This window comes from Salmo trutta, chromosome 1 (assembly GCF_901001165.1).
Source record: "Salmo trutta chromosome 1, fSalTru1.1, whole genome shotgun sequence".
Taxonomy (NCBI): Eukaryota; Metazoa; Chordata; class Actinopteri; order Salmoniformes; family Salmonidae; genus Salmo; species Salmo trutta.
The window spans coordinates 15827950-15888897 of NC_042957.1; the positions used below are offsets into that span (position 1 = coordinate 15827950).

Below are 60948 nucleotides of genomic sequence, written 5' to 3' on the forward strand. Positions count from 1 at the left end.
GTACCAGTGAAAAGTTTGGACACACCTACTCATTCAAGGGTTTTTCTTTATTTTTACTATTTTTTTAATATTGTAGAATAATAGTGAAGACATCAAAAGTAACAAATGACACATATGGAATCATGTAGTAACCAAAAAAGTGTTAAACAAATCAAAATATATTTTATATTTGAGATTCCTCAAAGTAGCCACCCTTTGCCTTGATGACAGCTTTGCACACTCTTGGCATTCTCTCAACCAGCTTCATGAGGAATGCTTTTCCAGCAGTCTTGAAGGAGTTCCCACATATGCTGAGTGCTTGTTGGCTGCTTTTCCTACACTCTGATGTCCAACTCATCCCAAACCATTTCAATTGAGGTTGGGTGATTGTGGAGGCCAGGTCATCTGATGCAGCACCCCATCACTCTCCTTCCTGCCAAAAATATGTTTTACATTCAAACGGCTCTCCTGTGAAGTCATGAATTGCGACATACGCCTTGTTTCCTGAGACGGGTCACATATAACAGCAAAACATAGAAAAGGTCCATACAGTTAAAAACATTGGCATGTATCATTTAAAAGAAGAAAACATGTCATATTTGACATTCAATTGAATAGCTGAGGTGCCACCAACGGAATCCATCTGGATTCCATAGGTGTTCTGTCTCTCATTGCATAATTGTTTATGTGCTATAATACAGACAATATTTTATGGATTTTTTTTATTAAAAAAGAGTTGAGTATCGCACTCTATTATGCAGCTATTACACTTCTCAGAACTGTATTTTTGACCTTTATCAATGTTGACGACCGTTGCTAGTGTAAGGGGGTGTGAGTTTTAATGAGTCCTGATAGTCATGAATCTGTATTTAACAACTGGATCTTGACTGAATTAATGCTTTTATTATAGTGTCTCTATCTCAAAAACACTGCTGTACTGGAAAGATATAGGTCAGAGTTTAGTTTTGTTCATTTGTAAGGCTGCCAATTGCTGTAATATTGACGTTGAATAGGCAGTGAGTGTAACTCAATAACAATTTAGAATTTAGCTGCACCATAGACCAGAAAAAGTTACAGAAAAGTTAGCCAGTTTCAGTTCAAGTTCTGTGTCAGAGGGGTGGTATTTCCAGAAGAAAGATGGCACAGTGGGCAGAGAGAGAGAAACAGAGAGAGAGGGGGAGAGATGGAGAGAGAGAGAGAGAAGGTAGAGCCCTGAATACTCCACTTAGTGTCTGTGTTGAACCCTGCTGAACCTCTCTCCCTCCTTCTCTCTCCTCATCTCTCCACTCCCTCCTCCTTTCTCTTTACTCTCTCTTTCATTCTCTTTCTCCTTCTCTTTCTCTCTCTCCCTCCTCTAATTCCACTGGGGTTTACATGCTTGATGGATTGGCCCATCGGTTAGAAGAAAATAAAATGGCCGACAGAAGGGATGCATCTCCTACAGATGCTGTTATTTTATCTAAAACATCAGGTGTAAGCTGACCCCAGCTAAGTAACTCATGCAAATATGTAAAGCGCAATTATGTGTTTTATCTCCAGTACATTGCCATGATTGTCAGTTATGTAGCTGCTCTACTGATAATCTCAGTGCGTCCTTGCTGGGATGACACTATCAGTCTACTGCTGGAGAATATCAACACTAAACACATTGGTTCACCGTTCCACGGGAGTGGACAGTACACAGCATACCATAATGTTCTGAATAATGGTGAAGTCTACCTCGCTCCCTATTCCACTGACCTGCTTAGGCGGAACAAACAAGTCCAACATTTATTGGAAACTGTTAAACTACCTGTTCACTATCCTCCTGCTCTCCGGGGATGTGCACCTCAATCCTGGGCCTAACATCACCGAGCCATCGGTACTCACCGAAGTGGAAAGCAGTGGATGGCCTCGTCCACTGATCGTCACCGCTCCGGAAGTGGGTAAGTGGTATGGTCCCATGGTTTCTCTCAAGGCTCCAAGATGGAATTTGACTCTCCAAACATATCCAAGTCGCTAGGGTGGCACTTGAACATTTGCAGTGTCATTCCAAAAAGTGATCAAATTCAACATCTTCTCACAGACTCCAACCTTGACTTCCTCTGCCTTTCAGAGACATGGCTCCATAAAAACTCTCCATATGCTGCTTTGATTGTTCTTGAGTGGTCATGTAATAACGAACTAGAATGTATTGGCCTGAATGTTACACAGTCTCCCCAAATGTCCTTTACCCTTATTGGAATGTATAGACCACCTTCCACCCAAAGTGTGTTTTTGATCAGTTTAATAACATGCTTAGGGAATGTGATTTTGGGAAAGAGGTCATCTTAATGGGAGATTTTAACATTAATTATGAAGACTTGTAGGAAAACCCTCAAACGGATCACTAATACCTTTGACCTTAAACAGCTAGTTAAAGGGCCAACCAGGGTGACTTGTTGCTCTAAAACACAGATTGATTTGGTGTTCAGTAATAAACCAGAGAGAGTGACTAAATCATTTAATATGGTTAATGGGCTATCTGATCATAATCTGACACTTATAGCCAGAAAGCTTTCTAAGAGCAGGTTTAACCTCTCTACTGTTAGAAAGCCTGGTCAACTCAGAATACCTAAGAGTGAATTACATTATTTGAAAATGCAATTAAGGGAATTAACTGGAATGATCTCTTGTCCTATACAGATGTGGAAGCTGAAAGTCAGGTTTTTCTATCCACAATCCAGACTACAATAAATGGCTTCCCAAATCCAAACCTGGCCAAAAGAGCACTCTTCCTTGGCTAAATGGAGAAATCTGGAAACTGATGAAAGAACGAGATCATGTTCTAAAAATAGCCCTAAAGTCCAAATTAGAGCATGACAGACATAGGTTTACCATGTTGAGAAATAAGGTGATGAAAGAAATCAGACAGGCTAAGGCAAACTTTTTTATTAATATAATTGGTGAAGCAAAGGGAAATTCTAAATTGATCTGGGAGAATTTAAAAACGTTAACTGGAGAAGACCATATTAACACTGCAAAAAGACTACAAATCATGGTGAATGACAATCTTTATTTTTTATATTTTATTTCACCTTTATTTAACCAGGTAGGCCAGTTGAGAACAAGTTCTCATTTCCAACTGCGACCTGGCCAAGATAAAGCAAAGCAGTGCATCAAAACAACAACACAGAGTTACACATAAACAAACGTATAGTCAATAATACAATAGAAAAGAAAATCTAACACAGGACGCATTCGAAATAGCAATAGTCTTCAATTCCTACTTTATTGAATGAATGACACTAGTGAATGACACTCAACCTGTCTTCATCATAAGGGAGGTTTGTGAGTCAGAGGTGAAGGTGATTAGCTCACTAAAGAACTCTAAAGCCAGAGATGTGTTTGGGCTGGACTCTACCTTTCTTAAAAACTACAGAGTCACTCATTGGCCCCATTACTAAGGTCACCAACACGTGTATTGGTCAGGGGGGGTTTCCAATGGTATGGAAGTCGGCCATAATAACGGCCATCTTTAAATCGGGTGACCCTGCTGACGTGAGTAACTACAGGCCCATTAGTATACTACCTGTGGTGTCAAAGGTTGTTGAAAAGTGTGTAGCAGAGCAACTGATTGCCCACCTCAACAACAGCCCCTTCACATTACACTCTATGCAGTTTGGCTTCAGAGCAAAACACTCCACAGAAACGGCCAACTGCTTTCTTCTGGAAAATGTGAAGTCCAAGATGGACAAAGGGGGCGTTGTTGGAGCTGTGTTTCTGGACCTAAAGAAGGCTTTTGATACTGTTATGCATGAGGTTCTCATCACAAAATTGTCCAAGTTCAACTTTTCCCCCCGATGCCTTGAGATGGATGAAATCGTACCTTGAAGGCAGAACTCAGTGGGTCAGAGTGAGCACTGAGCTGTCGCCCACTCTTAGCTTTGATGTGGGCGTGCCCCAAGGGTCAGTACTGGGGCCCCTCCTGCTCAGCCTGTACATGATCTGCCTTCTGTCTGTACTGGGTCTGAAGTTCAAATGTGTGCAGATGATATAGTGATATATGTGCATGCAAAGAGAAAACAACAAGCTGCACAAGAACTCACTACTGTAATGGTCCAGGTTATAAAGTGGCTCGGTGACTCATGTTTGCATCTCAATGTGAAAAAAACTGTTTGCATGTTCTTCACAAAGAGGGCAACTGATGCTACTGAGCCAGATGTCTATGTGTCGGGAGCAGCTCCAGGTGGTATCTGATTTTAAGTACCTTGGCATCATACTTGATTCCAACCTCTCTTTTAAAAAGCAGGTGAAAAAGGTAATTCAAATAACCAAATTCAACCTCGCTAATTTCCGATTTATACGAAATTGTTTGACTACAGCGGTAGCAAAACTGTTATTCAAATCTATGATACTCCCCCACTTAACATACTGCTTGACTAGTTGGGCCCAAGCTTGCTGTACAACATTAAAACCCATTCAGTCTGTCTACGAACAGGCTCTCAAAGTGTTGATAGGAAGCCCGATAGGAAGCCCAATAGCCATCATCACTGTTTCATTCTAAGAAAGCATGAGTTCCTGAGTTGGAAAAATCTTGTGCAATACACCAACGCATGTCTTGTATTCAAGATCCTAAATGGCCTGGCTACCCCTCCACTCAGTACTTTTGTTAAACAGAAAACCCAAACATATGGCAGCAGATCCACAAGGTCTGCCATGAGAGGTGACTGTATAGTTCCCTTAAGGAAAAGCACCTTTAGTCAATCTGCTTTCTCTGTGAGAGCTTCCCATGTTTGGAATACACTGCCATCAGACACACATAACTGCACCACCTATCACACTTTCACAAAAACATGAAGACATGGCTTAAGGCCAATCAGATTTGTGAACATAATCCCTAGTTTTGTGTTGTCGCTTTCCATGTTGTCTGTAGCTTGTGAGGTGTGGAAACACTTTGTTGCTTATATGGATTTTGTCTTGTTGCTTTTTGTGCTATGTTGCTCTGTCTGCGTGCTACGTCTTGCTTGTACTATGTGGCTCTGCGTGTGCTCACTGCTCAATGATTGTGTGCATTGTTATTGTAATTGTTTTTAATAACCTGCCCAGGGACTGCGGTTAAAAATTAGCCGGCTGGCTAAAACCGGCACTTTTACTGAAACGTTGATTAATGTGCACTGTCCCGGTAAAAATAAAAATAAACTCAAGCAATTAAGGATGAGCTGCTGGCTTGTCTGACTGAATACATCATCATGGTGGAGGCAGAGGTTCACAGCTTTTAAAGCAGAGCTCTATCTCTCTGTCTGTCTCTCGCTGCTTTTCTTTATAGTCCTATAGGGCATGGGCAACAACAACCACACACAAGTATGCATGCACGCACACACAGGCCAGGCATACACACACACGTACACACACTAACACACATGCACAGAGATAGACACGCATGCAAGAATGCATACACATACAGCTCCTCCATCCTCTATCTTTCCTGATCCTGTAGGAGAGGGGCCAGAGGGGAGAACCTAGGCTGAGGTATGTCAGTGTAGCAGGAGAGAAAGCGAGCTGCAACAGGTACTCGAACTGTGGCTCCTATTGTGCAGAAGTGAGCGTCTCTACTGACCTGGCCAAAAAGTATTTGTTTCTCTCCTTCTTTATTTCTCTTCATTCATATATCTGTATTTGTATTGCTTGCTCTCACCCACAACCTCTCTCTGTGTCTCTCTCTCCACACTTCTCTCTCTCTGTCCGTCCATCAGTGCTGTTCTCTTGGAGATAAAGTTGAAACTGTCCTTGCCTTTCCAGTGATACCCACTGATGCCACACCTGCAGTAGCTGCTTCAAAAACCCACTGCAAAAGCACACACACACACACACACACACACACACAGACGCTGGGGGCAGATTTTTTCCTGTTCATCCATAAAATGTAGATTTAGAGATAACATCTTCAAAAGGGCTATGAACACATTGAAGCAACACAAACACACATACACACCAGAAGGTAGACTGCTCTAACTTATCTCTGACTTTTACCCCTGTAATTGGGATGAATGGATTTCTGAGAGAGGGCTATTAGCACAGGAGGGGATTGTAGGAAAATAGCGCTGATAGAGTGGGCAGCTCTGCTTCTAGCCCCTAGGCAACTTTGCAGTATTTTGTTTTTTGATGTGTTATTTCTTACATTACTAGGCCAGAAAACATTTTGTGTTATTACATACAGCCGGGAAAAACATTTGGAAATCAGAGCGACGCCAACTCACCAGCATTACGACCAGAAATATGACTTTCTCGATTCGGATCCTTTGTTCGTATCCCCCAGGGCAATTTAACTGTTTCCAGAGGCAGATCCAGAAGAGGTACTCGGAGTGGACTTCTAGTCCGACTCAGGAGGCGCGTACATCACCCACCACTTCCGAGTATATAACTCGCTAATGTTCAGTCTCTGGATAATAGAGTTGATGAGTTGAGGGTGAGGATTTCCTTCCAGAGAGACATCAGGGATTGAACGGAAACATGGCTCTCTCGGGATATACTGTCTGAGTCCGTACAGCCAGTTGGGTTCTCAGTTCATTGCGCAGACAGGAATAAATATCTCTCCGGGAAGAAGAAGGGTGGTGGTGTATGTTTCATGATTAACTATTCATGGTGTGATTGTGATGACATACAGGAACTGAAGTCCTTTTGTTCACCCTACCTAGAATACCTCACAATCAAACACCGACCGTGTTACCTCCCAAGAGAATTCTCTTCGGTTATAGTCACAGCCATATATATTCCCCCCCAAGCCGATACCATGACGGCCCTCAAAGAACTTCACTGGGCTTTCTGCAAACTGGAAAACACATTCTGAGGCTGCATTTATTGTAGCTGGGGATTTTAACAAAGCAAATTTGATGAAAATGCTACCAAAGTTCTATCAACACATAGACTGTAGTACTCGCGCTGCTAAAACACTCAACCACTGCTACTCCAACATCCGGGATGCCTACAAGGCCCTCCCCTCTGCAAATCTGACCACAACTCCATTTTGCTCCTCTCTTCCTATAGGCAGAAATTCAAACAGAAAGTACCCACTTCAATTTGCTTACCGCCCCAATAGATCCACAGACAATGTGTCACGTTTGTCATATGATGGAGACCAAGGCGCAGCATGTGTATCGTTCCACATTTTATTTAAACTGTGAAACTATGCAAAACATACAAATAAACTTAATAAACAAAACAACAAACTGTGACGAAGAGGTGCAACATACACTTACTCAAAATAATCTCCCACCAAAACCTAGTGGGAAAAACAACAATTTAAATATGATCCCCAATTAGAGACAACGATGACCAGCTGCCTCTAATTGGAGATCATCCCAAAAACAACAACATAGAAATACAGAAACTAGAACTCCACATAGAAATACATAAACTAGACAAAACCCCCAACATAGAAAAAAGAAACTAGAACCAACATAGACATAAATAAACTAGACAAAACCCCCTGTCATGCCCTGACCTACTCTACCATAGAAAATAAAAGCTTTCTATGGTCAGTACGTGACACAATGCAATAGCCATAGCACTGCACTGCCCTATCCCATCTGGACAATGCTGAGAATGCTGTTCATTGACTACAGGAAACAGCAGAGGGCGCACCCCCTATCCACATCGACGGGACCGCAGTGAAAGTGGAAAGCTTCAAGTACCTCGGCGTACACATGACTGACAAACTGAAATGGTCCACTCACACAGACAGTGTGGTGAAGACGGCACAACAGCGCCTCTTCAACCTCAGGAGGCTGATGAAATTTGGCTTGTTACCTAAAACCCTCACAAACGTTTACAGATGCACAACTGAGAGCATCCTGTTGGACTGTATCATCGCCTGGTACTGCAACTGCACCACCCGCAACTACAGGGCTCTCCAGAGGGTGGTGTGGTCTGCCCAGCGCATCACCAGGGGCAAACTACCTGCCCTCCAGGACATCTACAGCACCCGATGCCACAGGAAGGCCAAAAGATCATCAACGACAACAACCACTCGAGCCACTTCCTGTTCACCCCGCTATCATCCAGAAGGCGAGGTTAGTACAGATGCATCAAAGCTGGGAACGAGATACTGAAAAACAACGTCTATCTCAAGGACATCAGACTGTTAAATAACCATCACTAACACAGAGAGGCTGCTGCCTACATATAGACTTGAAATCACTGGTCACTTTAATAGTGGGACACTAGTCACTTTAATAATGTTTACATATCTTGCATTACTCAACATATTACTCATTACTGATTCTAAGATTTGTTTTTGTTCATGTGTATGTTTTTGCTGTTTGTTCTGTGTTATAGAGCCAAAAATATTGGAGAAGTGGTTTATCCATACATCTCCGTTTTGGATAGATACCTCTTCGTGTTATTGTTTGCTTAGAGTTTTCCAATTTTCCCAGAAGTGGTTAGATTCTGTGGATTCTTTAACTACATTGAGCTGATTTCTGACGTGCTGTTCCTTCTTTTTCTGTTGTGTGTTTCTGTCTTGTTTTAGTGATTCACCATAGTGAAGGTGTAGGCTCAGGTTTTCTGGGTCTCTATGTTTTTGGTTGGATAGGTATCTCAATTTCTTATGAATCAGTTATGAATACTTACACTCTCCAACTACAATATATTTTACATGAGAACCACACAGAAGCTGGCAGCACCCCAGCTGTGAAACTGAACTGAAAGGCATGAGACGTCCATTGAACACAAACCCGTTTTCAATTACATGAGATCCTCCCCTCTCACCGTATATGTGTGTGAGGAATCACTCTGGAATGCAATTCCAGTGGGTGTCACAAATTCCTGTCCAATCGTTCGACAAACGGAGGAAAATAGCTCCACAACTTCAGAACAGGTTCGGGTTTAAGTGGAGTGAAATAGATTTGCACTTTTTGCGAAACGTTCTGCAGGTGCTGTGTTAATGAATATTTACACTTTTTTAAGTAATTGAAATTTAAATTGCAAAATCAGAGAACTAAGTGTGTCACATTGAACTGTTAGCTCACAGAGAAAACTTTGTGCAACTCACACAAATAGATAACTCTGATTCTATAGTAGCATATTCAGTTAAAGCCATTGGGGAGAGTGAATCAAACCAATCGAGATGGTCATTTTAAGTGGTTTATTATCTTGCTTATATTCTGTCTCCATCACAGTGAATTACAGCCTATCACAATTCTAAAAACAAAAGGAAAAGTTTTAAAATCCACCATTATAGTCAATACACCTTAATAGTCCAATTTTACAGCTCACAAATGATGAATAATCAATCTGAAATAAATTATTATTGTTAGTAGATAAATGTTGTCTGTTTGGTCCTCTCCATCACTGTGAACATGTGGTATGTAAATCAGGTTAGGCTTAACATACAAAGCCTTTCGAAAGTATTCACACCCCTTGACATTTTGCCACATTTTGTTGTGTTATAGCCTGAATTTAACATTTATAAAATGTAGATTTTGTGTCACTGGCCTACACACAATACCTCATAATTTCAAAGTGGAATTATGTTTGTAGAATTTTTTACAAATTAATAAAAAATGAAAAGCTCATATGTCTTAAGTCAATAAGTATTCAACTCCTTTGTAATGGCAAGCCTTAAGTTCAAGAGTAAAAATGTGCTTAGCAAGTCACATAATAAGTTGCATGGACTCACTCTGTGTGCAATAATAGTGTTTAACATGATTTTTATATGACTACCTCATCTCTGTACCCCACACATACAATTAACTGCAAGGTCCCTCAGTCGAGCAGTGAATTTCAGACAGATTCAACCAGAATGACCAGGGTTTTCCAATGCCAAGCAAAGAAGGACACCTATTGGTAGATGGGTTAAAAAAAGCAGACATTGAATATCCTTTTGAGCATGGTGAAGTAAATAATTACACTTTGGATGGAGTATGAATACACCCAGTCACTACAAAGACACAGGTGTCCTTCCTAATTCAGTTGCCGGAGAGGAAGGAAACCGCTCAAGGATTTCACCATGAGGCCAACGGTGACTTTAAAACAGTTACAGAGTTTAATGACTGTGATAGGGAAAACTGAGGATGGAACAACAACATTATGGTTACTCCACAATACTAACCCAAATGACAGACTGAAAAGAAGGAAGCCTGTACAGAAAAAATATTCCAAAACATGCATCCTGTTTGCAACAACGCACTAAAGTAAAACTACAAAAAACGGGGCAAAGGAATTAACTTTATGTCCCGAATAAAAACTTGATGTTTGAGCCAAATCCAACACAACACATCACTGAGTACCACTCTTCATATATTCAGCAATGGTTGTAGCTGCATCATGTCATGGGTATGCATCGACAAGGGGGTATAGAAATACATGGAATAGAGCTAAGCACAGGCAAAATCCTAGAGGAAAACCTGGTTTAGTCTGCTTTCCACCAGACACTGGGAGAGTAATTCACCTTTCAGCAGGACAATAACCTAAAACACAAGGACAAATATACACTGGAGTTGCTTACCAAGATGACATTGAAAGTTCCTGAGTGGCCTAGTTACAGTTTTTACTTAAATCGGCTTCAAAATCTATGGCAAGACCTGAAAATGGTTGTCTAGCAATAATCAACAACCAACTTGACAGAGCTTGAAGAATTTTATAAAGAATAATGTGCAAATACAAATACTGTACAATCCGCTACCAAAGGTAATTCTAACACGTATTGACTCAGTGGTGTGAATTTCCGTGTTCATTTTCAATACATTTGCTAAAATGTCTAATAACATGTTTCACTCTGTCATTTTGGGGTATTGTGTGTAGATGTGTGAGAGAAAATATTTTTAATCCATTTTGAATTCAAGCTTTAACACAACAGAATGTGGAATAAGTAAAGGGGTATGAATACTTTCTGAAGGCCTGAAGACAGGATAATCCAACTAAGCCAGCTATGACACATGCCCTTGTCATGTAAGACTGCAGCATACCAAAAATACATCCACAACTAGATTCCTCATTAGTGTCACCGCCCAGCAGTATAGCATGGAGCTTTTCTTCTGAGAGTTACATGGGCTAACAGCATTCAACATGAGCTGAGAGCTGTCCAATGCCTATACAGTACATACTCCTGGGGGACGTGTGTGTGTGTGTGTGTGTGTGTGTGTGTGTGTGTGTGTGTGTGTGTGTGTGTGTTGTGTGTTGTGTGTTGTGTGTTGTGTGTGTTGTGTGTGTGTGTGTGTGTGTGCCTGTGTGCCTGTGCGTCATCTCAGGCTTGATAAACACAAATGAAAAGGTCCATTTGGTGCTGGTCCCTGGAGGGGAAAGAAACAAGAGATACTGGATGCTCAGGCTGCTGGGTCTGTCTGGGAGAGATGAGGTCTTGATTTACTGGAGCCGTGATACCAGTCTGGTGTATCTGCAGATAACAGAATTAAGCTATACCGTAAGGTAGGAAATCAGTGGAAGAGGTGTGTAGTAGTATCGGATGTTATGTGTAGGGGGATGGAATGTACTTTACAGGTATGGTGCAACTCTTGCTACAAACATTTGGCTCAATCCAGACTGATTTTGCCCTTCTGTAAATTGATATGATAATATAGCAGTTTGTTGTTGTCATGGCACATTGCCTGGATGGGATGAGAAATCAGAGCAGGGTATTCAGTTTGGTGAAATAGCAACATAAAGTAATAACGATTTAGATGTTTTTCTACCACCAGCTGTGTGTTGATTTAGAAATACATCTAGAAGATTATATCTTGTTTTGTTTGTATCATACAAACTTCATGGCTAAGTTGTGAGAGTGTGAACCCTGAGAGGCCTGCTGTAAAGCCAGAACCACCCTGGGACACGCTCCAATCACACTTCCAAATCCATCTCTACTGTTTACTTTCTAATGAGTTCTTACCAAGAGAGAGTGAAAGTGAGAGGAGACAGAAAACACAACAAGGCCTTTGGCAAACGACACAAATCCTGGTTTTGTGCTTTTCTGAGTTCGTAATTTTTCTAATTTGTCTTGGATGGTGGTTCGGCTGATCTCAGTTAAACTTTTAATAAGCCCTATTTCACGGCGCATAGCTGAGAGATTAGAACTGACAGGGCAGGCGTGGGCTAGCAGTCAGAGAGCAGCTCTGAGCAGTTCCAGGGCTTTGCTCCGGCTTGGAAATGGTTCAAGAAACGGAAAAAGACAGGGTCCAGAGGTACTCTGCCTTGACCCATGGGATAGAGGGACGCTAGGGTCCAAAGGGCGTCTGCCTTGCACCAGGGGGAGTGATCATGCAGAATCACTCATTTATATTGGAAAGCACCCTGCGCCTTAAAAGTGCGCCTTGGAGAGCCTAAGTTGTGCCAAGAGAACCCTTTTTTTGGACAAGCTAAGTTTTCGTAACTGTAATGTTTACATGAATTCTAATTATTTCCAGGGATACACAACATTCTGAGATATATGTAGATATATTTGTCAGAAAGAATACCATATTTCCCTTGACGGAGTGATGCTGAATGTAAAAAAAATGGCTCAACTTACCCCACTCTCCCCTACACTAGGAAAGATTGCCTGGTTAAACAGACTGACCCCCTGTGCTCTCGTTCCTGTGGACGATCGAAAGAGGCTATAGGAAGGGTGCCAGAAGTTTATTTGGAATTCAGCCGAACATAGGGATTAGGGTGTATAGGGTATAAGAGGTTGTTCTCACAGACTAGGTCTGCAAGATGGAGCAGGCAAACGCTCTAAAAGTGATGGCTTCATGGCTTCATAGCTTCATGACTTCATGGTTTCATGACTTCATGACTTCATGGTTTCATGACTTCATGGTTTCATGGCTTCATGGCCCAGGCCAGCTGATTATCCTGAGAGTGACTGAACTGCAGCATTAACCAGAGGAACAGAACAGATCTGCTTGGCTAGGGGGTGGATGTCTTTTATTTTATGGATGTCTGTCATTTTAGCCATATTGGCAAGAGGGAGGGGGTAATGTGAACAGGACTTTCAGCAGGTCTTTACTGGCTCGTTAGTGCCAGAGGAGTGATGGGACAAAGACAGTGAGAATGCAAAAAAGTGTTTTACTGTGATTGGAAGGAAGAGGGGCAGAGCAGGTACAGAGGGAGATTAAACCAGTGAAAAGTACAAAGACTCTTTCAAAAATAAAAAAATAAAACATTTTCAAAGATTCTCATTTGCGAACTACAATGTACATTTTTTTAAGATTATTCCCTCAGATACTTGAGATCTAATGATGGAAACCTGAAACTTCAAATACAGAGTGAGTCAGATTAAAACACTATTGTGTGTTACCACAATGAAACCTGACAGTTATTGTGTGATAATTTGATGAGAAAATAGTTTGAATGGGTCTTGATTGGGCCAGAAACAAGCCCTAGTAATTACATACAGATCATCAGAACAGAACTCAAACCTGCTGTGACTGACCTGTGTGTGTGTGTGTGTGTGTGTGTGTGTGTGTGTGTGTGTGTGTGTGTGTGTGTGTGTGTGTGTGTGTGTGTGTGTGTGTGTGTGTGTGTGTGTGTGTGTGTGTGTGTGTGTGTGTGTGTGTGTGTGTGTGTGTGTGTGTGTGTGCGCGCGTCTCTCTCTTTCAAGGTGTAAGGCACTTACTTCTTTACTCTAGCTGTCATCAGAGGCAACAAGCAACAGTAGCTCCCTGCAACAAAAACAGCTTGTCAGCTTGTCATGGCTAGCTGGAAGCTAGCTGAATGTTGCTTTCTGGTGGCCAAAGGAGGAACACTGTCACACTTCACATCCACCTCCATACACTAAAGTACCTCTAATGCTGATATATGACCGGACCTTCAACTGCTTATGGTATTCTGACATCTGGTTTGAGATGCCTTTTAATAAATAAGAGAAACAGTCATATAAAGCTAGACACAGATATTGTGATATTATGTAGGTCTAAGGAAATAAGACTGAACAGTAGGGCATACAGATGTTGGGTCTTAATTTGACCAGTTTCGTACAGCGGAGTTAAATAATCATGCAGCATGAGGATTTGGTTATTCCCCCCCAAAAGTGATCATTTCTAACAGTAAATTAGTTTTGATAGGGTATAGTAGGCTACAGTTTAGGTGTAGCCTACGGCTGCATTTTGGATACACTTGTATGTCGTAGTGGAGATGTGTAGGGTTGCACACTTGAATGTCACAGTAGTAGGACATTTATTCTGTCTGGTGCTTTTGAGCGAGAGAGAGAAAAAGAGAACTGCAGGTCTTCAGTGAATTTATGTAAATCACAATGCTCATTTGAATTTCTTGCAGCGAAGGAAAATTCTAAGCAACAACATAGTGATCCAATTAAGATACTACACCTGTACCTTGAATGGGAATGAATTCCTTGATATTGACTATCACACAGGTGAAAGCATGAGCAGTTCTTGAACTGCTTAGTGTACTATATAAAAAATATATATATATATATTTTATTTCAGCTTCCCAACCCTGAGAGTACAGGAAGGTCAAGATGTAGTGTTAATGCTACCAATGGATGCATGCATTCTAAACTCAAAATGTCCACTGTAGATCTTCAATCAAGGGCTCATATGATAGCCCATACTTATAAGCTACTGGCTCTATATTGAGTGCACCAGAGGGTTCTCATGGCATCATTTGTCTTGCTTTGGGTAAACATTGTCATTTTGGCCCAGCAGTTTTGAGGCACCCCAGTCAGCCTTGTTTAATGGAAGTATCCATCTGCAGTGATTCATGATGTCTCCATAGTGACAGGAAGCTGAGCACTGATGATCAGTGGTGGGGGAATACTACCTCTGTGTGGCCATATAGAGTAACTGCCATTTACTGACAGACAAAAGAATGTCACTATACCGCAATCCTTTAAGTGGACCATACAAAAATACTTAGGATGCTTAATAAGTGACAACAAACCACAAATATATAATTAAATGGAATAATCGTACCACAAATCTTAAACCTTTTCAGAATTCCATGACTTCTAAAGTTCGTATATTTATTCTCTGTAATAGCATTTGCCCCATCATAATACCTTATTTATACTATATCATAACATGCTTTCTATGGACAAATAAAACTCATAGATTTAAAAAGGAAGGTTTTACATCTTCCTAAACCTGAGGGTGGTTTTAACCTTCCAGACTTGGAATTGTATCAACTCGCCACCCAGGACTTTTACTTCCGACATACACTGAGTATACAAAATACTAAGAACACCTGCTCTTTCATAACAGACTGACCAGAAGAATCTAGGAGAAAAATCTATGATCCCTTATTGATGTCACTTGTTAAATCCACTTGTAGATAAAGGGGAGGAGACAGGTTAAAGAAGGATTTTTAAGCCTTGAGACAATTTAGACATGGATTGTGTATGTGTGCCATTCAGTGTGAATGGGCAAGACAAAATATTTAAGTGCCTTTGAACAGGGTTTAGTACACCGGTTTGTGTCAAGAACTGCAACACTGCTGGATTTTTCACACTCAACAGTTTACTGTCTGTATCAAGAATGGTCCACCACCCAAAGGACATCCATCCAGCTTGGCACAACTGTGAGAAGCATTGGAGTCAACATGGGCCAGCATCGTTGTGGAACACTTTCGACACCTTGTAGAGTCACTGCCCTGACAAATTGAGGCTGTTCTGAGGGCAAAATGGGGGTGCAACTCAATATTAGGAAGGTGTTCCTAATTGTTGGTATACTCAGAGTATATGCATGCGCACACACACACACACACACACACACACACACACACACACACACACACACACACACACACACACACACACACACACACACACGGTACCAGTCACAAGTTTGGACACACCTACTCATTCAAGGGTTTTTCTTTATTTGTACTATTTTCTACATTGTATAATAATAGTGAAGACATCAACAATATGAAATAACACATGGAATCATGTTGTAACCAAAAAAGTGTTAAGAAAATAAAAAATATATATATTTGAGATTCTTCAAATTTGCCTCTCTTTGCCTTGATGATAGCTTTGCACACTCTTGGCATTTTCTCAACCAGCTTCACCTGGAATGCCTTTCCAACAGTCTTGAAGAATCATATGAGTTCCCACATATGCTGAGCACTTGTTGGCTGCTTTTCCTTGACTCTGCGGTCCAACTCATCCCAAACCATCTCAATTGGGTTGAGGTCGGATGATTGTAGAGGCCAGGTCATCTGATGTGTCACTCTTCTTCTTGGTCAAACAGCCCTTACACAGCCTGGAGGTGTGTTGGGTCATTGTCCTGTTGAAAAACAAATGATAGTGCCACTAAGCGCAAACCAGATGGGATGGTGTATCGCTGTAGAATGCTGTGGTATCCATGCTGCTTAAGTGTGCCTTGAATTCTAAATAAATCGCCAACAGTGTCACCAGCAAAGCACCCCCACACCATAACACCTCCTCCTCCATGCTTCACAGTGGGAACCACACATGTGGCGGTCATCAGTTCACCTACTCTGCATCTCACAAAGACACAGCGGTTGGAACCGAAAATCTCAAATTTGGACTCATCAGACCAAAGAACAGATTTCCACCGGTATAACATCCATTGCTAGTGTTTCTTTGCCCAAGCAAGTCTCTTCTTCTTTTGGTGTCCTTTAGTAGTGGTTTCTTTGCAGCAATTCGACCATGAAGGCCTGATTCATGCAGTCTCCTCTGAACAGTTGATGTTGAGATGTGTCTGTTACTTTAACTCTGTGAAGCATTTCTTTGGGCTGCAATCTGAGGTGCAGTTAACTCTAATGAACTCATCCTCTGCAACAGAGGTAACTGGGTGTTCCATGTGTCGGTCCTCATGAGAGCCAGTTTCAACATAGAACTTGATGGGTTTTGCGACTGCACAAATTTTCTGGATTGACTGACCTTCAGGTCTTAAAGTAATTGATGATGGACTGTCATTTCTCTTTGCTTATTTGAGCTGTCTTTCACCAAACAGGGCTATGTTCTGTAAACCATCCCTACCTTGTCAAAACTCAACTGATCGGCTCAAACACATTTTTTTATTTTTTTATTTCACCTTTATTTAACCAGGTAGGCCAGTTGAGAACAAGTTCTCATTTACAACTGCGACCTGGCCAAGAATAAAGCAAAGTAGTTTGACACATACAACAACACAGAGTTACACATGGAATAAACAAACATACAGTCAATAATACAGTAGAAAAAGTCTATATACAGTGTGTGTAAATGAGGTAAGATAAGGGAGGTAAGGCAATAAATAGGCCATGGGGGCGACATAATTACAATATACCAATTAAACACTGGAGTGATTGATGTGCAGAAGATGAATGTGCAAGTAGAGATACTGGGGTGCAAAGGAGCAAGATAAATAAATAAATACAGTATAGGGATGAGGTAGTTGGATGGGCTATATTACAGATGGGTTATGTACAGGTGCAGCGATCTGTGAGCTGCTCTGACAGCTGGTGCTTAAATCTAGTGAAGGAGATATGAGTCTCCAGCTTCAGTGATTTTTGCAGATTGATCCAGTCATTGGCAGCAGAGAACTGGAAGGAAAGGAGGCCAAAGTAGGAATTGGCTTTGGGGGTGATTAGTGAGATATACCTGCTGGAGCGTGTGCTACGGGTGGGTGCTGCTATGGTGACCAGTGAGCTGAGATAAGGCGGGGCTTTAACTAGCAGAGGCTTGTAGATGACCTGGAGCCAGTGGGTTTGGCAACGAGTATGAAGCGAGGGCCAGCCAATGAGAGCCTATCGGTCACAATGGTGGGTAGTATATGGGGCTTTGGTGACAAAACGGATGGCACTGTGATAGACTGCATCCAACTTGTTGAGTAGAGTGTTGGATGCTATTTTGTAAATGACATCGCCGAAGTCGAGGATCGGTCGGATGGTCAGTTTTACGAGGGTATGTTTGGCAGCATGAGTGAAGGAGGCTTTGTTGCGAAATAGGAAGCCGATTCTAGATTTCATTTTGGATTGGAGATGCTTGATGTGAGTCTGGAAGGAGAGTTTACAGTCTAACCAGACACCTAGGTATTTGTAGTTGTCCACATATTCAGTCAGAACTGTCCAGAGTAGTGATGCTACACGGACGGGCAGGTTCGGGCAGATATCTGTTGAAGAGCATGCACTTAGTTTTACTTGCATTTAAGAGCAGTTGGAGGCAACAGAAGCAGAGTTGTATGGCATGGAAGCTCATCTGGAGGTTAGTTAACAGTGTCCAAAGAAAGGCCCAAAGTATACAGAATGGTGTGGTCTGCGTAGAGGTGGATCAGAGAATTACCAGCAGCAAGAGCGACATCATTGATGTACACAGAAGAGAGTCGGCCCGAGAATTGGGCACCCCCATAGAGACTACCAGAGGTCCAGACAACAGGCCCTCCGATTTGACACACTGAACTCTATCAGAGAAGTAGTTGGTGAACCAGGGGAAGCAGTCATTTGAGAAACCAAGACTGTTTAGTCTGCCGATAAGAATGTGGTGATTGACAGAGTCGAAAGCCTTGGCCAGGTCGATGAATACGGCTGCACTGTAATGTCTCTTATCGATGGCGGTTATGATATCGTTTAGGACCTTGAGTGTGGCTGAGGTGCACACATGACCAGCTCTGAAACAAGATTGCACCTGGGGAGTAGGAGTGGAGCTAGGCACTGCAGGTCTTGGATTAACCTCTACATCAACCGAGGAGGAGTAGGATAAGGGTACGGCTAAAGGCTATCAGAACTGGTCGTCTAGTATGTTCGGAACAGAGAGTAAAAGGAGCAGGTTTCTGGGCGCGATAGAATAGATTCAAGGCATAATGTACAGACAAAGGTATGGTAGGATGTGAGTACATTGGACGTAAACCTAGGCATTGTGTGATGACGAGAGAGATATTGTCTATAGAAACATTTAAACCAGGTGATGTCATCGCATATGTGGGAGGTGGAACTAAATGGTTGGTTAAGGCATGTTGAGTAGGTCTAGAGGCTCTACAGTGAAATAAAACAATAATCACTAACCAGAACCGTAACAGACAAGGCATATTGACATTAGGGAGAGGCATGCGCAGTCGAGTGATCATAAGGGTTCAGTGAATGGTTGGGCTGGCTGGAGACACGGCAATTCAGACAGCTAGCAGGCCGGGGCTAGCAAGCTAGCAGAAGGGCCTTAGAGGGACGTTAGCGACGGAGGAAAGTTTGTTTTAACCTCCTCGTGCGGTTCCATCGATAGACCAGTCGTGATGGATTACTAGGGTTCCGTGTAGCAGAGGGGTCCAGTCCAATTGGCAAATGGATCTATTCAGCTAACAGTACAATATGCTCTAGACAGCTGGCGGGCTGCGGCTAGCAGGCTAGCAAATGGGCATTCGGGGGACGTCGCGATCGAGGGGCCTGTTGGAAGAAAAACCCTCGGCAGATTACGTCGGTAGTCCAGTCATGATGGATAAGCAGGGCTTCGTATGGTAAAAGGGGCCCAGGCCGATTGGCAAAATAGGAATAGTGGCATGAGAAATTGGCCGATGGACCTATTAGCTAACAGTCCGATATGCTCTAGACAGCTAGCGGGCCGCGGCTAGCAGGCTAGCAGATGGGCATTCAGGGGACGTCGCGACGTAGGAGCCAGTTGAGTAACCCCCTCAAGCAGATTATGTCGTGAAGAATCGTCAGGGTTCCGTACCCCGTACCAGCAGTAAAAGGGGTCCAGGAGTGGCTGATGCAGGTGCTGGAGATGGGGGTGTGATGTTCTGGATGTTTGTGTCATCTGTATGTTGTCATTTATATGTGTAGTTTTTGCATTATTATTTTTTTAATAATAAATAAAATCGTACACTTTTTGGGGGGGTGATTGGGAAGGAATTCATTCAGGATTAAAACCTCTGAAACGTAACTAAATGTAATCAAACATGTAATCTACTGTATGTAATCCCAAAAAGTAATTATCTATCAGGGCCATAAACAATAACTAGTAATGCTGCATACTCCTAGAAAGGTTAAAATCTCACCTTTCTGGTAAAAATAGTTCTAAATTGATGAGGCACAGTTTCGTTTGAGGACACAAGCTTAAGTACACAGTACAAATATGATACAAATATGAAATATGTTATATTTCCTGTTCAATAAAAATGTATGAATGAGGCTTGAAATGACTTATATTCTTCTACATTGGTCAGTTAAAAATTGCTTTTTTAATTCTATCACAGAAATAAATGTAGCCTTATAATTTATCGATGAATTCTGAAAAGCTATCCAAGGATTATTCCATAGGACTGTGTTTATTTGTGTGATATTGGTTCTTGTAGAATACGTAAACATTTCTTCCATATTGTTATAGTGTTCTTAACTATGAAGTTGTCAATGCTCTTAGCTTAATCCTTTGAAAATAGACATGTGAAAAGATTCTGGGGATGAGCATTCCATCTTCAATATGGACCCATTGTTCCTCTTTAGTGGGGCATAGCTAATTGAATGCTGCACGCCATTTGAAGTGCCGCTCAGAGTGGGAGCAGAGGGTTGAGACCGCTTGGGGGGGCAGCTAACAATGAGGAGGGGACAAATCAAAGGGTGGACATGATGAAATGGATCTATCACTAATCTGTGTGTGGTGTGTGCCTTATCTGATTCCACTGTGATGTACAGTACCAGTCAAAAGTTTGGACACACCCACTCATTCCATGGTTTTCCTTTATTTTTACTATTTTCTACATTGTAGAATAATAGTGAAGACATCCAAACTATGACATAACACATGGAACCAACCAATATTTGAGATTCTTCAAAGTAGCAACCCTTTGCCTTGGTGACCGCTTTGCACATCCTTGGCATTCTCTCACCCAGCTTCACGAGGTAGTCACCTGGAATGCATTTAAATTAACAGGTGTGACTTGTTAAAAATTAATTTGTGGAATTTATTTCCTTCTTAATGCTATCTAAAATGGCGTAGCAGTCAGACGTCTTTGTCCTTCGTCTTGTCGTGTCCCATGTATATATACTGCTCAAAAAAATAAAGGGAACACTTAAACAACACATCCTAGATCTGAATGAAAGAAATAATCTTATTAAATACTTTTTTCTTTACATAGTTGAATGTGTTGACAACAAAATCACACAAAAATAATCAATGGAAATCCAATTTATCAACCCATGGAGGTCTGGATTTGGAGTCACACTCAAAATTAAAGTGGAAAACCACACTACAGGCTGATCCAACTTTGATGTAATGTCCTTAAAACAAGTCAAAATGAGGCTCAATAGTGTGTGTGGCCTCCACGTGCCTGTATGACCTCCCTACAACGCCTGGGCATGCTCCTGATGAGGTGGCGGATGGTCTCCTGAGGGATCTCCTCCCAAACCCGGACTGAAGCATCCGCCAACTCCTGGACAGTCTGTGGTGCAACGTGGCGTTGGTGGATGGAGCGAGACATGATGTCCCAGATGTGCTCAATTGGATTCAGTCCATAGCATCAATGCCTTCCTCTTGCAGGAACTGCTGACACACTCCAGCCACATGAGGTCTAGCATTGTCTTGCATTAGGAGGAACCCAGGGCCAACCGCACCAGCATATGGTCTGACAAGGTGTCTGAGGATCTCATCTCGGTACCTAATGGCAGTCAGGCTACCTCTGGCGAGCACATGGAGGGCCCCCCCAAAAAATGCCACCCCACACCATGACTGACCCACCGCCAAACCGGTCATGCTGGAGGATGTTGCAGGCAGCAGAACGTTCTCCACGGCGTCTCCAGACTCTGTCACGTCTGTCACATGTGCTCAGTGTGAACCTGCTTTCATCTGTGAAGAGCACAGGGCGCCAGTGGCGAATTTGCCAATCTTGGTGTTCTCTGGCAAATGCCAAACGTCCTGCACGGTGTTGGGCTGTAAACACAACCCCCACCTGTGGACATCGGGCCCTCATACCACCCTCATGGAGTCTGTTTCTGACCGTTTGAGCAGACACATGCACATTTGTGGCCTGCTGGAGGTCATTTTGCAGGGCTCTGGCAGTGCTCCTCCTGCTCCTCCTTGCACAAAGGCGGAGGTAGCGGTCCTGCTGCTGGGTTGTTGCCCTCCTACGGCCTCCTCCACATCTCCTGATGTACTGGCCTGTCTCCTGGTAGCGCCTCCATGCTCTGGACACTACGCTGACAGACACAGCAAACCTTCTTGCCATGTGCCATCCTGGATGAGCTGCGCTACCTGAGCCACTTGTGTGGGTTGTAGACTCCGTCTCATGCTACCACTAGAGTGAAAGCACCGCCAGCATTCAAAAGTGACCAAAACATCAGCCAGGAAGCATAGGAACTGAGAAGTGGTCTGTGGTCCCCACCTGCAGAACCACTCCTTTATTGGGGGTGTCTTGCTAATTGCCTATAATTTCCACCTGTTATCTATTCCATTTGCACAACAGCATGTGAAATGTATTGTCAATCAGTGTTGCTTCCTAAGTGGACAGTTTGATTTCACAGAAGTGTGATTGACTTGGAGTTACATTGTGTTGTTTAAGTGTTCCCTTTATTTTTTTGAGCAGTGTATATTTTTATATATTTTTCTTCTTTTTTATATTTTTCTAAACCTCAACTTCAAAATACTCTCCTGCAACCCGCCCCACCCAATGTGGTGTGGATCTGCTTTTTTGTAAGGTATTTTTTTTTAACCTCTGAATCGGAATCCCCCAACAGAAGCTAGCCAGCTAACTAGCTACTAGCTAGTAGTCAGCTAACCACTGCTAGCGGTCATCAGCTACCTTTAGCTCGGAGAGTTCTCGCTAGTTTGTACAACGCGATTCAAACCAGAACATACCGGACCTATTTTTTCTCCATATCCCCGGATTCCTACCGCAAGCTCTGAACCTTCTCACCTGGATCATCGCAGCTAGCTAGCTGCAATCCGAGTGACTACTCCTGGCTAACGTCTCTGTCTCGAAGCAAGCACCAATTAGCCTGGAGCTAGCACATGCTAGGCCCATCTCCCGGCTAGCTGAATAGGTCCATCAGCCACTCCTGGACCCCTTTTACTGCCGGTACGGGGTACGGAACCCTGACGATTCTTCACGACGTAATCTGCTTGAGGGGGTTACTCAACTGGCTCCTACGTCGCGACGTCCCCTGAATGCCCATCTGCTAGCCTGCTAGCCGTGGCCCGCTAGCTGTCTAGTGCATATCGGACTGTTACAGCGACAAAACCACTGTAACAAAACCACTCTCTCCTGCTGTTAGTGGCTGTGACATAGGGTTCAGCCAGGAGTTGATGGGCAGTTGGAAGAACTAATGAAATGGTAGGAGGGACATCCCAGCTTCAAGTGGTGTCTGATTTTACATCCTGCTTCATACAGGCATTAGTGAGAATTATCACATGAGAGGTTCCCATTATTGATGAACTGGAAATTTGTCAGGTTATAAATACATTTACATTTTAGTCATTTAGCAGACACTCTTATCCAGAGCGACTTATAGTAAGTGAATGCATACATTTCATTTCATACATTCGTTTTTCATACTGGCCCCCCATGGGAATCGAACTCACAACCCTGGCATTGCAAACACCGTGTTCTACCAACTGAGCTACAGAGAAGACTGTGTCAAATAGCTGTCAATGAATGACATGCACTAACAAATTTCTAAATTTCCCCTTGTGCATTCTATTATTACAACTCTTAATAGCAGTAAGTTCCTCAACAAAAACTCATTCGGGATCTCTGGTCCATATTGACCCTGTTCTGGGTCCGGATCCTTAATCGACATCCATGTCTTCAGCGCCCAGGGAACTGTGCGTTAACTGCCTTGTTCAGGGGCAGAACAACAGATTTTTACCTTGTCAGTTCGGGGATTCGGTTACTGGCCCAATGCTTTATTGACCTCTCCAAGGCTTTTGGCACTGTGAACAGGGAACTACTATGGGGAATTCTACTCAAATTTGTCTGTCCAGACAAATTTGTCAACATCCTTTGCCAGTTCCATAATGGGATGATGGCTCGGGTGGACATAGCAGGGCAGGAGTCAGTGACCTTTGGAGTAAGCATTGGTGTGAGGCAGGGGTATGTGCTAGCATCTGTACTGTTTAACATCTTCCTTCTATGTGTCACCCAGCTTCTCCACAAGGAGCTTGATTACAGCACCGGGTTTGCGGTGGACTTCAGGCAGGATGGAAACCTATTCAACATCAGGAGCCTCCAAGTAACCACCAAGGTTTTTGACGGGGCGGATTCTTGAGCTGCAGTATGCTGATGACTGTGCTCTTGTGGTCTACACTCCAGAAGACCTTCAGTCCGTCCTTGTAGTGGCTGTGAGGGTCTATAGCAGGATGGGACAGTCTATTAACATCACCAAGGCAGAGGTGGTCTGCCAATGGAGATCCAGCCCTCCACCCACCATGCCGGTCTTCACCATTGAACACAAATCATTGGCAATAGTCCCGTCCTTGGAATACCTGGCAGCATCCTCTCAGAGGACTGCAACATCAACCTCGAAATTCAAAATTGGATCAAGCATCAGCTGCCTTCAGGAAACTCAGACGCAGGGTCTTCCAAAACAGGGATCTCCACCTCCACACCAAAGTCACCGTCTATCAAGCCGTCTGCATCACCACACTTCTTTACAGCTGTGAAGCCTGGGTCACTTACAGTCGCCACAACAAGCAGCTCGAGCAATTCCACATAAGATGCCTGCAGCGCATCCTGGGAATCACCTGGGGTGACAGTGTGCCCTGTACAGAAATACTTGTTAAGACCATCTGCAAAAGTATGGAGGCCATGGCCACCCAACACCGACTGCGCTGGCTTGGGCATGTCATTAGAATGTCTCAGGAGCGCTTGCCGTGGAAGATTCTGTATGGCCAGCTACATCTTGGCCGGCGGTCTGTAGGGGGGTCAGCTACATCTTGGCCGGCGGTCTGCAGGGAGGCAGGTGAAGCTTTACAAAGACCAGCTGAAAACGACGCTAAAGAAGTGCAACATCAAACCTACAGACCTGGATTATGCTGCTGCCGACCATTCCACCTGGCGGTAGCTCTACCAGAGCGATGTACAGAGGTGGGAGGAGGAGAGGAGCACAAAGAAACCACAAAAAAAGCTCAGGAGACATACAATCATGCATGCCCCCGCCATCACAGACTGCATATGCCCCACCTGCAATAATGTTTGTGGATCTCGGATTGTACTCTACAGTCACCAAAGAATTCACCCTTAACTCAGAAGTGGAATTCATCATCGGAGACGATGGACTACCGTAAAGTGCGTATGTGTGCATGTAATGGAGAGCTTGCTCTCTTAGGGGGGCCTCTTCCGGACGGGAGTGAGAAGCGTGTGATCTCCACACGTGTCTCTGAAATGTCCTGGACCCTACTGTGCTTTCTGACATGAATGTTATGATACAGAGAGGGTAGGCCTGCCCATAGTGTTAAGTATCACTTCCCTTTTCATAACGTTTTCTTTGGGGGGGGGGGGGGGGGGGGGTTCCATACAGAACACGACCCTGTTGCCGTGACAGATATTATGTTTGGGAGGATGCAACAAGATCTTAATATTCTGTAATATTGCATTGGTCAATCTGTTTTTAATGCCAACACTTGCAACGTTTGGTTATAAGCAGGACTAGCTTCACATTGCCACAATGTTAAAAGGTATCTTCTACGGTTCTATGATATCTGGGATCCTACTTCAAATCAAATCAAATCAAATCAAATTTATTTATATAGCCCTTCGTACATCAGCTGAAATCTCAAAGTGCTGTACAGAAACCCAGCCTAAAACCCCAAACAGCAAGCAATGCATGTGAAAGAAGCACGGTGGCTGGGAAAAACTCCCTAGGAAAAACTCCTGAGAAAGGCCAAAAACCTAGGAAGAAACCTAGAGAGGAACCAGGCTATGAGGGGTGGCCAGTCCTCTTCTGGCTGTGCCGGGTGGATATTATAACAGAACATGGTCAAGATGTTAAAATGTTCGTAAATGACCAGCATGGTCAAATAATAATAATCATAGTAATTGTCGAGGGTGCAACAAGCACGTCCGGTGAACAGGTCAGGGTTCCGTAGCCGCAGGCAGAACAGTTGAAACTGGAGCAGCAGCATGGCCAGGTGGACTGGGGACAGCAAGGAGTCATCATGCCAGGTAGTCCTAGGGCTCAGGTCCTCCGAGAGAAAGAGAGAAAGAAAGAGAGAATTAGAGAGAGCATATTTACATTCACACAGGACACTGGATAAGACAAGAGAATACTCCAGATGTAACAGACTGACCCTAGCCCCCCGACACATAAACTACTGCAGCATAAATACTGGAGGCTGAGACAGGAGGGATCAGAAGACACTGTGGCCCCATCCGATGATACCCCCGGACAGGGCCAAACAGGCAGGATATAACCCCACCCACTTTGCCAAAGCACAGCCCCCACACCACTAGAGGGATATCTACAACCACCAACTTACCGTCCGAAGACAAGGCCGAGTATAGCCCACAAAGATGTCTGCCACGGCACAACCCAAGGGGGGGGCGCCAACCCAGACAGGAAGACCACGTCAGTGGCTCAACCTACTCAAGTGACGCACCCCTCCCATGGACGGCATGGAAGAACACCAGTAAGTCAGTGACTCAGCCCCTGTAAAAGGGTTAGAGGCAGAGAATCCCAGTGGGAAGAGGGGAACCGACAAGGCAGAGACAGCAAGGGCGGTTCGTTGCTCCAGCCTTTCCGTTCACCTTCACACTCCTGGGCCAGACTATACTTAATCATAGGACCTACTGAAGAGATAAGTCTTCAGTAAAGACTTAAAGGTTGAGACTGAGTCTGCGTCTCTCACATGGGTAGGCAGACCATTCCATAAAAATGGAGCTCTATAGGAGAAAGCCCTACCTCCAGCCGTTTGCTTAGAAATTCTAGGGACAATTAGGAGGCCTGCGTCTTGTGACCGTAGCGTACGTGTAGGTATGTACGGCAGGACCAAATCGGAAAGATAGGTAGGAGCAAGCCCATGTAATGCTTTGTAGGTTAGCAGTAAAACCTTGAAATCAGCCCTTGCCTTAACAGGAAGCCAGTGTAGGGAAGCTAGCACTGGAGTAATATGATCAAATTTTTTGGTTCTAGTCAGGATTCTAGCAGCCGTATTTAGCACTAACTGAAGTTTGTTTAGTGCTTTATCCGGGTAGCCGGAAAGTAGAGCATTGCAGTAGTCGAGCCTAGAAGTAACAAAAGCATGGATTAATTTTTCTGCGTCATTTTTGGACAGAAAGTTTCTGATTTTTGCAATGTTACGTAGATGGAAAAAAGCTGTCCTTGAAGCAGTCTTGATATGTTCTTCAAAAGAGAGATCAGGGTCCAGAGTAACGCCGAGGTCCTTCACAGTTTTATTTGAGACGACTGTACAACCATCCAGATTAATTGTCAGATTCAACAGAAGATCTCTTTGTTTCTTGGGACCTAGGACAAGCATCTCTGTTTTGTCCGAGTTTAAAAGTAGAAAATTTGCAGCCATCCACTTCCTTATGTCTGAAACACAGGCTTCTAGCGAGGGCAATTTTGGGGCTTCACCATGTTTCATTGAAATGTACAGCTGTGTGTCGTCCGCATAGCAGTGAAATTTAACATTATGTTTTCGAATGACATCCCCAAGAGGTAAAATATATAGTGAAAACAATAGTGGTCCTAGAACGGAACCTTGAGGAACACCGAAATTTACAATTGATTTGTCAGAGGACGAACCATTCACAGAGACAAACTGATATCTTTCCGACAGATAAGATCTAAACCAGGCCAGAACTTGTCCATGTAGACCAATTTGGGTTTCCAATCTCTCCAAAAGAATGTGGTGATCGATGGTATCAAAAGCGGCACTAAGATCTAGGAGCACGAGGACAGATGCAGAGCCTCGGTCTGACGTCATTAAAAGGTCATTTACCACCTTCACAAGTGCAGTCTCAGTGCTATGATGGGGTCTAAAACCAGACTGAAGCGTTTCGTATACATTGTTTGTCTTCAGGAAGGCAGTGAGTTGCTGCGCAACAACTTTTTCTAAAATTTTTGAGAGGAATGGAAGATTCGATATAGGCCGATAGTTTTTTATAATTTCTGGGTCAAGATTCGGCTTTTTCAAGAGAGGCTTTATTACTGCCATTTTTAGTGAGCTTGGTACACATCCGGTGGATAGAGAGCCGTTTATTATGTTCAACATAGGAGGGCCAAGCACAGGAAGCAGCTCTTTCAGTAGTTTAGTTGGAATAGGGTCCAGTATGCAGCTTGAGGGTTTGGAGGCCATGATTATTTTCATCATTGTGTCAAGAGATATAGTACTAAAACACTTTAGTATCTCCCTTGAGCCAGGGTCCTGGCAGAGTTGTGCAGACTCTGGACAATGAAGCCCTGGAGGAATACCCAGATTTAAAGATGAGTCCGTAATTTGCTTTCTAATGATCATGATCTTTTCCTCAAAAAAGTTCATAAATGTATTACTGCTGAAGTGAAAGCCATCCTCCATTTGCGAATGCTGCTTTTTAGTTCAGAGTTACATGCTGCCCTTACTAACAGATGAAGAAAGAAAGGTCAATGAATTATGTCTCAGTCTGTAAAAACTCTACTGGTCGTGGGCCAACTTATCTCCTCCCAATCAACTCAATACAGTCTCTGTCCAAGAAAGCAAGATTCAGAACCGCATTAACCACATGACATTAGGACGTCAAGCACTGAGCCGAGTACAAAAGGTCTGTTTGAGGTCAAGGAAAAAATGTCTTCTTCATTTTCTGCTGAAAACACCTCATTGAGGATTCCTCTCAGAGATGTACATACGAGTCCTTTTTGTCCTGTCCTCATGTTTGTTTTTGTACATGCAATTTGGTCTGAAATTAATTGGTCAACATAGCATCTTTTAGGTTGAAAAATTTGATTGGATGATGAGTATTTGAAGAAGTAGGCCAACGTAATCTGAGAGACATCTTTCAACATCAGAAACAAGGAAAAAGGAGTTGGTCGTATTTGATACAAGTTTTATTAAAACGTATGGATTTCAGCCACACAAAGAAAAGAGCGCCGTTACACAGGACAAACATATACGGTACATAGAAAGCATGTCGACTGATAGTGCCCTACATGTATGTATCTAGTGCGTCACTCTGATGGATGTCATAAAAACAACGCCATTGACATTACATTGTCAACGTTGGAGTTAAATTCCTAGCTATGATACTCCCTGATATCAAAGTCCTGTGTGCCGAAACATCAGGTCACTAGGTTCAGTAATTCAATAAATACCTGGGAGTGCTATTGAGTGTGTTACTTTCATTATTTTCTCAATGCTATCTCATCATAACCAGTCCAGCCACCTGTGCTCATACTGACTGTATCAATAAGGTAAGTGCTTCTTCTACATTGTTACATTTAGAGCTAGCAGGCACCACCACTATGCTATGGCGGCCTTACTGAACTCTGGTCAAAAGATTGAAGGGCAAAACTTATAGGACAATCAGCGAGAATGGTAACTCATACCAAGTACAAATTCATATACACTGTTCCTCTGAATACTAGACACTGTTCTGTTTGGGGGGAGATCTGTGGTGATGATGCTACTTTGTGACAACTGCATGGTTTCAAAGGATCTTTGGTTGATTGATGCTGTTTGTTCCATCTTTTTGAATGATATGTGTGGATTATGCATACAGTATGTCTGATGTCTGCATGGATACAGAAAGATTTTAGTTAGAAAAGTATTATAATGTGCCAGATTTACAATCATAAACTATATTTAGATACTTTTCTGGGGATAATTATTCAATTATGTAAATTTTTAACAAAACTTTTGAGCTATTGAGCACAATATCTCAAAAGTACTAGAATTTTATGGTTGTAATTATTATGTAGCATCCCAACTATTTCTGGTCCCGTGGTATTTGTGGTGTCTTGGTGGCTACACACACTAGGCTACTGTTCTCTCTCTCTCTCTCTCTCTCTCTCTGTGAATTTATACATTCCGCTTCCAGAATGAACAAAGCTGTCGTTGTGTTCATGAAAAGAGCAAATTTGGTTGGTAGGATAATTGCTAGTGGAATATTTGTAAGGGGTGTGTTGGTGCCTATTTCGCCTCTTTCTACCCACCGACAAGGGTGGTAGTTGCAAATTTGCCTCCGTTTATTACAGATGATCAAATCAGGAAAGAGCTGAGTCGTTAAGGTAGGTTTGCTAGCGGTTTCAGGCAGATGCCATTAAGCACGTTGACCTCAGATGACCTCAGGCCTTGGATATACCAGGATGAGATAGTGAAGGCTTTGTCCATTGTTGTTGGTTGTGTGGTTTGACCTCAGGCCAGTAAGTGTGAGCAGAGCCTGCTGAGCATCTGGTACACCATTGGCTTGGACTAGTGTAAGAGTGGGGGTTGGGCCTGTTTGCCTTCTCACAGTCTGGGCGTATGTGTGACTTCCATGTTGAGGCCCTCTTTGCAGGGGTGGGGTGAATGAGGTGGGCAGGAGGGGCATATGTCTGATCTGAGGTGGCTTAAATGGGGTGTGGGCATGGTTGACTTGGGGGGGGGGTCTAGATGTAGGTCCTCTCGGCGTGGGTCCTCTATGTGTAGGTCCCGGAGGGGGGGGGGGAGGGTCCCACAGGTCTGGGAGAGTGTCTCGGGGGGGGGGTCCCACAGGTCTGGGAGAGTGTCTCGCTGGTCTGAGAGGGGTGTCTATTGATCTGTTGCTCCTGTGTGAAGTGTTGGGGCTGAGTTTGAGAGAAATGTCCTTTAGGTGAAGGTGGGCACTGCTGCCTTGTAGAGGTGGACCTGGTCATAGAGGTTGTTCAAGACCAGGATGGAGTGGTCGGCCAGGAAAACATTTGGTTTTGAGGCACGGTCACGGGAAATACTTACCGCTGTATGGTAGCAGGGTGCAAGTCTTTTCGTGGTAGCAGGGTGGATGTAACCACTTCTGCATTGGGGAAAGTAGAAGAATCTTTTCAATCATTCCCTTGAGTGGTTTGGCCACCCTTTCCTGCTGGGCTCTCAGGTTGTTTGTGCCTGAGTGTATTATTATGTGGCTAGGTGAACCTAGCTGGTCCTCAGACAGCAGGTCTAGGGCGTGCTGGGAAAAGTTTATTTTTCTTGAATATACAGTTGAAATCAGAAGTTTACATACACTTAGGTTAGAGTCATTAAAACTCATTTTTCAACCACTCCACAAATGTCTTGTTAACAAACTATAGTTTTGGCAAATCGGTTAGGACATCTAGTTTGTGCATGACACAAGTAATTTTTCCAACAATTGTTTACTGACAGATTATTTCCCTTATAATTCACTGTGTCACAATTCCAGTGGGTCAGAAGTTTACATACACAAAGTTGACTTTGCCTTTAAACAGCTTGTAAAATTCCAGAAAATTATGTCATGGCTTTAGAAGCTTCTGATAGGCTAAATGACATAATTTGAGTCAATTGGAGGTGTACATGTGGATGTATTTCAAGGCCTACCTTCAAACTCAGTGCCCCTTTGCTTGGCATCATGGGAAAATCAAAAGAAATAAAAAAAAAGGCTGGTTCATCCTTGGGAGCAATTTCCAAACACCTGAAGGTACCATGTTCATCTGTACAAACAATAGTACGCAAGCCATAAACACCACAGGACCACGCAGCCGTCATACCGCTAAGGAAGGACACGCGTTCTGTCTCCTAGAGTTGAACGTACTTTGGTGCGAAAAGTGCAAATCAATCCCAGAACAACAGCAAAGGAACTTGTGAAGATGCTGGAGGAAACAGGTACAACAGTATCTATATCCACAGTAAAACGAGTCCTATATTGACATAACCTGAAAGGCCGCTCAGCAAGGAAGAAGCCATTGCTCCAAAACCGCCATAAAAAAGCATGTGGATATATTGTGGATATATTGAAACAACATCTCAAGACATCAGTCAGAAAGTTAAAGCTTGGTTGTAAATGCCTCTTCCAAATAGACAATGACCCCAAGCATACTTCCAAAGTTGTGGCAAAGCGACTTAATGACAACAAAGTCAATGTATTGGAGTGGCCATCACAAAGCCCTGACCTCAATCCCATAGAAAGTTTGTGGGCTGAACTGAAAAGCGTGTGCGAGCAAGGAGGCCTACAAACCTGATTCAGTTACACCAGCTCTGTCAGGAGGAATGGGCCAAAATTCGCCCAACTTATTGTGGGAAGCTTGTGGAAGGCTACCTGAAACATTTGACCCAAGTTAAACAATTTAAAAGGCAATGCTACCAAATACTAATTGAGTGTATGTAAACTTCTGACCCACTGGGAATGTGATGAAAGAAATAAAAGCTGAAATAAATCATTCTCTCTGCTATTATTCTGACATTTCACATTCTCAAAATAAAAGTGGTGATCCTAACTGGCCTAAAACAGGGCATTTTTACTAGGATGAAATGTCAGGAATTGTGAAAAACTGAGTTTAAATGTAGTTGGCTAAGGTATATGTAAACTTCTGACTTCAATTGTATTTCCCGTTTGAGTCCATAAGGAGTACAATTTGTGTCTTGTGTATGTCCTCAGTGGGTGTGGAGGGGTTGTCAGGGGGGCTATCAGGGTGGCTGACGGGGGGTGCTCAGAGGGGGTGAGATCCCCTGGGCTTGGGGTTCTTCATTTGTCTGTCCCGCTTTGATGTCAACGCTATGGTCAGGGTCTGGGGTGGACTGTTCTACTGTGGTGTCGAGACTTTTGTCGGGAGCTGAGGTGGGCTGTTCTGCTGGCTTCTCTGCGGAGGTGGCCACCTCTCTAGTGGGTTGTTCTCTGTCATGCCATTCCCCTCACCCTCTCCTCCAGCAGTCTGATCCTCTCCTCCATCCCCCTCACCCTCACCCTCTCCATCCCCCTCACCCTCTCCTCCAGCAGTCTGATCCTCTCCTCTAGTGCTCTGTTCTTCTCCTGCTCATGCTTTTTATCATGTTGAAGTTGTCTCACCACAGTCCAGAGTGCAGATATGTCTCTCTCCACCTCCAGCACTCCGGGTCTGGTTAAGGGGGTGTTGTTGTGCTGGACTGTTGTCTGGGTCTGGTTAAGGGGGTGTTGTTGTGCTGGACTGTTGTCTGGGTCTGGGTCTGGTTAATGGGGTGTTGTTGTGCTGGACTGTTGTCTGGGTCTGGTTAAGGGGTGTTGTTGTGCTGGACTGTTGTCTGGGTCTGGTTAATGGGGTGTTGTTGTGCTGGACTGTTGTCTGGGTCTGGTTAATGGGGTGTTGTTGTGCTGGACTGTTGTCTGGATCTGGTTAAGAGGGTGTTGTTGTGCTGGACTGTTGTCTGGGTCTGTGCTGACTGGAGTGTAATCACCTGCTGTTCCAGCTCCACCTGCCTTACCTCCAGCTGGGTAAATGTATCCTTCATTTCAATGAGGGAGTAGTACTCTGTGCTGGGAGGTTGACTTTCCGCTGGGGGTTGCTCGTCTGTGGGGTTATATAATGAAGAGGTCTGGTCTGACCTGCTCGAGGTGGGGGTATCTTCTCAAGGGAGAGCTTCTCCTGCTGAGCTAATTCTTTGATTCGGTGAAAGTCCAGCTGAAATTGTTTGGGGTTGCCCTGTACCAATACTGTTCCAGACTTATAGAGATTTATGTCAGCTGACTCAGAGTCCTCGTTGTATAGTATCCTGAGTTCCCCCCCCCCCCCCCCCCCCCACCCCTTAACTGTACCATGCCAGGGGATGGTCTGTGTGGAAGTTGAGGTTGCTGTACTAGTCAGCAAGAAGTCTCTCTTGATTTTCCATAAGGAGCTTCATTTTGTACTCTTTTCTTGTCTTATTATTCCTTATATACAAAGGGTACTGTATTTTAATTACCTCTGAACAGCGGCAGGCAGCTTCTAAGGCCTCTCCATTTGGTTGGGTTAGACGGTGCGACACTACTCCTGCCATTGTTGGGCTAAAGGGCTTTTTTTTTTTTTTTTTTTTTTTCACCTTTATTTAACCAGGTAAGCAAGTTGAGAACAAGTTCTCATTTACAATTGCGACCTGGCCAAGATAAAGCAAAGCAGTTCGACAACATACAAAAACACAGAGTTACACATGGAGTAAAACAACATACAATCAATGATGCAGTAGAAAAAAATAAGACTATATACAATGTGAGCAAATGATGTGAGATAATGGAGGTAAAGGCAAAAAAATGCCATGGTGGCAAAGTAAATAAAGTATGGCAAGAAAAAACACTGGAATGGTAGATTTTTTGAAGAAAGTTAAAAGTTAAAATATAAATAATATGGTGCAAAGGAGCAAAATAAATAAAATAAATAAATACAGTAGGGGAAAAGGTAGTAGTTTGGGCTCAATTAAAGATGGGCTATGTACAGGTGCAGAGATCTGTGAGCTGCTCTGATAGCTGGTGCTTAAAGCTAGTGAGGGAGATAAGTGTTTCCAGTTTTAGAGATTTTTGTAGTTCGTTCCAATCATTGGCAGCTGAGAACTGGAAGGAGAGACGACCAAAGGAGGAGTTGGCTTTAGGGGTGACCAGAGAGATATACCTGCTGGAGCGCGTGCTACAGGTGGGTGCTGCTATGGTGACCAGTGAGCGGAGATAAGGGGGGACTTTACCTAGCAGGGTCTTGTAGATGACCTGGAGCCAATGTGTTTGGCGACGATGATGAAGTGAAGGCCAGCCAACGAGAGCATACAGGTCGCAGTGGTGGGTTGTATATGGGGCTTTGGTGACAAAACGGATGGCACTGTGATAGACTGCATCCAGCTTGTTGAGTAGGGTATTGGAGGCTATTTTGTAAATGACATCGCCGAAGTCGAGGATTGGTAGGATGGTCAGTTTTACGAGGGTATGTTTGGCAGCATGAGTGAAGGATGCTTTGTTGCGAAATAGGAAGCCAATTCTAGATTTCACTTTGGATTGGAGATGATTGATGTGAGTCTGGAAGGAGAGTTTACAGTCTAACCAGACACCTAGGTATTTGTAGTTGTCCACAAATTCTAAGTTAGAACCGTCCAGAGAAGTTATGCTGGATGGGCGGGCAGGTGCAGGCAGCGATCGGTTGAAGAGCATGCATTTAGTTTTACTTGTGTTTAGGAGCAGTTGGAGACCACGGAAGGAGAGTTGAATGGCATTGACCCCTCTCACTTTACACGTCAGTGCTAATTGAAGTTGTATCAAGCTTGGCAGCCTTAATTTAGCATTCAGTCCTTATAAAGTAATGTCATGTATTTTTCTTCTTGGCTTTTGGAAATAAAATATAGCTTCAGACTAAACATTACTCACTCAGTTCCAGGTTGGATGGTGTTTTCAGGTTTCTGTTGTTTCCAGAGAGTTTGCTGTATAGCTTTGGAATAATAATCCTTGGTAGTTGTAGGCCTTCCAGCTGATTCCGTAATTCCGTCCAAAATCAGGTTGTACGTTTTGAGTTTTGATTTGGAGTGAAGTTTATGTTGTAGATTGTAGCATCCTGTATATGTCCCTGACAAAATATCCAAGTTTATCTAACTCTATCTGAAAAATGCAGGCGCTCATCTGCTCATGACCTCTCTATTTGTCTGTCTCTGTGTTCTCTGTGTCTCTCACTCTCTCTGTCTCTCTCTGTCTCTCTCTCTGTGTCTCTCTCTCTCTCTGTCTCTCTCCGTGTGTGTCTCTCTCCGTGTGTGTCTCTCTCCGTGTGTGTCTCTCTCTGTGTGTGTCTCTCTCAATGTGTCTCTCTCTGTGTCTCTTCTCTCCTTCTCTCTCTGTGTCTCTTCTCTACTTCTCTTTCTGTGTTTCTCTCCCTCTGTTTCTCCAACCTCCGTCTGTGTCTCTCTCTCCTTCTCTCTCTGTCTCTCTCTCTCCCCTCTCTCTCTCTGTGTGTCTCTCTCTCCTTCTCTCTGTCTATCTCTCCCCCCTCTCTCTGGGTCTCCCCCTCTCTCTCTCTCGCTCTCTCTCCCTCTCTGTGTGTGTGTGTCTCTCTCTCTCTGTGTGTCTCTCCCTCTCTCTCTGTGTGTGTCTCTCCCTCTCTCTCTCTGTGTCTCTCTCTCTCTGGGTGTGTGTCTCTCTCTCTCCCTCTCTCTGTGTGTCTCTCCCTCTCTCTCTGTTTTTCCCTCTCTCCCTCTCTCGCCCCCTCTCCCCCTCTCTCCCTGTGTGTGTGTGTGTGTCTCCCTCTGTGTGTCTCACTCTCTCTCTCTCTCTCTCTGTCTCTCTTTCTTCCTCTTTCTCTGTGTCTCTCCCTCTCTCTCTGTGTTTGTCTCTCTCTCTCTCTCGCTGTGTCCCTCTGTGTTTGTCTCGCTCTCTGTGTGTGTGTGTGTGTGTCTCTCTCTCTCTCTGTGTGTCCCTCTGTGTGTCTCTCTCCCTCTCTGTGTGTCCCTCTGTGTGTGTGTCTCTCTCCCTCTGTCTGTCCCTCTGTGTGTGTCTCTCTCTCTCTCTCTGTCTGTCCCTCTGTCTGTGTGCCCATCTCTCTCAAAAAAAAAATCTAATTCATGCTGCTTTATTGGCATGAAAAACATTGAGTCAATATTGCCAAAGCAACAATGCATACAATATACATTGTAATACAATTTTAAACAATAACAAATAATAATAATAAAAATGGTAGTAAATAATACAAAATGAAATACAAAAATAACAACAATATAGTAGAAATGTAATAAATATAAAAAGCCCAACTTGGAAAATGAAACTATAACGAACTTATAACTAAATACTTGTCATCTTCACCATTACATCAGTACTACAACTACCATCATCATTACTACTACCACCACCACAACCATCACTAAACTACTATCACTTCCATCACCCCTACTATTTGGAATGATAATCACAACAACAATAATAATAGTAATAACAACAGTAATAACAATAATACTAATAATAAGTAAGTTACTGTTTACTATACAGATGTTATTATTCAGTGTCTCTCAGGCTATGGCAGGCAAATACATATTTGGCTGCAAGAGGAACCATTTCTACTTCACCCATGAGTATTTTTTGTTTTTCCTCTGGGTTTAATAAGTTAACATTTTGAATAAATGTAGTCATTTCTGTGAATAATGAACCTCTTGGTGAGGAATATTTATCACAGTAAAGGAGAAAGTGTATCTCTGTTTCTACCCTGTCGTGCAGTGGCCACAGACACGCTCCTCTTTGGGTAGCCATGTCTTTTTATGTCTGCCGGTTTCTATTGCCAATCGGTGGTCACTCAGCCTGTACTTGGTGAGGATCGGTCTCTGCTTCGGATCTCTGACAGAGTAGAGATAATCAGCCATTTCATATTCTCTGTTTAGGGTAGATAGCAATTTAAAATCGGCTTTGGGATTTTGTTTCGTTTTTCCAATGTTGTTAATACAGTGGGGGGGAAAAGTATTTGATCCCCTGCTGATTTTGTACGTTTGCCCACTGACAAAGAAATTATCAGTCTATCATTTTAATGGTAGGTTTATTTGAACAGTGAGAGACAGAATAACAACCAAAAAATCCAGAAAAACGCATGTCAAAAATGTTTTAAATTATTTGTATTTTAATGAGGGAAATAAGTATTTGACCCCTCTGCAAAACATGACTTAGTACTTGGTGGCAAAACCCTTGTTGGCAATCACAGAGGTCAGACATTTATTGTAGTTGGCCACCAGGTTTGCACACATCTCAGGAGGGATTTTGTCCCACTCCTCTTTGCAGATCTTCTCCAAGTCATTAAGGTTTCGAGGCTGACGTTTGGCAACTCGAACCTTCAGCTCCCTCCACAGATTTTCTATGGGATTAAGGTCTGGAGACTGGCTAGGCCACTCCAGGACCTTAATGTGCTTCTTCTTGAGCCACTCCTTTGTTGCCTTGGCCGTGTGTTTTGGGTCATTGTCATGCTGGAATACCCATCCACAAACCATTTTCAATGCCCTGGCTGAGGGAAGGATGTTCTCACCCAAGATTTGACGGTACATGGCCCTGTCCGTCGTCCCTTTGATGCAGTGAAGTTGTCCTGTCCCCTTAGCAGAAAAACACCCCCAAAGCATAATGTTTCCACCTCAATGCTTGACGGTGGAGATGGTGTTCTTGGGGTCATAGGCAGCATTCCTCCTCCTCCTCCTCCTCCAAACACGGCGAGTTGAGTTGATGCCAAAGAGCTCCATTTTGGTCTCATCTGACCACAACACTTTCACCAGTTGTCCTCTGAATCATTCAGATGTTCATTGGCAAACTTCAAACGGGCATGTATATGTATTCTTGAGCAGGGGGACCTTACGGGCGCTGCAGGATTTCAGTCCTTCACGGCGTAGTGTGTTACCAATTGTTTTCTTGGTGACTATGGTCCCAGCTGCCTTGAGATCATTGACAAGATCCTCCCGTGTAGTTCTGGGCTGATTCCTTACCGTTCTCATGATGATTGCAACCCCACAAGGTGAGATCTTGCATGGAGCCCCAGGCCGAGGGATATTGACAGTTATTTTGTGTTTCTTCCATTTGCGAATAATCGCACCAAATGTTGTCACCTTCTCACCAAGCTGCTTGGCGATGGTCTTGTAGCCCATTCCAGCCTTGTGTAGGTCTACAATCTTGTCCCTGACATCCTTGGAGAGCTCTTTGGTCTTGGCCATGGTAGAAAGTTTGGAATCTGATTGATTGATTGCTTCTGTGGACAGGTGTCTTTTTTACAGGTAACAAGCTGCGGTTAGGAGCACTCCCTTTAAGAGTGTGCTTCTAATCTCAGCTCGATACCTGTATAAAAGACACCTGGGAGCCAGAAATCTTTCTGATTGAGAGGGGGTCAAATACTTATGTCCCTCATTAAAATGCAAATACATTTATAACATTTTTGACATGCGTTTTTCTGGATATTTTTGTTGTTATTCTGTCTCTCACTGTTCAAATAAACCTACCATTAAAATTATAGAGTGATCCTTTCTTTATCACTGGGCAAACGTACAAAATCAGCAGGGGATCAAATACTTTTTTCCCCCACTGTATGAGTCCATTGATTGGTTCATGATTTTGTTTATTTGAATTTTTTCTTTTGAAGCAGTGCTGGTGTCAGCTTGGTTGGTTAGGTCCAACACCAGCTGACTGAGAGGGCTTGTTTCTGGGCTCAGCTCTTGGGTTTGAAGTGCTTTAAATTGCAGACTTGAATATAGATGTACCCAAACTTTTAATGATCTTTTCAGTATTTTCAATACCACTGCAAAGCAGCCCGATTCTGCCCTACATGCATTAGTTGGTGTATTTCTCTGGACTTGTAGAATTTTCCAACATAATTCTGCATGTGGGGCTTCAATTGGATGTTTGTCCCACATATTAAAGTCCAGTTTATTTAGTGGCCCCCAAACTTCACTTCCGTAAACAGCTATTGGTAAGATTACACTGTCAAATATTTTGGTCCAAATTCCAATTGGGATGTTGATATTTAATAACTTAATATTTATTGCATACAATGCTCTGCAGGCTTTTTCTTTGAGTGCATTCACTGCCGTATTAAAGTTTCCCGATGCAGATATGGTCAGACCAAGGTATGAGTCATTTTTTGTGTGTTTAATTATGGTGTTGTTCAGGGAGAATTTATATTTGTGTTTCTGACATCTGTTTTTTGTGTGGAAAATCAAGATTAGCTTTTTTTTTTACTCCCAGGGCCCAATTATGGCAATATTGCTCTAGAATGTTAAGGTTCTTTTGAAGACCTTCTTTGGTTGGTGATAGAAGTAACAAATCATCAGCATATAGCAGGTATTTTACCTCTGTGTCAAATAGTGTGAGTACTGGGGCTGGAGAATGGTCCAACATGTCTGCTAAATCATTGATATAAATGTTGAAAAGATTTGGACTCAAACTGCAGCCTTGTCTCACACCTCGACGTTGTGAAATGAATTCTGTTCTTTGGTTTTTGATTTTTATTGCACACTTGTTTTCTGTGTACATACATTTTATTAATTAAGTCATACACCTTACCACCAAGCCCACTTTGCTGAATGTTATAGAATAGCCCTTCATGCCAAATAGAATCAAAGCATTTTTTTACCCCTTTTTCCTCCCCAATTTCGTAGTATCCATTTGGTAGTAGTTACTGTCTTGTCTCATTGCTGCAACTCCCATACGGACTCGGGAGAGGTGAAGGTTGAGAGTCATGCGTCATCCGAAACATAACCCAACCAAGCCGCACTGCTTCTTGACACAACGCACATCCAACCCGGAAGCCAGCCGCACCAATGTGTCAAAGGAAACACCATACACCTGGGGACCTGGTCAGCGTGCACTGCGCCCACAGGAGTCACTAGTGCGCGATGAGACAAGGATATCCCTGCCGGCCAAACCCTCCCTAACCTGGACGACGCTGGGCCAATTATGCGTTGCCCCATTGAGCCTCCCGGTCACAGCCGGCTGCGGCAGAGCCTATGCTCAAACCCAGAATCTCTCGTCGCACAGCTAGCACTGTGATGCAGTGCCTTAGACTACTGCGCCACCCAGGAAGCTCAAATGCTTTTTAAAAGTCAATAAAGCAAGCAAAGATTTTGCCCTCTTTTTTTGGTGGACGTGTTTATTAATTAGTGTGTATGAGGTGTACAGTTGAAGTCGGAAGTTAACATACACTTAGGTTGGAGTCATTAAAAAACTTGTTTTTCAACCACTCCACAAATATCTTGTTAACAAACTATAGTTTTGGCAAGTTGGTGAGGACATCCACTTTGGGAATGACACAGGTAATTTTTCCAACAATTGTTTACAGACAGATTATTTCACTTAATCACAATTCCAGTGGGTCAGAAGTTCAAATACACCAAGTTGACTGTGCCTTTAAACAGCTTGGAAAAATCCAGAAAATTATGTCATGGCTTTAGAAGCTTCTGATTGACTCAAATGATGTAAATTAGCCTACTGGAGGTGTACCTGTGGATGTATTTCAAGGCCTACCATCAAACACAGTGCCTCTTTGCTTGACATCATGGGAAAATCAAAAGAAATCAGCCAAGACCTCAGAAAAAAATTGTAGACCTCCACAAGCCTGAAGGTACCACGTTCATCTGTACAAACAATAGTACGCAAGTATAAACACCATGGAACCATGCAGCCACCATACCACTCAGGAAGGAGACGTGTTCTGTTGCCTACAGATGAACGTACGTTGGTGCGAAAAGTGCAAATCAATCTCAGAACAACAAAAACAGAACTGTTTGGCCATAATGACCATCGTTATGTTTGGAGGAAAAAGGGGGAGGCTTGCAAGCCGAAGAACACCATCTCAACCGTGAAGCACAGGGGTGGCAGCATCATGTTGCGGGGGTGCTTTGCTGCAGGAGGGACTGGTGCACTTCACAAAATAGATGGCATCAAGAGGAAGGAAAATTATGTGGATATATTGACACAACATCTCAAGACATCAGTCAGCAAGTTAAAGCTTGGTCGCAAATGGGTCTTCCAAATGGACAATGACACCAAGCATACTTCCAAAGTTGTGTCAAAATGGCTTAAGGACAACAAAGTCAAGGTATTGGAGTGGCCATCACAAAGCCTTGACCTCAAGCCTATGGAACATTTGTGGGCAGAACTGAAAAAGCATGTGCGAGCAAGGAGGCCTACAAACCTGACTCAGTTACACTGACCTAAGACAGGGAATATGCATTAGGATTAAATGTCAGGAATTGTGGAAAAACTGAGTTTAAATTTAGTTGGCTAAGTTGTATGTAAACTTCCGACTTCAACTGTATATATGGTCAGTAGTGCATTTTTTTCTTGAAGGTTTGCATTCTTGAATTCACAATGCTACAGAAATCTCTCTCTCTCTCAGAACAATATTAAGAATTAGAAAAGGATATAAGGACACGTGACAGTATACAGCCATCATGGTCCAGCAACATTGAGAGAGGTAGAGGTGTTGGTGGGCATAGAGGGAACCGCATGGGGGGCTGGGCATTGGAGTGTACAGACACAACCCATCACTAAGTGGGAGGACACACGTACACATCACACCAGGGTAGGATTACCGAATGGGCACGCAGGGCACGTGCCCCGGGGCCCCAACCTCATGTGGCCCCCAACCAAAATTATCAGCATATGATAGCAAATGTGTAGAATTGCAGACATTTTCCAGATTGACTGACATTCATGTCTTAAAGTAATGATGTTCTGTCATTTCTCTTTGCTTATTTGCGCTGTTCTTGCCATAATATGGACTTGGTCTTTTACCAAATAGGGTTATCCTCTGTATACCACCCCTACCTTGTCACAACACAACTGATTGGCTCAAACACATTAAGAAGGAACGAAATTCCACAAATGAACTTTTAACATGGCACACCTGTTCATTGAAATGCAATCCAGGTGACTACCTCATTAAGCTGGTTGAGAGAATGCCAAGACTGTGAAAAATTGTCATCGAGGCAAAGGGTGGCTACTTTGAAGAATCTAAAATATAACAGATTTGAGATTTTTTCTTTTTTTTAATTGGTTACTACATCATTCCATTTGTGTAATTTCATAGTTTTGATGTCTTCACTATTATTCTACAATGTAGAAAATAGTAAAAATAAAGACAAACCCTTGAATGAGTAGTTGTGTCCAAACTTTTGACTTATATAAGACATAGATGGACATTGAATACTGACCTGTACTGTACCACGGGTGACCTGGCTGGGTATGAGAGACCTTCAATTGAACGCCAAAATGACCAGCTGAGTATTTATTAAGGCTTGAAGGTGAGTTGCCAAGAAGTGTTCCTTCAGTCTGTAAGGGTCAGACTGAAAGCATCACATACCAATCAACAAAATCAGAGAGCTATTTCAGTAAATCACTGTCACACCCTGACCTTAGAGAGACGTTTTATTTCCTCTAGTTTGGTTAGATCAGGGTGTGATGGGCAATCTACATTTACATTTTAGTCATTTAGCAGATGCCCTTATCCAGAGTGACTTACAGTAGTGAATGCATACATTTCAATTCATTTCATACATTAATTTTCTGTGCTGGCCCCCCGTGGGAATCGAACCCACAACCCTGGTGTTGCAAACACCATGCTCTACCAACTGAGCTACAATCTAGTTTTTGTATTTCTTTGTATTTGGCTGAGTATGGTTCCTAATCAGAGGCAGCTGTCTATCGTTGTCTCTGATTGGGAATCATACTTAGGCAGCCCTTTTTCCCCTCCTTCAGTTGTGGGATCTTGTTTTTGTACAGCTCAGTAAAGCCTGCAGAACGTGACGTTCATTTTCCTTTGTTTGTTGTTTTGATTTAGTGTTCTGAGTTATAATAAATATTAATCATGAGCACTTACCACACTGCACCTTGGTCTCCTCCTTTCAACGATCGTCACAATCACATGCTTTCAATCATGTCCGATTACCATTTAATAGTGATTTTTTTTTGTCATTGATCTACACAAAATACTCTATAATGTCAAAGTGCTAAGAAAATTCTACACATTTTTATTAAATAGCTAAAATATAGTTGATGCATACAGGGCCGGCTCCATAGCATTAGCAACATAAGCGACCGCTTAGGGCCCCCGGAACTTTTTTTTTTAGGAAGTCAGTCAGGGACTCAACTTACTGTTGAGGGTTACAGTAGTACACTGAACAAAAACACAACATGCAACAATTTCAAAGATTTTACTTAGTTAATGAAATCAGTCAATTGAAATCAATTCATTAGACCCCAATCTATGGATTTCACATGACTGGGAACAAAGATATTCATCTGTTCACCTTTAAAAAAAGAAAACCGGTCAGTATCTGGTGTGACCCCTATTTGCCTGATGCAGCATTACACATCTCCTTCACATAGAGTTGATCCGTTTGTTGATTGTGGCCTGTGGAATATTGTTTCACTCCTCTTTAAATGGCGATGCAAAGTTTCTGGATATTGGCAGCAACTGGAACACGCTGTCGTATGCGGCGATCCAGAGCATCCCAAACAGGCTCAATGAGTATGCAGGCCATGGAAGAACTGGATATTTCAGCTTCCTGGCATTGTGTATCGATCCTTCGGACATGGGGCCTTGCATTATAATGCTGAAACATGAGGTGATCTTCAACACTGGGGCCACACATGGGTGCGTGCTCAGCCCTCTTCTGCACTCCCTGTTCACTTATGACTGCGTGGCCATGCACACCTCCAACTCAATCATTAAGTTTGCAGACGACACAACAGTAGTAGGCTTGATAACCAACAACAACGAGATAGCCTATAGGGAGGAGGTGAAGGCCCTCAGAGTGTGGTGTCAGGAAAACAACCTCTCACGCAATGTCAACAAAACAAAGGAGATGATCATGGACTTCAGGAAACAGCAGAGGGAGCACCCCCTATCCACATCGACGGGACTGCAGTGGAGAAGGTGGAAAGTTGTAAGTTCCTCGGCGTACACATCACGGACAAACTGAAATGGTCCACCCACACAGATAGTGGGTGGACCTCTTCAACCTCAGGAGGCTGAAGAAAATTGGAATGTCACCTAAAACCCTCAAACTTTTACAGATGCACAATTGAGAGCATCCTGTCGGGCTGTATCACCGCCTGGTACGGCAACTGCACCGCCCGCAACCGCAAGGCTCTCCAGAGGGTGGTGCGGAATGCACAATGCATCACCGGGGGTAAACTACCTGCCCTCCAGGACACCTACAGCACCCGATGTCACAGGAAGGCCAAAAGATCATCAAGGACAACAACCACCTGAGCCACTGCCTGTTCACACCACTACCATCCAGAAGGCAAGGTCAGTACAGGTGCATCAAAGCTGGGACCGAGAGACTGAAAAACAGCTTCTATCTCAAGGCCATCAGACAGTTAATTAGCCATTACTAGCACAGAGAGGCTGCTGCCTACATACAGACTTGAAATCATTGGCCACTTTAATAAATGGATCACTAGTCACTTTAATAATGTTTACATATCTTGCATTACTCATCTCATATGTATAAACTCTACCTACATGTACATACTACCTCAACTAACCGGTGCCCCAGCACATTGACTCTGTATCGGTACCCCCCTGTATATAGTCTCGTTATTTTACTGCTGCTCTTTAATTATTTGTTACTTTTATCTCTTATTCTTATCTGTATTTTTTAACTGCATTGTTGGTTAGGGGCTCTTAAGTAAGCATTTTACTGTAAGGTCTACACCTGATGTAGTCGGCGCATGTGACTAATCAAATTTGATTCGATTTTTATTTTATAACATCTTGCCTATGCCGCTCGGTCATCGCACATCCATATATTTATATGTATATATTCTTATTCCATCTCTTCACTTACATTTGTGTGCAGTTGGTAGTTCTTGTGGAATTGTTAGATTACTCGTTAGATATTACTGCACTGTCGGAACTAGAAGCACAAGCATTTTGCTACACTAGCATTAACATCTGCTAACCATGTGTATGTGACCAATACATTTGATTTGATGGTGGCAGATGAATGGCATGACAATGGGCCTCAGGATCTCCTCGTGGTATCTATGTGCATTCAAATTTCCAACGATAAAATACAATGGTGTTTGTTTTCCATAGCTTATGTCTGCCCATACCATAACCCCACTGCCACCATGGGGAACTCTGTTCACAACGTTGACATCAGAAAACCCGCTCGCCCACACGGCGCCATACACACTTTCTGCCATCAGCCCGCTACAGTTGAAACCGGGATTCATCTGTGAAGAGCACACTTCTCCAGCGTGCCAGTGGCCATTGAAGGTGAGCATTTTCCCACTGAAGTCGGTTAGGACGCCAAACTGCAGTCAGGTCAAGACCCTGGTGAGGATGATGAGCTTTCCTGATATGTTTTCTGACAGTCTGTGCAGACATTCTTCGGTTGTGCAAACCCACAGTTTCATCAGCTGTCCGGCTGGCTTGTCTCAGGTGAAAAACCCGGAAGTGGAGGTCCTGGGCTGGTGTGGTTACACATGGTCTGTTGTGAGGCCGGTTGGACGTACTGCCAAATTCTCTAAAACGATGTTGGAGGAAGCTTATGGTAGAGAAATTAACATTAAATCATCTGGCAACAGCATTTGTATGTTGAGTCTGATAATTATCTGTACAAAAAAGTTCATCTGATATTACTTGTGGAATATAAAAATACTTGCGTGATATATGGTTTCTAGTTTCTTGAAATACTTTGCAAATGCAACTTATTTCTATGTGAAAACTGAAATGATCCATTCATTGCTTTTCAGTAGATGCTCTTATCCAGAGCAACTTACAGTTGTGAGTGCATACATTTTCATACTAGTCCACCATGGGAATTGAACCCACAACCCTAGCACCATGCCCTACCAATTGAGCCACATCACCACATCACAAACCACTTGATGTCTCAATGTACTCAATTACTGTATTATGAATTGTCTTCATGATGATGGAAACTCCACAGGTACAACCCTAGATGACCAGCCTATGTACAATACACTAATGTAAATTTACATTAAGTGGTTTGTAAGGATGGTAAATGTATACTTCAAAGTGGTTGCTTTTGTGTTATTTGATAAAGAAAAATATTTCAATTTGATGTGGATGTTTTTCACCTTTTGATGTAAATGTTTGAGGGCAGGGTTTTGTTCTTTCTGGATTCCATTAGAATGACATCAGAGAAAGGGACAGGGCATCAACTTAAAATTCCAACTATTGAATCCTACAAGATACTGTTATTATACAACAACGTTTTTTGCCAAAGTGGAGATGCTGAAAAAATGTTTTTGTGCATAGGGAAATTTTCTGGGATCTTTTATTTCAGCTCATGAAACATGAGACCAAGTCTTTACATGGTATGTTAATATTTTTGTTCAGTGTATAATGCACAATGTGCAAATTCAAAATTTGGTTGTGCAACAATTATTAGATTGGTATGTTCGTCTAGCCAGTTATATAAGCTTGTAGTAATAATGACAGAATACGGAGCGGGCACGCAGGGCACGTACCCAGACGCCCTGACCTCCAGGGGGCCCACATTGAGGTGTTAGTCACTCTCACTCCGCTATCATTCACATGGCATGAGTCATGGCAAAGTGAGTAAAATTGCTGGAAATTAGATTTAAAACTGCAAATATTTCTTTCCACCCTATGGCAAAAAAATGGGTAGAATTGCATGGTATATTTTTTTATAAAATTGCCAAATGTTCTCTCCGCCCGATGGCAAAATGTGTAGAACTGTAGGATTTGCTTTAAAACTGCTAAAATTGAATGAGTAGAATTGCATGAAACGTTTTATAACGTTTGTTATAAAACTTGCTTAGGGCCCCCAAAAGGCTAGTCGGCCCTGGTTGCATAAGTATTCATTTAGGCCATTCTAAATTAGTTCATGAGGAACATTTTGCTTAACAAATCGCATAGTAAGTTTCATGGACTCATTCTGTGTGAAATAATAGAGGGAAACTTGATTTCTGAATGATTACCCATTCCTCTGTTCCCCATACATACAACGTTTGTAAGGTCCCTCAGTCAAATATTGAATTTCAAGCACAGATTCAACTACAAAGACCAGGGAGCTTTTCAAAGGCCTCATAAAGAAGGGCAGTGATTGGTAGATGGGTAACAATAACAAATCAGACATTGAATATCTGTTTAAGCATGGTCAAGTGAATAATTATTGTAATAAAGCTCCCAGTCACATCAAAGATACAGTCACCCTTTTGAACTGAGCCGCAGGACAGGATGGAAACTGCTCAGGGATGTCTCCATGAGGCCATTGGTGATTTAAAAACAGCTACAGAGTTCAATGGCTGTGCCTCCATAATAATGACCTTGGCCTGAATGCAAAGCCTTATGTTTAGGGCAAATCCAACAGAAGACATTACTGAGTAAGTGCCTCCTTTTTTTCAAGCACGGTGGTGGCTGCATCATGTTATGCGTATGCTTGACATTGACAAAGACTGGGGGGTTTTTCAGGATGAAAAGAAACGGGATGAAGCTAAGCACAGGCAAAATCCTAGAGGAAAACCTACTTTAGTCTGCTTTACACCAGACAGTGGGAGAGGAATTCACCTTTCAGCAGGATAATAACCTACAACACAAGGCCAAATCTACACCGTACTTGCTTACCAAGAAGACAGTGAATTCTCCTGAGTGGCCAAGTTACATTTTTGACTTAAATCTGCTTGAAAATCTATGGCAAGACTTGAAAATTGCTGTCTGGCCATTTTCACCAAGATCTTGAAGGATTGTTTTAATAATAATGGGCAAATATTGCACAATCCTGGTGTGCAAAGCTCTAAGAGACTTACCCAAGAAGACTCCCAGCTGTAATTTCTGCCAAAGGTGTTTTTAACATGTATTGTTTCAGGGGGTGAATACTTACTGTATCTAATCAAGGCATATTCATATTTCATTTTTCCTTCATCTTGAAAAAAACTGTTTTTTTTCTTTCACTGATATTACTGAGTATTTTGTGTAGATCATTGACAAAACATGACAATCAAATGCATTTTAATCCCACTTTGAAACACAAAGTCTGAAGAAATCCAAACGGGGTGAATAGGTATTCACTGTATATATTAGTTGCCATAACAACCTGTGGGTCACTTCCACATCCATTTGTTTGTGTAACCCACAAAATGATATCTCTATGGAAGACCATTCCACCACCATCTTTTTTCTAATGGTATCTCTAAATTATCATTTTTGTATCTCAAGATTTGGAGATAGTATCTACATTAAAATAAAATAAATGTGGCAGGAATGAGTTTCCATAATCTCTGATGTAACCCTCCTCATGGCCATGTACTGTAGACCCCTGACCCAATTAAAATAGATCATACTGGGGGTTTATCTGGTGCTCAGGGAAGTCAATATGTGCCTGGACATTAATGAATGAGTAGAAAGGGGAAATTTGATTGATTGATCCATTGATTGACAGAGTGGATTTATAAAATACACACTGAGCAATTAACTTGCATTTTCAACTGTCATAAACTAAATCAATTTGGATTATTTCCCTACCTGAATCCTTCATAAATGAGAAGTCTCTTTACACACTTTTTGAACAGAATGAACACTATTTCCCCTTGAATTTGCACAAATTTTTTTTTTTAAATGTGAGCAAATATATTTACACCAAGGTAATGTCAAAGTTAGTCATGTATATGTTTTATACATATAAATGTTTTCTTCGCCTATCAGAGAAGTACGCCTTTGATCACACCCACATACTGTTCTCCTTCCTCCGCATGAGTTGTCAGTAGTTACACAACCACAAAGTCAAAATCCTGAAAATACATTTAAGGTTAAGTTTAAAATCAGATGTTAAGATGATAACATTCAGAAATGGGCAGTGTTTATCCATTTGTAGCTGTGGTAACTAGTGACGACCCACTGTATGCCATGTGACCAGAGAGAGCCTTGAATTTAAAATACAAGTCATCACCGCACGGGGAGAGAGACGTTCGAAGTTGCTTTATGTGCACAAGAACCGGGTGGTTTTACTAACTATATTATACTTTGTACATCAGTCGTACGTATTTGACAGGCACTGTCGACCTAATGCCGTGGTTGTCATGATTCGTTCCGTTTGTAAAGTTTTCTGGGCTTGCTGGCCAGCTATCAAGCTAACTAGGTCGGCAACATTGTAGCCTGCTGTTATCACTTCAACAATCTTCCCTCCCGCTGGAGATCTGCGACTGTTGCAAGTAGGTTTTGGACACTTCTGTCAAAATAACCATGAATGGAGGAGGCTGTCACATGAGTGGCGAAGGAGGTGACAGTCGCGGGGGTGAATCTGGATCAAGACCCACTATCACGCTAGAGGACTTGGATGCCTTCAACGAGGATGACTTCGATTCAGACCTCTGCAGCAGCGGGGGGGCAGATGGGGAAAACGATGCTATGGAGGAAGAGAGTCGGGATCGCCTGTTAAACTACTGGCAGGACATTGGCAGAGTACATCATGTTCAAGTTCCCCAGGGTAAGAGGGGGAGGATTGTAGATTTAGATCGCTATAGGGTCGAAATGCAAGCATGCACACATTGTCCTGCACCTGAAACGTTTGAATCACTCCTTGCTCCCCTCGCATACTGACAAACGCCTGTTTTATTCGAACGCTACTTGAACCACTATCCTTTACAGCGTGGTGTGTAGGTGGGGAAAACGTCGTGAGGTCTGTGTTTACATGTAAACCATTTAGATTTTAAATCATTTCTGACCCATTATGGCAGAAGATGACTTGGACCAGCAACACAAGATAAACAATTTCTCATCAAGCATACTAAAGTACACATTTCTACTGGCACATGGTATAATGGACTGTGAACTCAATGTCGTTTTGGAAAATGTAGGTTAATTGTACAGGTCTGAACTTTGTTCACAACATTAGGGAAAGGGGACAACTCACCCTTTCAGAATCAGCTTTTGAAGGGAAAAAAAATAGACCATCAAAGTAAATGGTTAGCTGTGAGAGAAACCATGACTGAAACTGGCCTGCACTATTCAACCTGTTGTAAGATTGAGAACACCTACACCTTGATAAGGCTAACGCCTTTAGATGTTATTTTGTGGAATAGACCAAGGCCTACAGGCTAGGTAGTTTAGATAAACATTTTAGATATGCAAGCCTGTTTGCCCTTTCATAGTCACAAAATGGTGGGTTATAATCAGATTAGAGTGAGTTTGTTTTGTAGCCACAGCTGAATGGGCCTAGATTATTTTGGTTCTAGTGCAGATGGGTACAACATGAGTATTTTACATGCTGACCAGACCACGCGTGTGCGTGTTGATTTTGTTCAGACACGATCAGGACACGCAGGTTTAAATATCAAAATGAACTCTAAACCAACTATATTAATTTGGGGACAGGTCGAAAAGCATTAAACATTCATGGCAATTTAGCAAGTTAGCTTGCTGTTGCTATCTTATTTGTCCTGGGATATAAACATTGGGTTGTTATTTTACCTGAAATGCACAAGGTCCTCTACTCTACTCTACAATTAATCCACAGATAAAAGGGTAAACTGAATTTGTTTCGAGTAATCTCTCCTCATTCAGGCTTCTTCTTTGGACTTTATATGGCGGTTAGCAACCAACTTTAAGGTGCATTACCACCACCAACTGGAGTGTGGACCTCAGTTCATCTTTCAATGACACATGGGTATATACGCTTAAAAACCAATGAGGAGATGGGAGAGGCGGGACTTGCTACGCATCAAGCGTCACAAATGGAACCAAGTTCTATTTTAGCACCTGGCTACGTGCAATGATTGAATAACATGTATATGTACATTTATTTTGCAATGCTCGCGCACGTTGTGGTCAAGATGTTAGCGTAGCTGTTTTCCTCCAGTACAGAAAATGGGTCATAGGTCACATAAGGAAAACAAACAAAAGCTTTAATATTTTAGGCTAGTTGATCAGGGAGAGAATGGTGCTTCATTAAAGACGACCTCAAAGTTAATTTGTGTCATTCGGACGCAGGCAAAGGTTCTACAGTGTACGATGACCCCAAAGTTAATTTGCGTCCAACTTGAGTGTACATTGGATTCTGCAGTGCACAGACCACCCAAAATGGTGGCAAACCTGTCCATCTGAAACATCCCCACATGACCTAAATGTTCCTATGATGTGCTTCCTTAGGGCTCTCATTGCTTCCTAAACTTCAGTCACTCGTCTAAGATCACTCAGTGAGAAGATACTTTGTCAGAAATGTAACATTCAATACACTTCTATTAGCCTTGTCCAAATCTATTTTGAGATTGTCTACTTGTTTTCAAACTGATTTTTCAATTTTGTTATAAGATTATTCTCATCAAAACGGTTTCCTTTACACAGAAGCCCAGTGTACTACAGCACAGCAGTATAATTATTATTGTGCTGTATGCCATCTGAGGAAGAGAAACCGATCACTGTCTTGTGTGGTCGTTTATCTTATAGGTGGCATTGTGTGACGCCAGGCTCTAACCCCTCTGTCCCTTTCCTTCCAGACATGGCCCAGCCCATCCAACAGCTCACCTCAGACACAGAGAGCACGACGGACAGGGAGAAAGTCCCCTTCACGCTGATCACATGCAAAGAGAATGTAAGCTAGTCTAGCCCCCTTTGTACTCATTCATTGCTCCCTCTGTCCCCATCACCCAGTAGGGAAAGATGGAATGGCGGACAGGCAGTTGCTTTATCTAGCCTATCTTATGTTCTCAGCTTGATTTCATTGAGTTTGAGTAAACAGGGAGCATTGTAATTAACAGTATTGATGCAAGCCTTTGAGCATTTTCTTTAATTTGAGTTAAAGAAGATGGATATGAATAAATCAATATCTACCACTCTTTTATATAGCTCTCTATTGCTTTCTTTATCAATCAATTCCAGGGATTGACATTAAGGTGTGAAAGGTAATTGCCCGTCAGGCAAGTCAGAGGTATTTTTTTGGGGGGGTTGCCCGAAATTAGTTACAGTGCATTCAGAAATGATTCACACCCCTTGACTTTTTCCAAATCTTGTTACATTACAGCCTTATTCTAAAATGTATTTAAGTAATTTTTTCCCCCTCATCAATATAATCACAAAACAAAAACATTTTTTTTTTTTAAATGTTTGCAAATGTACTTAATGTACTTAAATTACACAGTTCTGTTTAATTTTGAATACATTTGCAAAAAATTTGAATAACCTGTTTTCGCTTTGTCATTATGGGGTTTTGTGTGTAGATTGAGGAAAAACATTTATTTACTCCATTTTAGGATAAGGCTGTAATGTAAGAAAATGTGGAAAAGGGGAAGGGATCTGAATACTTTCCAAATGCACTGTATTTACATGCAGAAATGTCATGTAAAGTATTGCCTGCCATTCATCTACACATAGGGGGGCTCAACTTGCCCGACTGGCATAAATACCATACATTTGCTGTCTTTCATTTAAAAAATGAAAGATCAGCTTTAGGCTATTGGAATTCTTTGCAGTTTGGTTGTTTTAAAACAAAAAAATATTAAAGCCCCAGTGCAGTCAAAAATATGCTTTTTCTGTGTTTTTTATATATATATATATATATATATATATTTCCACACTAAGGTTGGAATAATACTGTAAAAATGATGACCATGCCCTTTTTGTAAGAGCGGTTTGAGAAGACCACCTGACATTTCAACCTGTTTTGGTGGGATGGAGTTTCGGCCTGCCTGGTGACATCAACAGGCATTACATTTGTTAAACCAATAAGAGAGTTCCAAACCTCTCTGCCAACAACAGCTGTTTTCAGTTTTCCCCTCCCCACTAAGACAACTCCCAGACAGTCCTAGCAAAATTCTTTGCTTGAGAAATTGCTCTTTGCTAAGAAGTTGTTTTTTGTTTCTTTTTGACCATTTTAATTAAATGCAATTACAGTAAGGTACTTACTTATTACCCAGAAATGATTTGATGTAGAGGTAAAAATGGCTGCATTGGACCTTTAAATCATCTGCCCAATGGGGCAACTTCCGGAACAGCTCAACTAGCACAACTGCTCAGTTCACTTGAGCCAGGCAATAGGGCAACCCTTAATCTATCCCTGCACTACTAGCCCCGTCTGTCATTTCTCTTTCTCTTCTGCTCTCTCTCATTCTTTCCCTCTCTCTGCCCCTCGTACCATTTGTCCATCGTTCTGCCCTATGCATTGTCCTGTGCAGTATGAGAAGAGAGTCTACAACCAGGCCAGCTGGGCGTGTATCACTGTGCGAGAGGACACGTACGAGCAGAGCATCTGTGCCGGCTTCATGAAGCTCATGAGATATATCTGCCAGCAGAATACCTCAGGTGAGTGAGAGTAGCAGAGAAGAATCCATGTACAGTTGAAATTGAAAGTTTACATACACTTATGTTGGAGTCATTTAATCTCGTTTTTTTTCAACCACTCCACAAATTTCTTGTTAACTATTGTTTTAGCAAGTCGGTTAGGACATCTACTTTGTGCATGACACAAGTAATTGTTCCAACATATTTGTTTACAAACAGATTATTTCACTTATAATTCACTGTATCACAATTCCAATGGGTCAGAAGTTTACATACACTAAGTTGACTGTGCCTTTAAACAGCTTGGAAAAATCCAGAAAAGGATGTCATGGCTTTAGAAGCTTCTGATAGGCTAATTGACATTAGTTTAGTCAACTGGAGGTGTAACTGTGGATGTATTTCAAGGCCTACCTTCAAACTCAGTGCCTCTTTGCTTGACATCATCATGGGAAAATCAAAACAAATCAGCCAAGACCTCAGAAAAATAATTGTAGACTTCTACAAGTCTGGTTCATCCTTGGGAGCAATTTCCAAATGCCTGAAGGTACCACGTTCATCTGTACAAACAATAGTACGCAAGTATAAACACCATGGGACCACGTAGCCGTCATACCGCTCAGGAAGGAGACGCGTTCTGTCTCCTAGAGATGAACGTACTTTGGTGCGAAAAGTGCAAATCAATCCCAGAACAACCGCAAAGGACCTTGTGAAGATGCTGGAGGAAACAGGTACAAAAGTATCTATATCCACAGTAAAACGAGTCCTATGTCAACATAACCTGAAAGGCCGCTCAGCAAGGAAGAAGCCACTGCTCCAAAACCGCCATAAAAAAAAGACAGACTACGGTTTGCAACTGCACATGGGGACAAATATTGTACTTTTTGGAGAAATGTCCTCTGGTCTGAGGAAACAAAAACAGAACTGTTTGGCCATAATGACCATCATTATGTTTGGAAGAAAAAGGGGGAGGCTTGCAGGCCAAAGAACCCCATCCCAACTGTGAAGCACGGGGGTGGCAGCATCATGTTGTGGGGGTGCTTTGCTGCAGGAGGAGTGTATTTTAACTTCTGGCCCACTGGAATTGTGATTAAGTGAAATAATCTCTGTAAACAGTTGTTGGAAAAATTACCTCTGTCATGCACAAAGTAGATGTCCTAACCGACTTGCCAAAACTATAGTTTGTTTACAAGAAACTTGTGGAGTGGTTGTAAAATAAGTTTTAATGACTCCAACCTAAGTGTGTACGAACTTTCGACTTCCGCTGTATGTATGTATGTTCAAAAATACACGTTTTAACATTTTGACCAATCGATTGGTCGAAAGAACAGACTACTCTTGGTCAACCAATATTTATTTTTGTCGGGACAGCCCTATTTGTATGTCTTTGTGTTCAGTAAGAAGGAAATTGGAACTAGTTTTGCGAGCCAACTTGCGTTAGCACAATGACTAGAAGTCTATGGGTAAAGCTAGTTACTAACTTCCTTCAAACTGCATGCAGAGACAAATGGTATCCACAAGTCTCTTGGACTCTGGAGAAGTAGATAAAGGGCCTTATTGCCAAAATCCCAAAGTATCCCTTTAACCTCTGTTTGTGTCCTCCTTATCCCTCTGTGTGTGCCAGGTAACTACCTGGGTATGACCCTTCCCATTGTGACGGTGGTGAGGACTGATGACTCTCGCTCCAGCCTGTCCAGAGATGTGACGGTGGCCTACTACTTACCGTCCAAACACCAGGACCAACCCCCCACGCCCTTTGACCCTGACATCACCATGGAGACATGGCCTGCCACCGTGGTCTACAGCAGGTGAGGGGGGTTGCTGACTGGTGTATAAAATCAAGCACACAGCCATGCAATATCCATAGACAAACATTGGCAGTAGGATGGCCTTACTGAAGAGCTCAGTGACTTTCAACGTGGTACCGTCATAGGATGCCACCTTTCTAACAAGTCAGTTCATTAAATTTCTGCCCTGCTAGAGCTGCCCCGATCAACTGTAAGTACAGTTATTGTGAAGTTGAAACGTGTAGGAGCAACAACGACTCAGCCGCGAAGCGGTAGGCCACACAAGCTCACAGAAGTGCGTAGCGCGTAAAAGTTGTCTGTCCTTGTTAGCAACACGCACTACCAAGTTCCAAACTGCCTCTGGAAGCAACTTCAGCACAATAACTATTTATCAGGAGCTTCATGAAATGGGTTTCCATGGCCGAGCAGCCGCACACAAGCCTAACATCACCATACGCAATGCCAAGCGTCGACTGGAGTGGTGTTAAGCTCACTGCCATTGGACTCTGGTGCAGTGGAAACGCATTCTCTGTAGTGATGAATCACGCTTCACCATCTGGCAGGCGGAGTGACGATTCTGGTTTTAGCAGATGCCAGGAGAACACTACCTGCCCGAATGCATAGTGCCAACTGTAAAGTTTGGAGGAGCGATAATGGTCTGTGGCGGTTTTTCTTGGTTCAGGCTAGGCCGTTTAGTTCCAGTGAAGGGAAATCTTAATGCTACAGCATACAATGACATTCTAGACAATTCTGTGCTTCCAACTTTGTGGCAACAGTTTGGGGAAGACCCTTTCCTGTTTCAGCATGACAGTGCACAAAGCGAGGTCCATACAGAAACGGATTGTCGAGATCAATGTGGAAGAACTTGACTGGCCTGCACAGAGCCCTGACCTCAACTCCATCAAACCCATTGGGATGAATTGGAACGCAGACTGCAAGCCAGGCCTAATCGGCCAACATCAGTGCCGACCTCACTAATGCTGTTGTGGCTGAATGAAAGCAAGTCCCCGCAGCAATGTTCCAACATCTAGTGGAAAGTCTTCCCAGATGAGTGGAGGCTGTTATAGCAGCAAAGGTGGGACCAACTCCATATTAATGCCCGTGATTTTGGAATGAGATGTTCGACTAGCACATGTCCATATGCTTTTGATCATGTAGTGTACACTTAATGTACAACACATTAAGAACACCTTCCTAATATTGAGTTGAACCCCCTTTTTCCCTCAGAACAGCCTCAATTCATCAGGACATGGACTCTACAAGGTGTCAAGTGTTCCACAGGGATGCTGGCCCATGTTGACTCCAATACTTCCCACATTTGCCTCGTTGTCCTTTGGGTTAGTGGACCATTCTTGATACACACGGGAAACTGTTGAGCATGGTAACCCAGCAGCGTTGCAGTTCTTGACACAAACCAGTGCACCTGGCAACTTCTACCATACCCCATTCAAAGGCACTTAAATAACTGTGTAACCTTTCATCCATCTCTTTCTCTCTCACCTGTCAGGTCGTTCAGTGGACCCACCACTGAGACCTCTATCCTAGGGGAGATCCATGCTCTGGGCGAGGTGCTGGACTCTCCACAGCTGTGTGTGAGCGAGTCCTTCATCGTGGCCGGCTATACCAGCCCCGCAGCCGCACACCGACACAACGAAGTCTGGTTCCTGGAGCGCTGCTGAAGTGGCTATGTAGCACTACATTTTTAACACAAAGTAAACAAATGATAAACACTCATTACAGCGAACCAAATCGAAAGCCTCCCACAAACCAAAAATTGGGTACAGTTTACGTCAAGGAAACGAGTACACAAGTATGCTTCATTTTTAAATATATTTTAATAGGGCTGTGGTCTCAGGCATATATATATATATATATATATATAAATACAGTATATAAAATACAGTTTTTTACGATCACTTTGGCACTAATTTCAGAACCAAAACTCAAAACAGTCATCACTTGTAACACAGGCTGTCCCATGTTCAAAACATTGCATTGTGCATTCATATCTTTAAAGAAACCTTGGACTTGCAAAATCATTGGTTCAAATAACTAATTTGTCATGAAATACCATAGGAACATTAATTTAAATCACCCACACACAAGATACAGATAGTTTCACTGTGTAGTTGTTCGTACAAACATTATATATTGTAGTACAAAATATGTGATACATGTTTCATTATGGTACTACATGTAAGTACATCACTAAAATAACTAGTAGAGCGAATACTACAGACACAGTGGAATCATTGAACAAAATCTGAAATGTATAGCTGAAATAGGTTTCTTTGAATCAAAGCTAAAATAATTAGCTACAAAAAATGTAAGAAACTACAGTAAAACAAACTGCAGTGTTCCTCACCTGGCTTACTGTAAAAAGCAAAACAAAGGATTGATTACTGTACTTCTATATTTCCATCAACCCTGTCTTGTGGATTTGGCCGCAGGTTCTCATCCACATCACAATGGATGTTTTCATTAGCCAAACATCTTGGGAAGAATCTTCGGGCAAGGCGAATCCAGGCCTGACACTGGTTAGCCGTGATGTCATTGCATGCGTCATCCATGGCCTGGAGAAGGGTGGGTTGTTCGTGAGGGCACCTATTATATACATTCCACCGCCATGTGGAGAAAAGAATCCTCAATCGGGTTAAGGAGAGTATGGGGATAAGTACAGGGTGGTAAATTGTGGATGGACCTGAAACCATGCTGAACCTGACATTATCCAATACAATGACATAGGTCCCGCCATCAGCTCTACAGACCTGATTAAGCTCATCAAGGAAGGTAACAAGGAGAGCTGCATTATTTGATCCAATACGAGGTCTGCGTCCCACCACACCATCTTCTGATATAGCCACACACATGGTGATGTTGGACCCACGCTGTCCAGGTACTTAGATGGTTGCCCGCTGCCAATGAAATTCCGACCTCTCCACCTTGTCTTGGCCAGGTTGAAGCCTGCCTCATCCAAAAAGAGGAATTTGTGATGGTTTTCATCAGCATCCAGCTCCATCACCCTCTAAAAATACATTTTGGACAGAGAATTACTGATTACAAGGATGTAGAATTTTGGGGGTATTTTTCACAACAGGCATCTTGAAACTGAACATACTCAGTTGCTTCACTCTGTCTGCATTTCTTTCAAAAGGGACAGGGTATAGCTGTTTGACAGACACCTGGTGCCTTTTCAGCACACGGGCAATAGTCGGCAAACGTATGGCTTCCACATTGTTGAACATGTTGTCATTGTCCAAGGTGTGCTGCCGAATTTCTGTAAGGCAAATATCATTTCTGGCCAGAACCAAATTGACCACAGCCTGCTCTTATTGGTCAGTCAGAATTTTGCTTCTGCCTCCCCTATTTGGCCTAGTCTCAGTTCTGCAGGGAAAATTACAGTAAGAACACATTTTTATTTATTTATCCAGGTAGCCAGTTGAGACCTGGCCAAGTTAAAGCAAAGCAGTGCGACAAAAAACAACAGAGTTACACATAAACAAACGTACAGTCAATAACACAATAGAAAAATCTATGTACAGTGTGTGCAAATGTAGAGGAGTAGGGAGGTAAGGCAATAAATAGGCCATAGAGGCGGAATAATTACAATTTAGCATTAACACTGGAGTGATAGATGTGCAGATGATGATGTGCAAGTAGAGATGGTCACATCACCTACTCTGTGGTACACATTGGCATGCAGTATACAGTCATTTGACAATTGAGAGTAGCCTAATGTTTAGTGAATGCTGAAGACTTACTGGTTCTAATTGAAGGAAGTTCTGATGATTGAGGCCACGGTTGATCTTCTGAGGTTTGGTTGAATCATTGTAGCTGCCTCAGTCATTGTCATGCCATGATTTACGACATGGTCTGCAACTATTGCTCGGCTTTCATTGGACACTTTGCTGTTGTTGCCACTGTCTTGGTCCGTGGCCTTGTCCTCTACCACGTTCCCCCACACCTCCTCAAGCGAGGCCCACAACAAGCACCCCTTCTAAGTAGTGGTCCCCTGCCATTCCTTTGACCACCACGTCTTCCTCCTCCCACTGCTTGATCTCTATTGTGACCTGGATCACCTGCCAGCTCCATGTTATCGCTATGTTGTTGTAGGTGGATACCACTCATTTCACTATATACTCGTACCACAATGTGAAATGAATCATCAGTAACAAGTTGGCAGTATTGGAAAAGCAATTACAAGCAATTGCAAGGGCCTGCATACATACTCACCGGACACTTTATTAGGTACACCTGTGTGTTAACGCAAATCGCCTGCTGCTCTGAACAGTGAATCATGTGGATGCCTGCAACTCAGTATATAGAGTGGAGAGCTTTAGTTGTTGTTTGACCAAACATTAGAACGGGCAAGATGCGTAATCTAAGCAACTTTGACCGTGGTATGATTGTTGGTGCCACACATGGTGGTTCCAGCATCTCAGAAATAGCTGCCCTCCTGGGATTTTTATGCACTACAGTCTCTGGAGTTTACAGAGAATGGTGTGATTAACAAAACACATTCAGTGAGCGACAGTTCAGTGGCCAAAAACACCTTGTTGATGAGAGAGGTCAGAGGAGAATGTCCAGACTCATTCAAGCTAACAGAAAGGCCACAAATGCTCAAATAACAGCTGTTTAAAACAGTGGTGTGCAGAAGGGCATCTCTTAACGTACAACACCGTGAATAATTCAGGCTGTTGTGGAGGCAAAAGGGGGTCCTACCCAGTACTAGATAGGTGTACAGTAATGTCAAATCTAAAAACATGGTCTGGAAAAAGTGGTACATGGGACCATAGAAACAGTGTCTGATAATGAATGATGATGAAATATTACATCCATGGATAATGTAGTCCAATTGGTTCACGTTCCACAGTAACTGGTGTCAATGGATCTCGTTATCCTGAAACTTTCATGATCTAAACATGGAATATTGTTTGTCAGTTTCCATAAAACTATGCATTAAGAGTAATGCAACAGTTACTTATCATTTTGATCAGTTGTATCAATTGATAGTTAGATCATTGTAGTGAAGTGAATAGACAGTCATCTCAGATGTAATGTGTGAATTGCATTTTGAAATGGTAATACTTTGATGTAAAGTTGTGTCATTTTGAACAGGTGATTTTAGTTCAATGAACAGATGATCTGAGCTTTATGTGTATTGTATCCAAGAAATTGGAAAAAGTGTTAGATTTAAAATGTGCATTTTGATCATCGGTTGTGAGTTTTGTGTCTAGAGTTTCGAAAAATGACATCAAGGTTGTGAAATTAGTGCCAAAGGGATTGTAACAAACTAATATATAATACTATATGCCATTTAGCAGATGCTTTTATCCATGACCCTTGGCGTTGTAAGCACCGTGCTCTACTGACTGAGCTACACAAGACCGCAATATGTGTCGCTCCAAATATCTACAGCTTTCACATCACTATGTCAATTTACTTTACTGTATTAAATGTAGTTTTACAGGGACAGTTCACATTAAGTGCCTGTTTTTAGCCAGCCGGCTAATTTAACTGCAGTCCCTGGGAAGGATATTAAAAACAATTTAAGATAACAAGCACACAATGAGCACGCACAGCGCACAACAGGACAAGGAAACGTATGACAAGCAGACAGACAGAGCGTGTAGTATCGTTAAGACAAGACCTGCCTCCAAGGTATTTCACAAGAGTTCAGCTCAGGAGCTCATGGTTTCTAAGGATGTTGCATGTCAAGCTCTATTATCAGTGGGTGTTCATCAGCTTGGTGCCAGTCTGTTACTGTGTGTCGGCCATGTTGTTG

General features: G+C 42.7%; 1 protein-coding gene across 1 annotated transcript; it reads left to right on the forward strand.

The window, feature by feature from the left end:
* The first annotated feature begins 49028 nt into the window (after positions 1 to 49028).
* LOC115169591 (heme-binding protein 1) lies at positions 49029 to 57007 on the forward strand. The gene is made up of 5 exons (XM_029725390.1): positions 49029 to 49591; positions 51600 to 51694; positions 53274 to 53400; positions 55001 to 55184; positions 56671 to 57007. Exons 1-5 carry the CDS (start codon positions 49348 to 49350, stop codon positions 56840 to 56842), a joined length of 822 nt encoding a protein of 273 aa, XP_029581250.1. The 5' UTR covers positions 49029 to 49347; the 3' UTR covers positions 56843 to 57007.
* Positions 57008 to 60948: the final 3941 nt, after the last annotated feature.

Excerpts from the sequence above, each read along its gene's own strand:
- LOC115169591 (XM_029725390.1), top strand. The coding sequence starts at position 49,348 with ATGAATGGAGGAGGCTGTCACATGAGTGGCGAAGGAGGTGACAGTCGC. Across the intron at positions 49,592-51,599 it reads TCATGTTCAAGTTCCCCAGG|ACATGGCCCAGCCCATCCAA; the intron begins GTAAGAGGGGGA and ends CTTTCCTTCCAG. Across the intron at positions 53,401-55,000 it reads CTGCCAGCAGAATACCTCAG|GTAACTACCTGGGTATGACC; the intron begins GTGAGTGAGAGT and ends TGTGTGTGCCAG.